This window comes from Pseudorasbora parva, chromosome 1, assembly GCF_024679245.1.
Source record: "Pseudorasbora parva isolate DD20220531a chromosome 1, ASM2467924v1, whole genome shotgun sequence".
NCBI lineage: Eukaryota > Metazoa > Chordata > Actinopteri > Cypriniformes > Gobionidae > Pseudorasbora > Pseudorasbora parva.
Window position 1 is genome coordinate 527320 of NC_090172.1, and position 70983 is coordinate 598302.

The following is a 70983-nucleotide window of genomic DNA, read 5'->3' on the forward strand; positions in this document are numbered from 1 at the left end:
CCATCCGCAAACTGGGGCGATCATAGACATATATATATATATAGATTCCTCATTAGTGCCTGAGCAGATCAGCCGAATCAGGCATCTATATATATATATATATATCTATGATCGCGCCAGTCTGACCTCATCAGACGGCAGTAATAGCGGATGGGAACACTAGATGAGATTCGTCTGATATGAGGTAAAAATAACACAAATACTGTTGTGTTTCTCTCAGAAACCGATCGGTTCGTGTCTTCAGACATCAGTGTGTCGTCAGGAGCAGCAGGGTGTGTGTGTGTGTGTGTGTGTGTTTGTTTGTTTTGCTCTCCTAGAATTATTCCCCATTCACATCATTATGACCGACACACAGCAGCAGTTGAGTTAAATCTTCATCTGTGTTCTCCTGAAGAAACACACACACCTACATGTGGATGCCCTGGGGTCAGCAGATCAACATCAGGCTCATTATTGGCTCAACTATCGCTTTAACACTAGTGCTGCGTTCTAGTTTGTTTTTATTATGCCCTTCGCTCGCTGACTTCCCTTCGTCTCCTTCACTCGGATGTGCATCATTGCTTGCGTTGCATTAGTGCCTGCTACTGGAGGAACCTTTGCAATGGCATGAACTGGAACGCTCTAACCCCTTGATCACTTGGAATCCAAGATGGTGTTGATATATTATTATTTTTTCCTTCAGGAAATTGTTTAATATAGCATTCTATATGTATTTACACTCCCCTAAAGGATTATTAGGAGCACACACTAATACTGTGTTTGACCCTTTCGCCTTCAGAACTGCCTTAATTCTCCGTGGCGTTGATCAACAAGCTGCTGAAAGCATTCTTTAGAAATGTTGGCCCATATTGATAGGAGAGCATCTTGCAGTTGATGGAGATTTGTGGGATGCACATCCAGGGCACGAAGCTCCTGTTCCACCACATCCCAAAGATGCTCTATTGGGTTGAGATCTGGGGACTGTGGCGGCCATTTTAGTTCAGTCAACTCATTGGCATGTTCAAGAAACCAATCTGAAATGATTGGAGCTTTGTGACATGGTGCATTATTCTGCTGGAAGTAGCCCTCAGAGGATGGGGACATGGTGGTCATAAAGGGATGGACATGGTCAGAAACAATGCTCAGGTAGGCCGTGGCATTTAAACGATGCCCAATTGGCACTAAGGGGCCTAAAGTGTGCCAAGAAAACATCCCCCACACCATTACACCACCACCACCAGCCTGCACAGTGGGAACAAGGCATGATGGATCCATGTTCTCATTCTGTTTACGCCAAATTCTGACTCTACCATCTGAATGTCTCAGCAGAAATCGAGACTCATCAGACCAGGCTACATTTCTCCAGTCTTCAACTGTTCAATTTTGGTGAGCTTGTGCAAATTGTCGCCTCTTTTTCCTATGTGTAGTGGAGATGAGTGGTCCCCGGTGGGGTCTTCTGCTGGTGTAGCCCATCCGCCTCAAGGTTGTGTGTGTTGTGGCTTCACAAATGCTTTGCTGCATACCTCGGTTGTAACGAGTGGTTATTTCAGTCAAAGTTGCTCTTCTATCAGCTTGAATCAGTCGGCCCATTCTCCTCTGACCTCGAGCATCAACAAGGCATTTTCTCCCACAGGACTGCTGCAGACTGGATGCTCTTCCCTTTTCACACCATTCTTTGTAAACCCTAGAAATGGTTGTGTGTGTAAATCCCAGTAACTGAGCAGATTGTGAAATACTCAGACCGGCCCGTCTGGCACCAACAACCATGCCACGCTCAAAACGGCTTAAATCACCTTTCTTTCCCATTCGGACATTCAGTTTGGAGTTCAGGAGATTGTCTTGACCAGGACCACACCCCTAAATGCACTGAAGAACTGCCATGTGATTGGCTGATTAGATAATCGCATTAATGAGAAATTGAACAGGTGTTCCTAATAATCCTTTAGGGGAGTGTATGGAGTGTAAATAGGAAGTAGACTCGCTCCCTCGGTCTAATCGAGGAGCAAGGGTCTGTCCATATAAACTTCCCTTGCCCACTTCACGAAGTTGAACGCACTTCAAAATGGCGGCGGGGATTCAGCCCTAGTTCCAACCCTAATCAAGCTCTTCAGGATCACTAGAAGAATACAGGCAGGTGAGCTAAATCTGCAGGACAATGGGCCAAGGTTGAGAATCCCTGAAACAGAGTATATTCCTGCCGGAACACACGCCCTCAGAGCTGCTGATAGCTGGAGTTAATCTGGGAAAACACCAGTAAAACAAACACTTATCAGTCTAAACAAAAGGTTGGACTCGATACAGTGCTCTCAATAAAGCTGCCACTCATTCAATACACACTGTGTTATAATGACAGCATACAGCAGAGGGAGTGAGAATCCAAACGCAGTTTATTTACAATTATTATCCAAGGGCATAGTCCATACCAGTCAGAGTCAAGCACATATAATCAGTCCAGATACGCTTCAAGGACAGCAGACAGGAACAGGAATACAAGACTCAATCAAAGTCAGGAATCAAACATGAGAACAAAACAAGAACTGCTCGAAATGCCAACAGAGAGTGTAAACCAAAACCAACAAACAAGACTTCACCCAGAACACAGGGCAATGGCATTTAAACGGACAGGGTAATAAACCAAGAAAACAAGACACAGGTGAAATGGGTTAACAAACAATGAGCAAAGGATACTGGGAAATGAAGTCCAAGAATAACTTCAAACATTCCCCGGATGATGGTTTACTATTTCAGATCGACACACACTCTAACGGCTGATATTACCCACAACCCATTGCGGGTTAGAACTACAAACGCTGAAAAAAAGCGGAAAGAAACTACAAACATGGCGGGTGTGCGAGTCAGACAGTAGAGAGGTTTCGATAAAGGGGTTTGCGTGATCAATGATCAGTATTTAACCTGACTCATATATTTCTTCAGTGTTGTCCGCATTATATCTCACCTGCAGCAGCACTGAGCACTTCTGTAATGACACGTTAGGCCGTTAACTTTTAAATCCATAATTATATTTAAACTGCAAACACACGAGGAGAGTCTCTGCATTAAAGACACACACACAGCAGATTTGAACTGTGTGATGATTGACAGGTGAGTTTAAACGGTTATGGGATGCTCGTAACTAAGCAGCAGAGTCCGTTAAAGATGGCGAAGTAGTCCTGAAGCTCGCACACTCAAAAGTATGAACTTTATCTTCACTAAAAGAGCACATACTTTAGGACGTAGTATAAGTCGGCGAATTGGGATGCAGCAAGAGTCTATGAGATCTGCTGGTATATAAGGGGACCGCAGCGGACATCTTACACACACTTCCAGTTTATTAATTAGTTAATAGTCATGTGTCTCAACAAGTAAAGTCATAACATAATAAACCTTTATAAATCATCAGCTAAGGATTCATTAGAGCAGACGCTGGAAGCTGAAATGCATGGCTTTGACCCGTTGTGGTAATTAACACATTCATTTACATTATTAGTTTATATCATGCTATTAACCAATTAATACATTATGACACATTTAACTAATAACACTTTAATGATTACTTAATCTATTAATCATGTCGAATCTTCAATAGTTGCTGATAATAATTAATAAATGGGTTAGTTCATCATTAGTAATACATTAACTCATGATTATCTGTGCATTAGTTTAGCATTAATTAATGATGTTAGTGCACCTGTTTGTAAAGTGTTACTGATTGGTTTATGCAAATGATAAACTGCAACATTGTAACCATTTAGTCTCAAGCGATGCATAGATAATGAAGACTGGTGTGTGTGTGTGTTCTTTCTCTGTCACAGTTTTCTTCCCACTAAACTCGGCGTTCTTCTGGGAGAATATTTGGGAGCGTTCAACTTCATGGCAAAGTTCAAAGGTCACGGGAAAAAGAGCACTTAATCTTGACGACAGCACTTGAAGCATTACAGTTCATGTTTAATAAACGTAACCTCGTTAGCATTTGCACTTAATTTGCAGCGGTTTGATGAAGACTGACCCTTTAGATGGAGATCCTCTGATTTATATCTCTGAAGTGTTTAATCATTTACTCAATGACTGATTGTAGAACGGAAGGAGTTTAATCGATGTATTATTATGGTTCTTACTAATAAATCTGTTTATTATAATATTGTTTGATTTTTTTAATCACTAAAACAGTCACAGGGTTTATGAAAAAGGGATGTGTGTTAGTTCATGTAAACAAACTTTATTACGTCATAAATGTCAATATGAACTCATAAACCAGTGTTATATTCACCTGATCTCAGACCAGTTCATGCATATACGTGTGTATAATTAAAGCAAGAGTTGTGGTTAAGTCTGCAAAAGTCTTTTCTTACTCAGTATTTCTGTCTTGTTTCTAGTCCGAACATCTAAACATTCTTAAAACAAGAAGTATTTACTAGACAAGTAAAAGTAATTGTCTTGTTTTGGGGAAAAATAACTCAAAATGAAGAGAGTTTTTGCTTAAAATAAGATAAATAATCTGCCAATGGGGTGAGAAAAATAATCTTGTTTTCTGTTTGAATTAAGATTATTTCTCTCACCCCATTGGCAGATTATTTTGCCTGTTTTAAGCAAAAAATCACTTCATTTAGATTTTATTTCCCTAGAAAACCATAAATATCTCATGTCGTTTTACTTATAAATGCATCTTGTTTTAAGAATTGTTAGATATTTGGACTGGAAACGAGACAAAAATACTGAGTAGGAAGAGCATTTTTTTTCAGTGTAGCCTATAGTCAAAAAAATAATAATAATAATAATTTAGCCGCTATAAAAAGATTCCCCGAACAGCTGTAAACATCAAACAAAAATATATTAATTTTAAGTGTTTTTAAATCACTTATAAGACTTTTTTACTTTCTGAGAGAAAGCAAAAGCATTTAACATTTTTTTCCAACTCATATTTTTTGCCCAAAAGTAAAATGGATGACCTGAATCTGATAGCAAACCATGGGATTTCCTTCTGATCCAGATGAAATGTTTTGAGCAGCTGGCCTTGAGACGCCGGTGCTGTAGTTGTGAGCGCCCCCATGTGGACACCACTGGGGATGACTGTCCAGCTGCTTCACATCAGATATGAGTCTCTGATTTTAGCAAACTGCATGTTTTGGCACATGAGCAAAAGAGTTTAATAATGACTAAATGCACAGGCGTGAGGAGTTGATTCTCAGCCTCATGCTAAATTATCCATTCAGTGATCAAAATATGTGGGATATGTTCAGTGTTGCCAGTTAATCTGATTGCTCCTTTAAAAAAATGACTTAGTTACTTAACAGATTACTTGATTTTATCAGTAACTAAGTAAGATTACACGTTTTTATTGGAGTCTTACACACATCCAGTAATGTGAGTGATGACGGATATTATGGGATGGCTGGATGCTGATAACTTGATCTTTTAAGACAATTTAATTAATGCTGTAACACAACAAATCTGCTTCGACTTGATTTAAAAATGTAATGAATTGCTAATTACAACACTGAAATAAAAATGTTAAGGGTGTACAAATGCTATAAAATGATGATCATAAATAACTGGGAATATCATTTATCCATTATAACCTTTATGTTGGTTTGGTCGTTCGGCCGTTTTATTATAAGTCGTGTTTTTTCGTCCTTTATCCTTTGTCCAGTTTTTTGTCGGGTGTCTTTTTTTAGTTTTATGATGTCATCACGTGATCGTGGTTTGGAGTATTGATCATCCGCCCTCTTCAGGAAATGCGCAGTAATCTCAGATAACTTAATCCAGATTATAATCCAGCAGATCTGGGATCAGTCTAATCATCTCAGGTGTGTTACGCGAGGTACGAAGAACAGACCCCCGGGTGTTATAAAGGAACAGGACTCGCAATCTTAGCAGGAAATATAAATACATACACACATTATATTTATATTGGACATAAATATATAAAATCTCAATTTTACACACACACACAGCCCCTAAACCTACCCATCTCTCACACACACACACACACACACACGTGTATGCAGAAGGAGTCTGACAACAGCTGATTGATCCACACGGAGATCTAATCCACAAATAAAATGTATTATTGTTATTTATTATTAATCTCTCCATCATCGAGTCCGTCTGGGATCACATGAAGAAACTGAGACTAAATTATTGAAGAAACCTGCAGTACTGAGAACAGTTTTAGACACTTTGGGTAAAACTGCTGTTAAGTGAGAATGCTTTCAGAAATAATCTCATTAATAGATTTAGTTCATCAATGAACTCCTAATAACGAAATCAAATCAGTGTTTGGCGTCTTAAACGGCTTCTGTCCTCTGGTGCACTTGCTCAGAGTTCTTTACACCGCAAACAATGCTCTTCTCAGTATTAGTGTCTCGTTTCTAGTCTAAACATCTAAAAATTCATAAAACAAGAAGTGTTTACTAGACAAGCAAAAGTAATTGTCTTGTTTTGGGGAAAAATAACTCAAAATGAAGAGAGTTTTTGCTTAAAGGTGCCATGTGTAAAAATTGAGGTAAAAATATCCCAAAAATGACCAACACGCATCAAAAGAATGAGAAGAAATAAAGGCGATGATGTCATTAAAAAAATGTCAAATTATAGTGCTGCAGATATCGACCTTAATTAGCAGTAGCATTACTAGCCCCGGCCCGACAGGTGTCGTAATACCAGTCTCGGCCATGGGAGGCGGTGTGCGGGCAACATAACCACCAGCCAACCTGGCGTACTCGAACCTGATGTCAGTCGTGTGGAAAGTCCAGCCCCATACTTCAGTTCAGCTCAGGGAAGAGAGCGGACGGATGGCCGAAGCCCTTGGCCCCTTAAATGAATCTGATATGATAAAAAGAGCTGCTTTTACCTGAGTGGAAAAAGCGGAAGTGCGGGCGCACGGTGACTGTGTCCCGCCCCGTCATTATAAAAGTCCCGGTACTCGCGAGCCGTTTAGAATAGGCGCCCAGTGGACGAAAAGTTGCATAGTGCCCCTTTAAAATAAGATAAATAATCTGCCAATGGGGTGAGAAAAATAATCTTAATTCAAACAGAAAACAAGATTATTTTTCTCACCCCATTGGCAGATTATTGATCTTATTTTAAGCAAAAACTCTCTTCATTTTGAGTTATTTTTTCAAAGATACTAAGTAAGAAGAGCATTTTTTGCAGTGCAGGAGCTTGTAGAGAAAGCAGTCATTAAAGCAGGGGAAAAACGTGACATTTGCATATTTAATATTATATGTACAGATAATATTTCCATGTGTGACTCAGAGCAGTTCATTGGCCGGTTTACTGACAGGTTTTGAAGCATGAATGAAATTGCAGATATGGCAAATCGTGTAAAAGCGAATTAAAATGCTTAATACGTTCACAACGAGCTCAGAAGGAAACGCTCACTCATTTAACAGCTTGAATGTATAACTTTAATTCACATAATATAAATATAACACATGAAAAGGCAAAAAATCTGGTGATTTTGTCTCAATCATCTTCATTATATACGGCGAGAGATGTAAGGGGCGTGGCTTTATTGCATCATAGTGATGTCACTTTGCTCGCAGCTGATTGGTCCGCTTTGGGTTTGCGATTACAGAGCGATATATAAATGACTGGATTCAAAAGTGCTGTCAATCAACAAGTCATGTCTACAGCTCTGTGTTTCAGATCCGCGTTACGTATAGCTGTCGTTTTCCAGAAGCAAGTGTGTGATCTTGGCATGTTTTGTTCGAGTCGGAGCTCTCCGAATATTCCCAAGCGGTGCTTCGAGCTCTACGAGGAACGCTTACGGTGATTAATTCGCTCTGAACGGATTAATGGACAATCAGGCATTGAGGTATTATAACGTTATCATGGATTTCTGTACACAACACATCTATGAAAAGGTTTAAATAAAATACACATATTCAAATTCAAAATTCATTCTGAACGTCTCTGAACATGTGTGTGTGTGTGTGTGTCAGTAGGGCTTCCCTCCGGCGGCCATGATGATTCGTTCCCGCTCCTCAGCGCTCGGCATATCCGGCTTCACACCGTCTCGTCTCCGCTCCAGCATTACCGCGTGCTAGGACACACACACAGTGTTTTTTTCTTTATTAGTTACATTCAGCAGTTGCCGCCTCAACACAGAAATGACGACAATGACACATTTTTGTCAAAACTCACTTTATTGGAAGTGGATTATTAACAGTAACGCCAACAATGCATCTCCGGACATTTTAAGGTGAAATTAAAAAATACTTTCTGAAAAAAATAGTCTCTCCGAGACGCAAGAAGAAAGCAAAAATATATGTTTTACTAAGGAAAATGACTGAAAGAGTAACTCACAGTGACTTTAATCTGATGACTGGTTTGGAAATTGCTAACGCGTTAGATTACCCGCTACTGGAAAAAAGTCGTCAGATCAGAGTAACGCGTTAGATTACTCGCTACTGGAGAAAAGTCGTCAGATTAGAGTAACGCGTTAGATTACTCGCTACTGGAGAAAAGTCGTCAGATCAGAGTAACGTGTTAGATTACTCACTACTGGAGAAAAGTCGTCAGATTAGAGTAACGCGTTAGATTACTCGCTACTGGAGAAAAGTCGTCAGATTAGAGTAACGCGTTAGATTACCCGCTACTGGAGAAAAGTCGTCAGATCAGAGTAACGCGTTAGATTACCCACTACTGGAGAAAAGTCGTCAGATCAGAGTAACGCGTTAGATTACTCGCTACTGGAAAAAAGTCGTCAGATCAGAGTAACGCGTTAGATTACCCGCTACTGGAGAAAAGTCGTCAGATCAGAGTAACGCGTTAGATTACTCGCTACTGGAGAAAAGTCGTCAGATCAGAGTAACGCGTTAGATTACCCGCTACTGGAAAAAAGTCATCAGATCAGAGTAACGCGTTAGATTACCCGCTACTGGAGAAAAGTCGTCAGATCAGAGTAACGCGTTAGATTACCCGCTACTGGAAAAAAGTCGTCAGATCAGAGTAACGCGTTAGATTACCCGCTACTGGAGAAAAGTCGTCAGATCAGAGTAACGTGTTCGATTACCCGCTACTGGAAAAAAGTCGTCAGATCAGAGTAACGCGTTAGATTACCCGCTACTGGAGAAAAGTCGTCAGATCAGAGTAACGCGTTAGATTACCCGCTACTGGAGAAAAGTCGTCAGATTAGAGTAACGCGTTAGATTACCCGCTACTGGAAAAAAGTCGTCAGATCAGAGTAACGCGTTAGATTACCCGCTACTGGAAAAAAGTCGTCAGATCAGAGTAATGCGTTAGATTACTCTCTACTGGAGAAAAGTCGTCAGATCAGAGTAATGCGTTAGATTACTCACTACTGGAGAAAAGTCGTCAGATCAGAGTAATGCGTTAGATTACTCGCTACTGGAGAAAAGTCGTCAGATCAGAGTAATGCGTTAGATTACTCACTACTGGAGAAAAGTCGTCAGATCAGAGTAATGCGTTAGATTACTCACTACTGGAGAAAAGTCGTCAGATTAGAGTAACGTGTTAGATTACTCACTACTGGAGAAAAGTCGTCAGATTAGAGTAACGTGTTAGATTACTCACTACTGGAGAAAAGTCGTCAGATCAGAGTAACGCGTTAGATTACTCGCTACTGGAGAAAAGTCGTCAGATCAGAGTAACGCGTTAGATTACTCACTACTGGAGAAAAGTCGTCAGATCAGAGTAATGCGTTAGATTACTCACTACTGGAGAAAAGTCGTCAGATCAGAGTAATGCGTTAGATTACTCACTACTGGAGAAAAGTCGTCAGATCAGAGTAATGCGTTAGATTACTCACTACTGGAGAAAAGTCGTCAGATCAGAGTAATGCGTTAGATTACTCGCTACTGGAGAAAAGTCGTCAGATCAGAGTAATGCGTTAGATTACTCACTACTGGAGAAAAGTCATCAGATTAGAGTAACGCGTTAGATTACTCGCTACTGGAGAAAAGTCGTCAGATTAGAGTAACGCGTTAGATTACTCACTACTGGAGAAAAGTCGTCAGATCAGAGTAACGTGTTAGATTACTCACTACTGGAGAAAAGTCGACAGATCAGAGTAACGCGTTAGATTACTCACTACTGGAGAAAAGTCGTCAGATTAGAGTAACGCCTTAGATTACTCGCTACTGGAGAAAAGTCGTCAGATTAGAGTAATGCGTTAGATCACTCACTACTGGAGAAAAGTCGTCAGATTAGAGTAATGCGTTAGATCACTCACTACTGGAGAAAAGTCGCCAGATTAGAGTAATCCGTTAGATTACTCACTACTGGAGAAAAGTCGTCAGATCAGAGTAATGCGTTAGATTACTCGCTACTGGAGAAAAGTCGTCAGATCAGAGTAATGCGTTAGATTACTCGCTACTGGAGAAAAGTCGTCAGATCAGAGTAATGCGTTAGATTACTCGCTACTGGAGAAAAGTCGTCAGATCAGAGTAACGCGTTAGATTACTCACTACTGGAGAAAAGTCGTCAGATCAGAGTAACGCGTTAGATTACTCGCTACTGGAGAAAAGTCATCAGATCAGAGTAATGCGTTAGATTACTCGCTACTGGAGAAAAGTCGTCAGATCAGAGTAATGCGTTAGATTACTCGCTACTGGAGAAAAGTCGTCAGATTAGAGTAATGCGTTAGATTACTCGCTACTGGAGAAAAGTCGTCAGATCAGAGTAACGCGTTAGATTACTCACTACTGGAGAAAAGTCATCAGATTAGAGTAATGCGTTACCTAGCAACTAAATTCCTGGCATCACCTGAGATACATTACGCCGGGTTCACACTACACATTATATTTGTCCGTTTTGATTGTCCGACTAAGTGATTTTGAAAACATTGCCAATCATCACTCGCAATCTTTAATAGAGATGCACCAATTGCAATTTTTTTTTCCGATTCCGATTTTTTTGTTAGTGAGATCGGCCGATGCCAATTTTTGCCAATTCCGATTTTCTTTCTAATAACTATTATTGACAGCATATACAAACAAAAATCCACTTTTTCTTCAAAGCTACATTTTATTTAAATTTTAAAATTAATTAGTAAACATTACAATAGTATCTTCTCTCACTTAAACAACTCTCAGAAAATACGTGTTCTGTGCCACGAAAGAATAATTGAAAATCAGTTGCTTTATGAAACAAAACATTATAAATAGACCTTTTTCTCTTTTTACTTATCTTACAAAAGTCAAAAGATTGTGCAATATTCCTCAAAATAATAGTTCAGTAATTGGGTAATAAATGTTGCCAGCGAAGGGACGTCACGGTACCAAAACTCCAGTAGTCGGTACCAATACCATAGCTGTGTGTTTTGCGGACTCACCCAGTATTTCCTGCAGTTCTTATACCTCATGAAGTACGCAGAACACTTGCTCTTCTCATAGTTGTAAGCATCCATGCATTTCTGGGATCCATCGCTCTCCTACGAGGACACATTAAAGGGTTAATTCAGCCAATAATGAAATGTCTGTCATTAACTCCTCTCCCTAATGTCGCTCCACACCCATAAGACCTCCGTTCATCTTCACACACAGTTTAAGATATTTTATATTTAGTCCGAGAGCGTATGCAAGTGTATGCACACTATACTGTCCATGTCCAGAAAGGGAATAAAAACATCATCGCAGTAGTCCATATGAGACATCAGTGGGTTAATTAGAGTCTCTTGAAGCATCCAAAATACATTTGGGTCCAAAAATAACAAAAACTACGACTTTATTCAGCATTGGCTTCTCTTCCGCGTTTGTGTTCAATCCTCAAATAAAGATTCAAACGGTTATGATTCAGTGAATCGATTCATGATTCAGATCACGAATTCGCTGATACATAACCGTTCGAATCTTTATACGGGTGTGGAGCGACATTAGGGAGAGGAGTTAATGACAGACATTTCATTTTTGGGTGAATGAACCCTTTAAGACTCATTTTAAAGCACAATTGAACAGGTTAAGCACTTTTCCTGCATGCTGAATCCCACTGACCTCAATGCATGGGTTGATGTCCTCGTTCCGAACTTTCCTTGCGCTGGATTTGCCAGCCATCCTCTCACCGCATCAGCCACAGCTGGAATATCACAACCACAACGAATTAGGGACTAACACTGCGAGAGTATTTAACAATGCATCAATGTTTTGGGAAAATAAACAGGAATATGATCAAATAAACAAGTTATATGGCAACAGTATCGCCGCTTTAATATCTGATGTGTTTTATTAGACACTGTTTGGATCATTGATGGACAGAAACTAATGATTGTTCTCCTGCTCAACACAGTTAGTCTTATTGTTTAATCTGCTGTTGTTGATTTACCGCTCAGAGTGCCGTGTTTTACCGCCTAATATGATCTCGCTCACCGCAGTGTGTCTCATAGTAGCATTATAACATCACTTTAACACACTCACATGTGTGTGAGAAATGATTAAACAGCACTGTTACACACACACACACACACACACACACACACACACACACACACACACACACACACACACACACACACAAACACACGAGAGGGAAAGCGCTCTAGGCAGAATAAAAGCTCCGCCCACTCACGAGTCAAGACACGCCCCTGTGCTGCGCGAGGGGAGAAATTACATACTGTGCCTTTAAGTAAAACTATAATAGCATCTCAATTATACTAAAAAAACACTGAGCTGTAGTCTAGACCGGGGTTCCAAACTTACAGGTAAAATACTTACTTGAAGAGTTGAAATAATTTGACAACTAAAATAAATTTGGTTGATTTTTATTTTTATTTTTTTTGAGTTTTGTTTTGAATGCATGTGTTAAGTGTTACATGTAAAGCACCATGAGAGCCTAAACTAATTGCCCAAAGGGGATAAATAAAATAAAATAAAAAAAAGTTTAATGACAAATTCGCATCTCCACAGATGTCAGTTAATAATCACATGGTGTGCAGATAAAACATTTAATATCTTACTATATAGCATTTATTTTGTCATGTGTGCGTTCTATTGGAAATGCAAAATGACAATCTATTAAATGTGCAGTTTTATTTATTTTCTTTAATTTTACATTCACATTGTCCCGCAGTTCCCTCACAAACCCCTATAAGACCCCTAGAAGGTCATAATCAAGCTATCAAAGAAGAATTCAGATTAATTATATTTGCCAACAATGCGAATATTGTGGGGGGTGAATACATAAAAAAAATTATAATAATAAAAATTATATATATATATATATATATATATATATATATATATATATATATATATATATATATATATATATATATATACATATATATATCATTGATTTAGGTAATTAATTTACATATTTTTGAGATAATAAAACTCATTACAAATTTAAAAAACAAAAAACACGAGGCAAAAAAATATTTTAAAAATCCGGGAAATAGTGATATTAGATGACGTAAGCTAAGGTAACGTATATCACGGCGATTTAAACGACTAGTCAACTCATATCTAACGTAACACGGCCTTTATCTCACACACACTAAACGGAGTTAAAAACCATAATAAGCACTTGCGCACACTTTAAATCACCTCAAAATTAAAAACCATATCGCTTCAAACCCACCGGTAATCTCAGTCATTCAAACTAGCGGACTGAACACCGGTGGCTTTACCTCAGCTGAAAGTCACGTAACGTTTAACTACTAAATTACAATACAAAGGAACGCGCTCGATAACAAAACAGAATAAGAGGTTTAACGTTGCAAATATTTACATTTTGTCGCACAGGAACACTCAACCTTCCCTCATGTCATGTCCGAACAGAACTTATGTCACAACAACACAGCGCAACCTAACCTTTAGTAGATGATTGACAGGCCTCGGTGGCCAATCAGACTGCAAGTTAGAACGCGTCACCGGTAACGGTCGTATGAATTGTCACCTCGTGCATCCAATGGGGTGAGGGAGATAACTCCTTTGCCTGCCCAGTGATTAAACAAATATTTAACGAAGTCATTGCGATTGACAGAAACACCGACGAGTCCTAAATTTGAGATTTTCTGAGAGGGAAAGTCAGTGGCGGGGAAATCTGAAAATGACAGTTTACTTTGCAAATCACGAGCGCGCGGGAGGAGGGCGTCGCGGTGGGCGTGGCAAAGGGCTGTGGTTGGTTGCATCGCAGCGCATACACAATGGCTGCTGGAAAGAGGCGAAAGCAAACAATTTTTAGGCCCGCCGCGTCTAGCAAAAAATATGAGAAAAAAATTATTAAAAATCCGGGAAATAGTTGAAAGTCAAGAAAAAGACCATAGAAAGGATGTTAACGCTCCTACGGTGAGTTTTACGCATATTAAGGAAATTGTTACGGTGTTCTTTAATTAAAATATCGGGGTTATTCAAATTATGAGAGAGGGGTGAGCTAGAGGAGAAAAAAAGTTTTGTGTTAATCAGCGCAGAGTCTGGAACTGAGGAGAAAAGCAACGAAAGGCTGAATTATACGGAAAACCGAGCGTAATTCTGCCGTTTGTTTCTGTCAAGTCACGTTGCGCGCGGACGAATGTCAATAAACACAGCAGTAGTTGTAAAAAGTTGGGAAAAGTTTTTAAAAATGTGTTTATAATGTTTATAATAACGTGGCGAACTCACGCGCGTGTTTAAACGCTAAAAAACGCGCGCCGCGAGAATACACGGAGCGAAAGTTTTCGGTAGTTTAATTGCGAGTGAAACACCTTTCCATGTAATAAACACGCCGTGTGGATTTGTGATTTTAGACACGGTTTACAAAGAGAGTGTATTAAGGGGGTCACTAGCTGCTTGTCAATATCGCAAACAACCAAAATGGTGGGAGAAGTGAAGGGGGACCGAATTATGAGATGCTGAGCCGAGCTCATCTGTCCCACCGGGATTGACTGGGGCTGGGATGATCATAAGGATATAAGAGTTTAATTTGGGACACTTTGAGTACTGATATAATATCAGAAATGTTGTTTGACGCGGGGTGTGGTGCGTTTCTTACTCTATAGCTCGCAATCATATAGTTCCATATTGTGCGCAAAACATGATCGAACTGGTAAAAGTCTATTTTTAACGTGTAGTCGATTTAATGTTTATTCGAGGTGTGTGTGTGTGTGTGTGTGTGTGTGTGTGTGTGTGTGTGTGTGTGGACCTCCATCCTTTTCTCCCTCCTCCTGGATGTCCTGTTTTGAGGCTGAGCTGAAGGGGGTCACCGGGTTTGCCGCGCGCGCGGTTGTTATGGATGTTCAGTTAGAAACTAACGGACAGAAAAAAACGTCATAGCTTTTCCCGCGCAAGAGCGCGACGAACTCTTATATCCACACATTTAGACCTCATATAATGTCTAGTATTTCCAGTCAAAAAGGTTAAATTATTGTTGGACTGCGTATTGAAAAAAAAAAAAAATCGGTAAAGTAGAACACAATGTATAACTTATGAAACCTGGTTCACCTGTACTTTGAATTAAAGAAAATTTCCTTGTATTTCTGTTCCGTTTTTATTTTATTTTTTCAGCGTAGATACAATTTGCGATATTATTTTTAAGCCCAAAGTACAACGTTTTATGTTTTTTATTATTGTTTGTGTAGTTTTCGCTGAGAACTAAATTGGTATAAAACAGTTTAATCACAATTTAATCAGGTAATGAAGTTCTAACGGCTTATTTCTTACCGAAATATCTAAATTATTAAATTCTACTGACATGGAGATTTAATTTTAATATAGGCTACTACATATATTTTATTATTATTATTATTATTATTATTATTATTATGTGTTTAACAATGTAATATTATTTTAGGCAAATCATTTTAATTTTAACTTAAATATAAATACTAACATTTTAGTGCCTTAATTTGACATATTTTCACAAATCATCTAAATGAAAGAGCTGATTATGTTAGAAGAAATACTAGACTAAATTAATTGGTTAAACATTTTTATTTGATTTGTTTTTAAAGAATGAATATATAACATTTTTAAATATTTAGCAATATTATCGTCTAATCCAGCAAGGAACAGTGACAAAGAAATAATTTATTCAGACTGGTGTTTAATTAAACATTGTAGCTTTAAAATGGTAGATAATCTGCTGGGATATTATAGTCAAGACCAGAGGCGGACAGAAGTATTTTTACTCGGCTTAAGCACATTTATCAAGTATTTCAGTGTTTGAAAACTTTTACTTCACTACAATCCAAAGCATAATACTGTACTTTTTACTGCACTGTGCTTCATATATCAAAATGTAGTACTTTCTTATACGCTTACGTAATTCAAAGTTTTACTCATGAGTACAAGTAAGAAAGTACTACATTTTTAATGTAATTAAGTATTAAAGGTTAAAAATATATATTTATGAAACATAGTGCAATAAAAAGTACGACATTATGCTTTGAATGTAGTGAAGTTAAAGTTTTATAAAGAAAAAAGTACAGACACTTTGTAGAAATACTTCATACAGAAACATGCTAGCAACATCTTAAAACATTCCAGACGTTAAATAATAATTGACGCTTGATAATGGTTGCTAGGGCGTGGCTAGGAAGTGCTGAAGGTAATTTGTGATTGGCTGTTAATGCCCTGAGTCAAACAAACCCACCCTCATGTTTCTATGACACATCTGTCCCAAGATATCCCTTTGATCTCTCAATGGAAGTCTATGGGATCAGTTGCTTGGAGCTCTAAATGGTTGCTAGGGGCGTGGCTTAATAGCTTTACACTGATCCCTTTATTTCAATGTGTTAAATCATGCTAGCAACAAGTTAAAACAGGCTTCTAGCAAAAAGCTAATTCATGTTACAAGCATGTTAGCAAACATGTTAAAACATGCTAGCAAAATGTTAAAACAGGCTAATACCAATGTGCGATTTCATGTTAGAAACATGCTAGCAAATGCATTAAATAATGCTAACAACATGTTAAAACAGGCTACTAGCAATGTGCTAATTCATGTTACAAACATGTTAGCAAATGTGTTAAATAATGCTAACATCATGTTAAAACAGGCTACTAGCAATGTGCTAATTCATGCTAGAAACATGCTAACAATGTAATAATCCCGTCAGAACATATTAGCAACATTTTTATTGACTGAATAAAATCGTCAAGCTTTTCAAAGTTATGTCATCAAACTTCACTCATCTAGGTTTAGTTAATATACATTAAAGCGGTGGTTCTGTGTGTTATTCTAGGCTTGGTTGTGTTTATGGGGCGCAGTTTAACATGTCCTAATACTTCGTTTTTTTAACGCTGTATTTTTCTTCTATCCTCCCTTTATTCCACACCGCTGTCTGTGCTTTGAGCGGCTCGTCTGCTTCCTGCTTCTATGAAGCCCCTCCCTCTGAAAAATGCAATGGTCTTAGATTGGTTAGATGGCCAAATGTAGTAGTAACGGGGGTTCGTTGATGGAAGGGAGGAGGCAGGAAGCGGCGAACTTGTAACAAACTTTTTAATTTCAAAACAAACATTTTAAACAAAACGAAAGTAAACCGCGGGCAGCCCCTCACGGACGACTGCCCAGACACACATAACAAAACATAACATAAATCCAGGCCTGGTCCTCTCGTCTTCCGCGTCCTTCGCTCCTTCTTTTATGCTCCCGTCACTTGGCCGCGAGACGAGACCGGTGTGTCGCGCAGCTGGTACTCATTACCACTCGTCACCGGCCGCTCTCGCGGTCCCTCGCCCCGCTGCCTGCCACATACCCCTCCCGAGACTGCGCTCTACCCAGTGAAAGAAAGAATAAAATATCTGGTCCGGTTCCCAGACACTGCTGGGACTGGCACTGCACGGCTCTGGCTCACGGCAAGCGCGGTGACTCCTCCGCTCCCTCTCGAACGGCAGCCACCCCACCTCGACCCAGGGGCACGGCAGCGAGGTCTCTGTCCCACCTTCCTCGCTCCAGCACCATCGCCTCGGGCAGCCCTCGCGGTCCTCATTCATCCGTGCTGCCCGACCTCCTCAGTTTGATTAAAACGCCAATAACAAAAAATAACTAACTAATCACCAAAATGCAAGAATGATTCTGCATTAATTTAGTGTAAGTGGTGATTGATAGTGGATAATATATAATGTAATGAACTGCGGGTAACAACACGCTGTCGACGCTCGCACATCTCGAGGAGAAATCAAAACACATGAGCGCCGCTCACACTGAGAAACTGAGCTAAACATTCAACATGTGAAATTTTTATATTTATAACATATGATACAATTAAACAACATCACATGACCAAATGTGCTGTTTTCCTGAACACCACCACGTTTAAAAATGACTCCGATTTCATATGACAGCTCCATAAACAATTAATTAACATTTAGTCACTTACATTTTAGATGCAATATTGACTGATTTTTTTTCTATTTCAGCAGCGAAAATAGTTCCAAACAGCAGAACCATATCGCGTCTAACAGCAACAGTGTGTGTGTGTGTTTGTGTGTGTGGGGGGGTTACTGAATGATTCAGTGTTTGAATGAATCATTTGAATCAAAGATTCAATGACCTCTTCGTAAACGGCTGCCTCATTCTTGAATGAATCGTTTGAATTAATGACTCAATGACTCACTCACCTGCTGGTTTAGTTTCATATACTTTTCAACATTTCTTTTGTTTATTCAAAAATACAAATCTCATAACATTGTTTAATGCAGTTGTAATTTTTCAGTGTAAATAATTAAATTTGAATGGTAACAACCCTATAGTGTCTCATTTTAATTTCATGTATAGATCAAATTCAAGATAACACAGCTTATATTTAAAGAGGAGCTTTTTAAATATAAGCTGATTGAACACTGGTGAGAATATTGCTTCAGAATAAGTTATATTTACATCACACAAACACACAAATCTAATTTTTTTCTGGATAAGCACATTTTTTACTCGGACAAGTGAATGACCGATTTACTTGTCCGAACGACAAGCACATGAACATGCCTAATGTCGAGCCCTGTTTATTTTAATAGCAAGGGTTTATGATGTCACCAACCCAGGAAGAAGCTTGTTGTAGTCCAAACCGGCCATTTTTGTAGGCAATAATCTGCCGTAAATTTACAAGACAATATCTCCGTTTGCAGTGAACTTTCAGCACTGTATCTTTGCAGATATTGTTTATGCTCAAGCAGCAACATTACACACTAACTAAAGTTTAAAAAAAGTGAAATTGCATGCAACCAACAGTGAGTGATTCCTATTGTAGGTGTGAAGCTTCTTGTGTAATGTTGGTGATGTTTCTCTCAGGGCCTTGCGTCTCTACTGTGTTGACGATTTGGGCTTTTCCGCGCTCTCCGTGCCGGGACGTATCACTCGTGTCCACCACATGGCCTGCTGTCGCTAGGTTGCCATGGCAACATCATCTCCCAACGACTGCCCCGGCGGGGGGGAGCACTGCCGCGTGAGGAAGAGGAGGGTCGAGGGGAAAGTGAGGAAGAACTTCTCCTGCCAGCTGTGCGAGAAGGCCTTCAACAGCCTGGAGAAGCTGAAGGTTCATTCCTACTCCCACACTGGGGAAAGGCCGTATCGCTGCACACACACCGACTGCACCAAGGCCTTCGTCTCCAAGTATAAACTTCTACGGTAGGTGTGGACAAACTCTCTGAACATAGGCAAGTAGTGTATGCTCTAGCAACTACAATATACAGAAACAAATACAGTATTTGTGCTGCTGTCTTTTTTGTTTCATCCCATTTCCCCCCCCCTCTGTCACCATGGATGATCCTGCGGTTCATCTGGATTTTATGGAGTTGCACACTATCCTGAAGGCTTGCTCTTCGTGTACAGGGCACTCCTCCCAGTGTATAGGACACTCCTCCCAGTGTACAGGGCACTCCTCCCAGTGTATATGGCACTCCTCCCAGTTTATAGGGCACTCCTCCCAGTTTATAGAGCACTCCTCCCAGTGTATAGGGCACTCCTCCCAGTGTATGGGGCACTCCTCCCAGTGTATAGGGCACTCCTCCCAGCTTCCTCTTTCCTCTGTCTCCACCTTGCTCTCTCATCCCTCTGTCTTCACCTTGCTCCTTCATCCCTCTTTCTCCACCTTGCTCTCTTGTTCCTCTGTCTTCACCTTGCTCCCTCATCCCTCTGTCTTCACCTTGCTCCTTCATCCCTCTTTCTCCACCTTGCTCTCTTGTTCCTCTGTCTTCACCTTGCTCCCTCATCCCTCTGTCTTCACCTTGCTCCTTCATCCCTCTTTCTCCACCTTGCTCTCTTGTTCCTCTGTCTTCACCTTGGTCCCTCATCCCTCTGTCTTCACCTTGCTCCCTCATCCCTCTGTCTCCACCTTGCTCTCTCATCCCTCTGTCTCCACCTTGCTCCTTCATCCCTCTTTCTCCACCTTGCTCTCTTGTTCCTCTGTCTTCACCTTGCTCCCTCATCCCTCTGTCTCCACCTTGCTCGTTCATGCCTCTGTCTCCACCTTGCTCCCTTATCCCTTGTCTTCACCTTGCTCCCTCGTCCCTCTGTCTCCACCTTGCTCCCTCGTCCCTCTGTTTTCACCTTGCTCCCTCATCCCTCTGTCTCCACCCTGCTCCCTCCTCCCTCTGTCTTCACCTTGCTCTCTCGTCCCTCTGTCTCCACCTTGCTCCCTTGTACCTCTGTTTTCACCTTGCTCCCTCATCCCTATGTCTCCACCCTGCTCCCTCGTCCCTGTTTTCACCTTGCTCCCTCGTCCCTCTGTCTCCACCTTGCTCCCTCATCCCTCTGTCTCCACCTTGCTCCCTCATCCCTCTTTCTTCACCTTGCTCTCTTGTCCCTCTGTCTCCACCTTGCTCCCTCATCCCTCTGTCTCCACCTTGCTCCCTCATCCCTCTGTCTCCACCTTGCTCCCTCATCCCTCTTTCTTCACCTTGCTCTCTTGTCCCTCTGTCTCCACCTTGCTCCCTCATCCCTCTGTCTCCACCTTGCTCCCTCATCCCTCTGTCTCCACCTTGCTCTCTTGTCCCTCTGTCTCCACCTTGCTCCCTCATCCCTCTGTCTCCACCTTGCTCCCTCATCCCTCTGTATCCACCTTGCTCCCTCGTCCCTCTGTCTTCACCTTGCTCCCTCGTCCCTCTGTCTCCACCTTGCTCTCTCATCCCTCTGTCTTCACCTTCCTCCCTCATCCCTCTGTCTCCACCTTGCTCCTTCATCCCTTTGTCTTCACCTTGCTCTCTCGTCCCTCTGTCTCCACCTTGCTCCCTCATCCCTCTGTCTTCACCTTGCTCTCTCGTCCCTCTTTCTCCAACTTGCTCCCTCATCCCTGTGTCTCCACCTTGCTCCCTCATCCCTGTGTCTCCACCTTGCTCCCTCATCCCTCTGTCTACACATTGCTCCCTCATCCCCCTGTCTCGTCCCTCTGTCTCCACCTTGCTCTCTCGTCCCTGTGTCTTCACCTTGCTCCCTCGTCCCCCTTTTAATTATCTCTTTTATTTCTCTGTGTATTTAAAGGGGGGGGGGGGGTGAAACACTCAGTTTCAGTCAATCTCATGTCAATCTTGAGTACCTATAGAGTAGTATTGCATCCTTCATATCTCCGAAAAGTCTTTAGTTTAATTATATTTATAAAAGAAATATGGGCTGTACTGAGTCTTTCCGGAAAAAACCGAGCGCCTGGAGGCGTATCGTGTGGGCGGAGCTAAAGAATGACGAGCGCGCAAAGCGGTGACGTCCTCAAGCGCGGAGAGACCCATGGCTATCGATCTCAGCTAATAGATATATGATCCAGAATCATTCGGAGGCTGAAATAAATTGAGCAGGAGAAACAACAGCAGCAGGACGTCCGTCTCTGTGGTATGGACTGTATTTAGTGGCTTGTCAACATTTGTGTGTCTTTACTCGCAGTTTATGAGGACATGATTCGGTTTATGGACTATTGTATGCGACTAAACCTTAGCAGTAGCAAGCAAAACGGTTTTGCACGTCAGACTAGTGTAACGTTATACAGAGAACAGCAATGGAGTAACCGTTTGCGCATTTGAATGACGAAGCATGCGATCGTGTCGTTTACTGATGTTTACTCACGCGACATTTGAAGCAGTTTTACTCACCGGCTGCTTCCAAAGCAGGACCAAACCTTTATCGTTGGGACCGCTCCGTCAGAAACACACTTCTTTGGTATGATTTGGTGAAGTCCTGACAGCAGTGGCCGTGGAGATCCACTTTGAGACGCGACTGAAGCGATGTTGTGAATCTTCCCATCATTTCTGAGTTCAAATCGGTTCAAATGCAGCGCTGCCTTCCCAGAATGCTGTGCTGAAGCGTTGAAGTCGCTCGACGTCACCCATAGGAATAAAGTGGAGCGCGGCGCCTGGATCGACTGGATCTGCAGCTGAGAGTGTGTATGGGCGTGCGTTTCCTCTCTCGCTCTAGTCACGCGCGCACCCTACCGGGAGAAGAGCCCGTACGGCCCATACAAGGACCTTCCGCTCTATTAACGTCAAGCCGACCCATACTCGAAAAAAACTCTCCGAAACTTGTGAGAAACCGGAAGGAGTATTTTTGACACAGAAATACTCCATCAAACGTCCAACATTCGTTTTTGAAACTTTGTCTATGTTTAGGATGGGAATCCAAGTCTTTAACAGTGTAAAGCTCAGTATGCATGACCCCCCCCCCCCCCCCTTTTTATTTTGGGAAACTTTTCACTTCACTACATTCCAAAGCATATTATCATACTTTTCACTCCAAACATGTCATTGAAGGAATCACCACGCGCCCCGAAACGCGTCCGATATTCGGTATGACCTGATTCTCTAATGAACCTGGAAAATCACAGTGGGCTGTGTTTCCCAATCATGAGCTTAGTTGATCATAGAGAATGTTGGTGGCAATGGCCTCAATGATCAGCTCGGACTCACTATGCTTTTGGCAAGCGCAGCCTTGAGCGATTCATTGCTCTTAAAATCAACAATTCATTGATTCAAAAGATTCATTCAGAGAGAGTCTTCAGTTGACGATTCACTAAATGATAGAACGGGAGAATCTCGGAGCTCGAGTGTGCATTAGGCCGCGTGCCTCCCAAAGCGGTTTCTCCTTTCGTATTTTCGTATTTTTTATTCAATTTTCCAATTGTTGAAATTTTGGAGTGCTGAGTTTTTAGAACGCCATGAGCGTAACAAGACGCTGAGCGTCTATCTCACTCTCAAGCGCTGTGCTCTTTTTTTCGGGTCGCCGAAAGTTAAAGAATGTTCAACTTTGGGTAAAACACAACGCTTATCACTAGCTGTGTTTCCATTACCCTTCAAATTGCACAAATTGAAATTTAAAATACGCTCAATGGTAACAAGTCAATTTTGCAATAGGCTTGGGCGGTATCCATATTTTGATACCGTTAAACCTCCTCCCTATTTTACCTCGGTATATGGTATTACCGTAAATAATTAAAAAATTATGACGTAAGGCTCAGTCAGCCACCAAACTGTTGGCTTGTGCCTAAACCGTTCAGAAACTAAATACCAAACACTAATACTGAAACAATAACAAAATAACACACACTTTGCTCAACAATATTAACAACTTTTATTAGCAACAAATAGCAGTTTATAAAAAAGTGAAAATACAACAGTCAAACAAAATTAAATTAACATAAACATCCAGAACGGTTTTTGCACACGCGCACACAAATCAATTAAATAAATTACACCGCCCTAACAACTTTAAATAACAAAGAGCAGCTAATAAAAATGTGCAAATAAACCCACAACAGTCAACCAGATTTGAATTAACATAAACATTCATATTATAAAAATAATTACAAAGCAATAGGCCTAAATAAAAACTTCTTCCTAGTTACTTTTTAATGAAAACAAAATAAAAATACCTGAATCAATTTTTAAATAAAAATAAACTGCTAATAGAAACGAATGGCAAGTGGCATCAAATCTAGTCAAGATTTTTCGCTAGAAAAACCAGCATATTTACTTTGTCTGGCTTTAACAGGGCACGTTGTGGACCGACAACTTTACCTGCGGTGCTGAAAACCCGCTCCGATAGTGTGCTTGTGGCACAGACGCACAGGTACTTTCGTGCCACTCGCGACATTTGGGGAAAGCGCCCGGCAGCATTTTTCCACCAGAGAAGTGGGTCCTCGTCTCCTTGAGTAACTGGCTCCAAACAGTAGGCTGTTATTTCAGCTCCGACTCGGTCCTCTACGGTGCCGATGCCGACGGGACCTGCCATTGCATCGGCTTTTTTTTGCAGCATACTTCCCAGAGTCATCTTTTTTCATGAGGGTTCGGGTTGCGCCTCTCCCTCTTCCACTCTGATGGCCACTGGACTTGCTGTCTCGAAGCTCACGATCTCAGCCTGTAATTCAGCCTTGGTCTCAGCCAATGCGTTGTCATCCGTCTCATATCCTCCACGGTAACGAGGGTCGAGGAAAGTGCATTTTCGCATTAGTTTGCGTGATGAATCGGATTCGTACTTGGCCTCCAGCTTTGTTAAAATTCCAGTTTTTATTGACTTTGTTAGCTGGAGGTCATTTTCTGACGCAGCCAACACATTGTCCCTGCAGAGCTGTAGTATGGGGAGGATACAGGAACTGGTCACATAATTTTCTCCTGACAAAATATCAGTAAAGTCACCGACTGGTTTCAGTGCTTCGTGAACAGCTTTCAAGACGTCCATGTCCTGCCAGGTCAGGGACAAGCTGCTCCTTCTGTCATCAGACAGGACGTGTCTGATCGCTTGGGCCTGCTCGAGGATGCGCTCCACCATTGCCAGTTTGGAGCCCCAGCGAGTTGCGCAGTCCTGCCGATGGATGGATAAATTAATTAATTAATGAATGATGAATAAACGATTCAATGAATAAATAGGCCTAAATAAACCAATTAATTAATAAAGAGGCATACATAAACGAATGAATGAATAGGCCTAAATAAACGAAATTCGTTTATTTAGGCCTATTTATTCATTAGTTCGTTTAACGAATGAATGAATGTATTGGCCTAAAATGAATGAATGAATAGGCCTAAATAAACGAATGAATGAATAAATAGACCTAAATAAACGAATGAATGAATAAATAAGTAAGCCCATTAATGTATATTATTCCATTTGGTCAAATTTTTTAAACTTTTGAATTTTAAACAAGTACCTTATGCGCATCAATCCTGCATTTATTTGATAAAAAATAAAAATGGTTTTCTATTTTAATATAGGCTACTTTTAAATATAATTTATTTAGGCTATGTGATGCAAATGTATATATATATATACATTTTATGCTTACCGTTATGAGACTGTGGTTTGGGAGTCCCAAGTCCACTTGCTTCTTGTGGAGTTCATGCTTACGTTGCCAGCTGTGTGAAAAGGCCCCGACAATATTACGGCATAGTCCGAGAGCGCGCTCGGTTTTTTGCCTCTGGTCATGCAATGCATTTGTGACAGCCAAGTTTAGATTGTGACCGAAGCAGTTAAGCCACGGCCAATGCAGGGACCTGATTGCGGCATGAATGTTGGCAGCGTTGTCAGTGGTTATAGCTGAAAGTTTTTTTTTGTCTAGTTGCCATTCCTGAAGTGCAGCTCTGAGCGCAGCAGCAAGATTGTCCGCCGTATGACTCTCGGGAAAATACGTAGTTTGGAGGCATTTGGATTCAAGTTTCCAGTCAGGTGTAATAGTGTGGACTGTCAGGGACATATATGGTGTCATGTTAACTGACGACCACATGTCAGTTGTTAAGGAATAACTGTCTGCCGCTGTTAGCAGCACTTGAATATTGTCTCTAACCTTACTATATAAATGTGGGACGGCTGTTTGTGAGAAATGTTTCCGTCCAGGCAGGTCGTACTGGGCATCTAGGACCTTTACCATATCCTTAAAGGACTTTTTTTCCACTGTGTGGAAAGAGACCATTTCCTTCGCCAAGTATTTTGTCACTGCATCAGTACAGGTTTTCCAACGGACGCTGTCCCTTTTGTACTTTGTTGTTTTCCCGAAGGCCCCCATTATCGTCGGCTGCGTACTGGCAGTCGACCTAGATGTTGTTGGTCCTGCATCGTGAGCCGGTAAAACTGTTGCACTGAGTGAACTCGGGTCCATTCTCGCAGCAGTGAGTGGATGGTGGATTCTTATATGCGACCTTAGGTTCGAGGTATTTCCATCTCTCGCGGTCACCTTTTTGTGGCACAATTTGCAAATTGCCTCGTCCGTATTTACCACCTCTCCTTTCTCGTTAGGTCGAAACCCGAAATACTGCCAAACTGCTGAAGTTGTATTCTTTTTCGCGACCAGATCACTCGGTGCGCTACTCGCCATCTTTCCCGCGCTCTCTGTCATTTTCGCGCCTCCACGCTGTCACGTGATGACAAGCACGCATTTTTATGACGGTATAACGGTATTGAAACTGATACCGTTGCTATTTTTAGATCCCGCGGTATACCATATTACCGTATTACCGCCCAAGCCTATTTTGCAAAAACCAATAACTTTTGCTTGTCTAGTAAATACTTCTTGTTGTAAGAATTTTTAGATGTTTGGACTAAAAACAAGACAAAAATGCTAAGTAAGAAAAGCATTTTTCGCTTTGGATAAAAGCATCAGCTAAATGCATAAATGTAAATACATGTATTTGTGTCCTTAGGCACATGGCCACACACTCGCCTGAGAAGACCCACAAGTGCAGCTACTGCGAAAAGATGTTCCACCGTAAAGATCACCTGAAGAACCACCTGCACACTCACGATCCTAATAAAGAGGCTTTCAGCTGCGGCGAATGTGGCAAAAGCTACAACACCAAACTAGGCTTCCGAAGGCATCAAGCCCTTCATGCGGCTCACCGCGGAGACCTCACCTGCCAGGTGTGTCTGCAGCCGTACCCAAGCACACCTGTGCTTCTGGAGCACCTGCGCGGACACGCCGGGAAAAGCGCAACTGCGACTAAAGAGAAGCGGCATCAATGCGATCAATGCGAGCGCCGCTTTTACACCCGTAAGGATGTGCGGCGCCATCTGGTGGTGCATACGGGACGCAAAGACTTCCTGTGCCAGTATTGCGCTCAGCGTTTCGGACGCAAGGACCATCTGACCCGGCATGTGAAGAAAAGCCACGCTCACGAACTCCTGCGTGTTAAAGCGGAGCCGGTCGATTTAATGGAGTCCCAATCTTCATCCGGCCCACTTTCCCTAAGGTTTCCACTTGGGCACGCTTCATACTCTCCTCCTTTAAGAGCGGAGCTGGAAAGCTATCTCCTCGAGCTACAGGCTGAAGATACGCCCAAGCTGAACGCATCCGCCTCGGGGACTGCAGAGGCCACGCAATCACTCGACTTTCTCTCGCCGCTGTTTAATTTCGTGCCTTATAACCAGGGGGCGGTAGTGGGTGGGGCTTACAACCCGGAGGAGGGGCTTCTGGCCACGCCTCTTCACGATACACAAGAGCCTCTTGCAATCTCACAAAGCAACCCGAGTTACACACATCCTCCATCTCTCAATACAACCACCACCCTGCCTCGCTTTCACCAAGCCTTCCAGTAGCCCAAACTTAAAGGAACTGTATGTAAGAAATGTATTTCAATTAATCCTAAAATGGCCCTGATATGTCACTAGACATTACGAAATCATGTTAATTTCAGTAGTCAACAGTAGTCCGGCCAGGATATTGTCATTATAAAGTTGTTGTTGCAGCTCAACTGATGTTGATGTTGAGATGTTGTGTTTTGGCCTGAAGCTCCGCCCTCCACCTATCGACCAATCACGGAGTCAGTAGTGTTTGGGGTTGCCAGATCTGCTCTAGTTACCACAGCTGCAGATCTACAAACGTTCCTGCTGATCCTGCAGCCAATCTGGCAACCTCGAGTCAGGGGGAGGCGGAGGGGGATAGACCGCTCTACAGTCATCTGAAAGGGATTGCAGTACCAGTTTTGGCCACAATCTTACATACACTTCCTTTAAAGCACTTATTATTGGCAACTTAGCTCTTAAAGGGGTTAGTTCACCCAAAAAAGTAAATTGTGTGATTAATTCCTCCTGTGGTTGGCCAGCCGTCAGACCCCCGTTCATCTTCACACACAGATGAAGATATTAGTGTTGAAATCCGATGGCTCAGAAAGGCCTTCATTGACACCAATGTCATTTCCTCTCTCAAGACCCATAAAGGCACTAAAGACGTCGTTACAAAGCCCATCTCACTACAGCGGCTCTACAATCATTGATGAAGAGGCCAGAATAGAGTTAGTGCGCAAAAAACACTAAATAACGACTTATATAGTGATGGCCGATTTCAGAACAAAGCTTCGAACCGTTATGACTCAGTGAATCGATTCGTGATTCAGATCGCCAAAGTCTCGTTATTTAGTGTTTTTGCGCACTAACTCTATTCTGGCCTCTTCATCAATGATTGTAGAGCCGCTGTAGTGAGATGGGCTTTGTAACGACGTCTTTAGTGCCTTTATGGGTCTTGAGAGAGGAAATGACATTGGTGTCAATGAAGGCCTTTCTGAGCCATCGGATTTCAACACTAATATCTTCATCTGTGTGTGAAGATGAGCGGAGGTCTGACGGCTGGCCAACCACAGGAGGAATTAATCACACAATTTACATTTCTGGCTGAACTAACCCTTTAGTCAAATACGAAGTCTGCAACAAATCACCGCATTTGGAAGGAACGTTCAAGAGATTCGCGACGCATTAGTCGTTCCAGAAGTGTTTACTGTCACTGAACATTCAGAAGCTCAGTTTTTGCGGTGACGTTTAGCTCACACTTTATCTAATGTTGTTTCCATCTCTTAGTTTGTTGTATGGCTCATGAACTGCGTTTTTAGTGACCATGTCACAACTATTTACAGCCAAAGGCAACCAAAACCTTCATAGCTATAGAGAGGAAGGCTCATCTCGTTTTGTTTTTTGATGGCTGTTTGCCTTCATGCTGCTGCTCGTTGTAAGGGCCTCAAAGGACACCAGCGCAGGAATGCTTCACAATTCACACCAACAAAGGGAAAGAAGGACGAAGAATCACACACACACACACACACACACACACACACACACACACTCGAATCCTTTCTCTCACTTACTTTACTCAACCTCATCCACCAGAATGCTGGCTGTTGCACTGATCAAGGCTAACGATGAATGCTTATAAAACTCCATGATACAATCATATTGACTTCTCTCTGAACATAAGCTGAAGATCTCTGAGTCAAATGAAGGTTTTTCTCATTGACGGCGATTTGCAACGCACCCGGTTGTCATTCGTTTCCCAATGAGATTTGGCAATTTGAGAGACTCGACGTTACGCAAACGGCCAGTGATGTGTCGGCTACTAATGGGAGTCCAGAATCAGTCCCAGAATGCAACAGTTGAGTAGGAATGTCTGTACACACTGCAAAAAAATGCTCTTCTTACTCAGTATTTTTGTCTTGTTTCTAGTCAAAACATCTAAACATTCTTACAACAAGAAATATTTACTAGACAAGCAAAAGTAATTGTCTTGTTTTGGGAAAAATAACTCAAAATGAAGAGAGTTTTTGCTTAAAATAAGATAAATAATCTGCCAATGGGGTGAGAAAAATAATCTTAATTCAAACAGAAAACAAGATTATTTTTCTCACCCCATTGGCAGATTATTTATCTTATTTTAAGCAAAAACTCTCTTCATTTTGAGTTATTTTCCCCAAAACAAGACAATTACTTTTGCTTGTCTAGTAAATATTTCTTGTTGTAAGAATGTTTAGATGTTTGAACTAGAAACAAGATGTAAGAAAAGCATTTTTTCCAGTGTTGGGGATAACGCTTTACAAGTAACTTGACTTATGTAATCGGATTACGTTTTTAAAGTAACAAGTAACGCATTACTTTTAAATTTACAACTCTCTAAGTTACAAATATCAAGTTACTTTTCCGCCGCATTTATTGACCTTTACTGTACAGGCATGAATTTGCATTTCCTTCAACCTGAGGCTTATTTAATTCACTTTTTAATGTGAAAAGGCCTTTACATTTGCCAAAAATATAACTTTTTTTGTTATAACAAACAAGCCCAGCCCAGGTGAGAAAAAGTAACGTAAAAAGTAACTAAGTAACACAATTAGTTACTTTTTTTTAGGAAGTAACGCATTACTTTTAAAAGTAACTTGACGTATGTAATCGGATTACTTTTTTAAAGTAACAAGTAACCCGTTACAAATATCAAGTTACTCTTCCCCCACTTTTATTGACCTCTACTGTACAGAAGTAAATTTGTTTTTTGTTATAACAAACAAGCCCAGCCCAGGTGAGAAAAAGTAACAGAAAAGTAACATAACCTTCTATAAAAAGTTACTTTTTTAGAGAAAAACGCATTACTGTAACTTTTAAAAGTAACTTTCCCCAACACTGATAGAGGTGTGTGTGTGTGTGTGTGTGTGTGTGTGTGTGTGTGTGTGTGTGTGTTTAGTACGTCGGAAGCTAAAGGTTGTTAAAAGCTTAAACATTCAGAGAACCTCCATTTGAGGCGTATGTTTCATGATAGCACTTTCAGAAAAAATAATATGCCCTTTATTTTGTGAAAGTAACTGTTATAAATAGTTTAGCTGTCATAATTAGCATTTAGAAGATTTTAAGCATACATACACAATGCTATATGTGTGATATTTTTACAGGTACACTTCATACAGTGTTTATTTGTTGTTGTTATTATTATGTTGTTTTGCTTTATTGCACAAAATATCAAACTGTCAGTGTCTCTCAAACGAGGCTTCAGCCAAAAAAGAAAAAGGTCAATTCCAGCAAAATTACTTTAGCAAGTGCTGACTACATTTACAATGTTTTACAATCGCTAGGACACATTTCCCAATACTTAGATCATGTTTTTCATCTTTGCACTGCTGTGAATTTCACATTTAAAACATGACTATATCTCGCAATTCTGACTTTATATCTCTCAATTCAGACTTTATATCTCGCAATTCTGACTTTATTAATTCTGACTTTATATCACAATTCTCACTTTATATCTCAATTATGACTTTATATCTCATAATTCTGACTTTATTAATTCTGACTTTATATCTCATAATTCTGACTTTATTAATTCTGACTTTATATCTCGCAATTCTGACTTTATATCTCTCAATTCCGACTTTATATCTCAATTATGACTTTATATCTCATAATTCTGACTTTATTAATTTTGACTTTATATCTCGCAATTCTGACTTTATATCACTCAATTCTGACTTTGTTAATTCTGACTTTATATCTCTCAATTCTGACTTTATATCTCAATTATGACTTTATATCTCATAATTCTGACTTTATTAATTCTGACTTTATATCTCATAATTCTGACTTTATTAATTCTGACTTTATATCTCTCAATTCTGACTTTATATCACTCAATTCTGACTTTATATCTCTCAATTCTGACTTTATATCTCTCAATTCTGACTTTATATCTCTCAATTCTGACTTTGTTAATTCTGACTTTATATCACTAAATCCTGACGTTATATCACTCAATTCTGACTTTGTTAATTCTGACTTTATATATCTCAATTCTGACTTTATATCTCTCAATTCTGACTTTATATCTCTCAGTCCTGACTTTGTTAATTCTGACTTTATATCTTACAGTTCTGACTTTATATCACAATTCTGACTTTATATCTCACAATTCTGACTTTATATCTTGCAATTCTGACTTTGTATATCTCAATTATGACTTTATTAATTCTGACTTTATATCTTGCAATTCTGACTTTGTATATCTCAATTATGACTTTATTAATTCTGAATTTATATCTTACAGTTCTAACTTTGTATCTCAATTATGACTTTATATCTCTCAATTCTGACTTTATATCTCTCGAATCAGACTATATCACTCAATTATGACTTTATTAATTCTGACTTTATATCTCTCAATCCTGACTTTATATCTCTCAATTCTGACTTTATATCTCTCAATTCTGACTTTATATCTCTCAATTCAGACTATATCACTCAATTCTTACTTCATTAATTCTGACTTTATATCTCACAATTCTGACTTTATATCTCAATCCTGACTTTATATCACTCAATTCAGACTATATCACTCAATTCTTACTTCATTAATTCTGACTTTATATCTCACAATTCTGACTTTATATCTCAATCCTGACTTTATATCACTCAATTCAGACTATATCACTCAATTCTTACTTCATTAATTCTGACTTTATATCTCACAATTCTGACTTTATATCTCAATCCTGACTTTATATCTCTCAATTCAGACTTTATATCTCTCAATTCAGACTTTATATCTCTCAATTCTGACTTTATATCTCACAATCCTGACTTTATATCTCACAATCCTGACTTTATATCACTCAATCCTGACTTTATATCTCAATATTCTTACTTTATATCTCTCAATTCTGACTTTATATCTCAATTCTATCTTTATATCTCAATTCTGACTTTATTAATTCTGACTTTATATCTCACAATTCTGACTTTATATCTCTCAATTCTGACTTTATATCTCTCAATTCTGACTTCATTAATTCTGACTTTATATCTCTCAATTCTGACTTCATTAATTCTGACTTTATATCTCTCAATTCTGACTTTATATCTCTCAATTCTGACTTCATTAATTCTGACTTTATATCTCACAATTCTGACTTTATATCTCTCAATTCTGACTTTATATCTCAATCCTGACTTTATATCTCAATTCTGACTTCATTAATTCTGACTTTATATCTCTCAATTCAGACTTTATATCTCTCAATTCTGACTTTATATCTCAATTCTATCTTTATATCTCAATTCTGACTTTATTAATTCCGACTTTGTTAATTCTGACTTTATATCTCTCAATTCTGACTTTATATTTCACAATTCTGACTTTATATTTCACAATTCTGACTTTATATCTCAATCCTGACTTTATATCTCTCAATCCTGACTTTATATCTCTCAATTCAGACTTTATATCTCTCAATTCTGACTTTATATCTCTCAATTCTGACTTTATATCTCAATCCTGACTTTATATCTCAATTCTGACTTTATATCTCAATCCTGACTTTATATCACTCAATTCTGACTTCATTAATTCTGACTTTATATCTCTCAATTCTGACTTTATATCTCTCAATTCTGACTTTATATCTCTCAATTCTGACTTTATATCTCAATTCTGACTTTATTAATTCCGACTTTGTTAATTCTGACTTTATATGTCACAATAAAAATTATAAAAAAGTCAGTGTTGTGAGATAGAAAATCTTTTTATATTTTTTAATTCTGTGGCGGAACCAAGCCAAACACACTTTATCACTCATAAAACGCTAACAAACAGGCAGCATTTCACAATGATTTCTTTTGTATAGTTGAGTATAGTGTTTTGAAACAGCAGCGTATTGAGAGAAGTGTCCTCGCGGTTGTAAATGATAATTACTGTAATGATAGCTTCAGTTGTTGATGTCGGAGATCCCTGAGGTCTCCCTCTGAGATATCGTTCAGTTATTGCTGCTGAATCGTGGATTACTTTATCATTGGGAGCCACGATTGTTCATTGGTACAATCACAACACAGAGTGTTTATGAGTGACACTCCTGCAATAAATCTGATGGATGATGCTGCTAAAGGACGGTGTAAAGCCCCTCTCCTCCACTTCCCTAACATTTCAGTGTGTGTGTGTGTGTGTGTGTGTGTGTGCTGGGGGTTACGTGAGCCATATTGTTAATGTATTTGTAATATGGTGCATATATCGTTTTAGAGGGTGGATGATATGGATAGATGAAATAGCATTCCAGCCATAATTATGTGTTATTGTTTTGTTTCTGTAATGCCATTCTGTGGCAATGGCCTGCTATTGCTAATCATGCATATTTTACTTTAATGTATTTTACGAACTACTGTTGTACATGTATAGCCTAAGACAGAATCCCATATATATAGTTATATATATATCAATGAATGTGTGTGAATGTTATTGCTGCCACAGCTGACGAATCTCATACTGATAACATCATCCAAAGAGAGTTATTTATCCGCCGTGTCAGGTGTGTGTAAAGGAAGGCCGGCTGTTGGCAGTGGTGTGTGTGTGTGTGTGTGTGTGTGTGTGTGTGTGTTCAGACGACCTTTGCTGCTATGTGAGGAGAGGAGAGATTTGGTCCAGTGTTAATACTGTCCACTGTACTGAGTGATCAATAAACACAAGAAGGACTCACTTTACCAAGAGTTTCTGAAAAAAGGTGTTCTATTAATTACAATGTATTTTATAATTAACTTATGTTCATGTTATATTGGCCATCATCCTCAGTCATCGCTCTAAGTGAATAATAATAATAATTCCGCTTTTTTTTTTGTTTAATATTTGAACAACAGTTACAGAACAATAACATCAGAACAATATATATATTTTTTTATGTATATATGCATATGTTTTTTGTTTATACACACACACACACACACACACACACACACACACACACACACACACACACACACACACACACACACACACACACACACACACACACACACACACACACACATATATATATATATAAGAAAACTAAAACAATGCCAGGATTAAGGATACATAAATATAAAATACAAAAAAAGTGAATAGCTCCATAAGACCAAACAAACAATAAAAGGCTTTGGCATTTCACAAAATCTTAAACGTATGCAGTAAATTAATGGGTTTAACAGCCTTTTTGTTTGTACTGTCCTTAAGAGAAGCCGTATAATTTTCTAATTCTTTCAATACCACAGAAAACAGAGGTTTCTGATTACTAAATTTACATCGATGATTATGAAACTTTGTAACTTTTTAAAGATTAATAATATAAGCTTAATTTTCAAAATTCTTCTCATATTTGGAAAAAAAAACCTAATATTACATGTTCGCATAACAATAAAATTGTGATCCATTTAATAAATAAATATTAATTCCGCAAACTGCTCTTTGATTGGGCGGAGGTGCTGACGCAGCGCTGCCGTCACTCAGTACCCGTATGCCGCGTATTAAACCCCGAGCGCGCCACTCTTCCGCCCTTTCGTGAAGGATCGCAGCGAGGTCGCGACGCCTTCCTGACTCACCGCTGTTCGCTTCAACCGTTGCTACGAATAAGTCGGTCAGGAACTAATAATCATGGTAATCTCAAGTTATTCTAATATCATCCGCGTTTCTGTCTCATTTTTGTGTTTGTTTGTGTATCAGAGTGAAAGCGCGGCTCTGTTGATCGTTCTGAGGGGAGAGTTCGCGGGCAAATGCTGCTTTATACGCCATTTTGTGCCAAGCGAATGCTTATGGGCTAAATGTTACCCTTTTATTTGTATTATTGTTTTAAAGCATAGTTTTTATAACTAAGAACGCCAAGTGTTTTGTACATACATGCTGCCTTCACGTGCTATCGGAAACGTCCCACTTCCGAGTCGTAATTGCTTGCTCGACGAGAGCTTTGTTGAACGGGAATCATGGATGGGTCATTTTTTATTTATTGGCAAAATCTTTTTAAAATTAAACCGATATTTAGGGTCCTGTCCGTTGACATCCATGTAAATATTCCCCTCTATCAGTGTTTGTAATGTGCACTGAAATAAACTCGTGTTGTGTTAACATCAACCTAGGAAAAAATAAGAACTCAACAGGCGCAAAATATTGATATTTATTATATAGATTATATTTATTTATCGTATATATTGATATTTAGTAATCACATTTTTTGTGTATACATTTGTGTTTAAATCCAATTTCAATGCACATATTCTGAATAATGAAAGTTACTTTATTTTTCCTAGTAATGCATACAAGCTCCATGTTTAAGTTGGATTTCCCACTGGGAGACTCGTATTAGTAATATAACATTGCAATAAGCAATCTTTCTGCAGAAGTGGGAGTACTGACAATTAAAAATAAGAGGCAGACTTTTATAATGTTTTTTTTACTTGGTATTGATGTTTTGGTTGCATTTTAAACTGGTGTTTACATTTGCGTAACTTAGGAGGAAAAACTAAACGTGATCAATAGGTATAAAGTAATACGAATGTAAGTATTGTTTGCAATTCTAGTTAAGTGCATGTGTTTATGGGAAGTGTTTAATAAGTGTGTGTTTCGCAGGCATTTAAAGACACCGGTAAGGCTCCGGTCGAGGCCGAGGTGGCCATCCATCGCATCCGCATCACTCTGACCAGCCGCAACGTCAAGTCTCTGGAGAAAGGTGTGTGTGTGTGTGTGTGTGTGCTCCACCTGTACTACACTGGGCAGTGAGGATGACAATACATGAACGACATGAGCATGAGTTATACTATACGCTATTCTGAGCCCACGGAGTGCTCCTGTGTGTGTGTGTGTGTGTGTGTGTCGGACACATCCTCATTAATCATGTTCTCCTCAGTGTGTGCTGATCTGATCCGTGGTGCGAAGGAGAAGAGTCTAAAGGTCAAAGGTCCCGTGCGGATGCCCACTAAGGTGAGCTTTCATATTTCAACCATCCTCATGGTCCTCTACATGTCATTCGTAGAGCATGTAAGTGGAGCGGTGGGGCTAGGCCTGTCACGATAACTCAATTTGTTGGACGATAAATTGGCCAAGATATTGCAATAAACTATATTGTCGTTCTGAGACCATTTTCATCTGAAGTGACGATAATGGCTAGCCTGCCCTGGTCATACGGAGCTCTAGTCAGAATATGAGTGATGCTCATTGGGCTGTGATTATGGGGTGTGTGTTAACCCAACCAGGAAAGACCTCGATTGGACAGGCCGACAACCAATCAGAGCTGTGGAGCGACGCATTATGTTAGTTGTCAAATGTCAACAGAACTCTACTTACTGTGTCCCCGCCCCCATCAGATATAACTCGTCTTGTGGACATCTAATGGGTGATCTGTTCTAATGAATCTACTGCGTACCAAATCATTTTGACTGAGGGGAAAGTGAAGTTTCCTAACTTTATATTTTTTAAGGATATAAAAATATACATGCAGTGAAGATCCAGGTAACGTTAGTGCGTTGGCTGAACCACATTTGTGTGGCTGTTAATGCTTAATATTTTTTTTTTTAATTAAGAGGTAGTGGTGTTTTATGAACTTTCTCATGGAGCTCCTTAAACACGCACGTCTATTTCGCTTCAAATGCTCAATTGCTGCGCGCGTCCAGTTTGCTACGGATGCGCGAATGGATTCAAACTGTTCGCGTGGCAAACTAGACGCGATTTTGCCGCTCTATTCACGTTCGTTGTGAACGTAGTAGGGCTGTACTAGAATATTCGAATATTCGTTCGGTGAGATGGCATTCGATTTTCAGTTTTGAGATTCGAATATTCGTTTTTTTTTTTTCAACACGTGACTTCCGTCGCGGACTCATTCTCACTCATGCTTAAAATAATAATAATAAATAAAAAATAACACCGCAACATGTTTTCAATAAAAGCATTGCGCATTTTAAAGATTTCAATTAACAAAAAGTCAGAATAAGACAAAATAAATCCCTTATATAGAATAAAACTAATTGTAATAGATTTTACATTTTGTGTCATTTTAAAAACAATTTATTTATTCTTATTCAACTGTTTATAAGCATGCTACCGTGTTCTTTATTTATTACAGTTTGTTGAAATCACTGTGTGTTACTAATTTAATTTCTGTTTTGGGATGCATTTGTTTTAAAGAAAGGTTCGTTATTAATACCTTATTAAAGTTCTTGCTCTCAACAGACTTTGTGTTTTGTATCACTTGTGCACTGTCCTTTTTCGGAGCATAAAGCTGCCCGTGTAATGCGTTCAGGAAACTGTTCTATTTAAAAGATTATTAAATGTTTATTAATATTTAAAGAATGTGTGCCACCTGATCATATTGCACCAAATGCAACACTGCACTCCACTGGGTCTGCCGCAACACGTTTACGATGCCGAAGAGTGAAACGTGAAGTCGTGAAAGATGATACAAAGGCAAACCGACACTATTATTATATATTTAGCCCCACCCACCGAAGCTTCGAATATTCGATATTGATTGCCACCTAAGCTTCGAAGCTCAAAAAATGGCATTCGAAACAGCCCTAGAACGTAGCATAGTTCACAAAACCCACGGCTCGGTTCGTATCATGGTTTTCGGTTCTGTACGGTTGTTTCTTTTAATTGTTAACACTCCAGAAATGTACTTCACCATATGATATATATAGCTTAATTATCCACAATTTAGGATACAATATAAAACAAATTACATGTAATCATGCACAAACTGAACTTGGCCATCTCTGTGGAACGCTAGGTGAGATTGATATAGAGTTAATAGTTGTTGTTTTTTGTGATTTATTGACTCGCGGCAGGCCTATGCGTGTCCCCCGGCTCTATATTCCACTGCGAGCGCCACTCATGATCCACTCACTGCATCGGGAAAATGACGTTTGCTCCATTCCCGCTCCCACATGACGTTTCTCTGTACTGTACCAGTAGCCATTAAAATGCATTTTAGTTGCATGTTTATATATAATGTTTATTTCCTCTGATTATGAAAAATGTGAACCGCACGCATGCATCAGACTGAGTGGGTCAGGCATGATTTTTACAGTTTCATTAGGGCATCCAGGCGCGATCACTTGCACGTGAACTGGAGCGCGTCTCGTAAATGAACCGAAACGCGTTGTCTACTTGCTTCACCGTCATAAGAAATATAAATAGAAAGTTTGAAATGTCTACTTTTAAATGGAACCAATAAAAACGAAGTTAGGGATGGGCATTTTTCCCAAAATATTGTATTCGAATATTTGGGCTCATAAAAATCGAATATTCGTTTATTTAAATTAGGTATTTTGAGAAAATGAGAGATGTTTCTTTCTTTTTTTCTCTAAACATGTCGTCACCATTTCTGAACAAGCTTATGATTAGGCAATGTACACAACACGCTTACGTTATATCTTAAGGTGTTTAAAACATTAAACAGTGTGTAAAAAAATGCCTAAAGAACAAAAGCATTATAAGCTCAAGGAGCGCGAGCGCGTCAGTTAGCGTGACGTACACACACACACACACGTCAATAGGCTATAGCCTACCGACCTGTGTGTGTGTGTGTGTTTGATATGGCTGATGTGTTTACTTTGTATTGTTTCACATTTTCATGTCGAGATAAACTATAATATTATTGGATTATGATTATTCTCGGGTGAGAATGCGCCACTGACAGGCGTTGCGGAGACAAAGATAACGGTTAAGTGAAGTCTGAGTGAAGAACTTTGTGTTTCCTGTTCATAAACCCTCAAAGAACTTTAAAGGAAGCATTTGTCTCGAGATCATTTTGCTATCATCAGTTATCTCACTCTCACTCGGGGTACAGATGATCTTACCTGCACTCCTGAGCAGTGATCGCTCATTCCACTGCTGTTTGGATGTGATTCTCGTTTGTGGTGGTGATATCATTATAACTCAGTTTCAGTAATTGATTTCATCAAAAGTAACTCCATTTTGTAACAGCGTTTTCAATTTTCATCGAAGTAACGTTAATTCCAAACATTGCGAGGCAGACGACGACATTGTGATCAAATGCACTTAACTTATTAACCTGCTCCACAGCGCCACCCAGTGGACTGAGATATAACTGCGAGATTTAGAGGGATTTCTCATGGATTCACTGTGTAGCCAGTTGCTTGTGACTTTTTATGTCATCCTACTTTTATTATTTTATTTTACCTTACCTTATTTGTGTTGAAAGAAATATTTTTGTAAATGTTTTAACTTCATCACAACTTAATGTTACCCTTTCATTGTTATTTATGTTTAATTTTCAATGGTTCCAGTCGGGAGTTCCTACCAATTGTTGTAGGTGGGGCCTTAATTAGTGGCGCACCTTAGGATGGGTTATCGCTTCCCCTTTAAGCGCTCGCGCTCAGTCTGACTGTGAATGCAGACGGGGAAGTGCGGTGTGAGACAGTAGGCCTTCCAGTGTGTGTGTTTTCTAATTTTGCTCCAATCTAGTTTTTCTTTAAAGTAAGTAAATGTACATCCTTCATCTCATCCATGTTTGGCTGTCCTTCTGTCCTGAGTGTACCACTTGATATCTGCTACAACTGCATTTACTGCCAGCCAATTAACAAAATAAAATTCGAATAGTATTTTTAGTTTTCGAATTTTAATTACAGATCGAATATTCGTGCACATCCCTAGTCAGCATCATAAACTTCATCAGCCAGTACTGATGCAGAAAACACTAGATTATTAATAAATAATGTCTCCTAATGTAATCCATTACTCCGGTGTTCGTCAGTCATCTTTATTTCTATCTCTCTTCTCCAGCGCCGATTGTGTCAGAGCAGCTTCAGTGTTAAACAGGACAATACTGCAGCAGAATTAGATTTGGCTGTACAGTCGTTCTGGAGAAAACAGTGATGTTATCAGCTTATTTTAATTTATCATAGCGAGACAATGATGGCAGATCAGTATTATAGTTTATAGAATCAAATAAGACCTCATTAATTTTATTTGAATGTTTAGTTGAATAACTGATCATAATGTTGCTGGCTCGACGCTCCTGTGGTGTGGCTGTAATCATCGGGATGCCTGAGTGTGTTCCCGATTCTAAGGTTTTTCCGGTTTCTCCTTCCCATGTTAGACTCTGCGCATCACGACACGTAAGACTCCGTGCGGAGAAGGCTCCAAAACCTGGGATCGCTTCCAGATGCGGATCCACAAGCGGCTGATCGACCTGCACAGCCCGTCGGAGATCGTCAAGCAGATCACCAGCATCAGCATCGAGCCGGGCGTGGAGGTGGAGGTCACCATCGCGGACGCTTGAGCTAAAGCCCATCAATAAAGCTCTGAGCTCTACCGCCCCGTCTGCGCTGCTTTATTTACCCGTGTGTTTACTTGTGTTTATACGGGAGAGTCCTGAGGCCGGTGGTAAACAGCTAGCTGAACAAACTCTTGAGTCTCAGAGCAGGTTTAAAGCTGACATCCAGATTAATCCAACCGGGTTTAGATCAAGCTCAACCGTTTCTCAAAGCTCGGTCTAAACTTTCTGTCAACTTGGGTTAAATCCAGAGTCAGCGATCAACTCTCAAGCGCACCTGAAAGTGTGACACGTGCGGCAAACAGCCAATCACAGCGTCCGATTGCTTCACTTCTCCTGAAGATTGAGAACGCAGCTGAAATATCTGACTATATCAATGCATGATGTGAAAGAAATATGCCTTATTATAGGTTCACACAGAGCTCAAATACACGTTTAAAATTATGAAAGGGCGTAGTATATTTATATTACTATTTGGCTACTTGTCAATAATATTTGACTTCAAAGTATAATATAAATATAAACAATTAGCACCAAAAGATGCACAATTTTATTTCTAAATAATATGAACCGCTTTAATTTGGAATGATACACGGGGTGTGGCTTTATTGCAGCTTGCAGCTGATTGGTCCGGCATCGCTAACCCAGAATAAAACCGGCTCAGAGCAGGTTAGCCGTAAGTTACCATGGTGATGAACACAGATAAAAACCAGTTTCTTGAGCCCAAAACAGAGTTTGCTCAAACTAATCTTGAACTTAACCCGGGTAACTGAAACCAGCTCTGGAACTGGCCACTGGGGTTCCAGTGCTGATCCACACAAACACTCAAAACATGACCTCAACTCTGGCTTTCTGGGTGAACTGGAATTCTGCGGTCATAATTTCAGGATATAAAATCAGAATTGTGATAATTAGTAGTTTTGACTTGTCTCAGATATAACCTGAGTTGCTGAGGGGTAAAGGTCACAATTGCTTTAAATGGTCCATTATCTCACAATTATGATTTTTCTCCAAACGATCTCTCGTACTAACCCCTGGTCTCACACACTGAAATATGATATATGTTGATGTATAATATGAGCCAAGGGTAATTAGTGTAATATAGACCCTTTCAAACAACTGAAGAAGTCTTTCCTCTTGAGTTTAGCGTGAGTGAACTACATTAACATGAACCATATATTGATCACTTCAATATTTAAGCTCAATTTTAACAGAGTTTGTACAAACAACTTTGACTTTGAAGTCCTGGAAAACAGCCATAATTATGAAAAAGTGCTTGAAGTATTGAAAGATACATGTGAAATTATTAATTAGTTTGATAAAACGATCTTTCTGTGCGATTTTAACCTGCATGACTGTGTGTGTGATATTGCTCATATCCCAAGTGTATGACAACTTTCATGTCAATCATATATTCATGAGGGAAAAATCAGGTTTTTCCCGATATATTTGTCAGTAGTATCTTTTCAGTGGTTGCTGCACTTTGTGTACCAATGTGTTTTGTTAGTTCATATTTGCCTTTTAGATTTTGAAAGGTATTTAATAAGTGAGATCTCTGATTGTAGTCCTTTAAAACCAAAAAAGAACAATCCCTGTAAATATGAACATTTAATTAGCATTATTGTTAAAGCTTTGTCTCCGCGCTCTAGCGGTGAATAAGCAGAACTGCATGTGTTGCGGAAGAACAATGCAGCCGGATCTACTTTCCTCTGTTAAGTCTGTGCTCCTCCGCAGCGGCTCCTACCAGTCTGGCCTGAAATAGTCCCAATATAAACACTTATTATAAGTGTGTCATAATTATTCAAGGTAAGACAAAAACACGGTTTGGAAAATGGAATCATGTTGTGCATTCTTGAACACACAAAAAGTTACGGACAGGCATGTTCATGTACACTTAACATGACGTTTATGAATATGAGGAATTAATGTGCCTCTCACAAAACCTAACATAGCAATTATATTTTACAATATGTCATTTAAAAGTGAAAATAATCTTTTAGTCACAAAAAACCCCACCTGTGATTTTTTGAGTGAATCTACAGGTGTGCTGAATGTCTTCAGGGGCTGATTGTTGAGCAGGTGTGCCTAATGCATTCTGGGTGAGATCTCATCTGTGTGTTCATGGTTCTTCTTTACACCTAACACACACACACACTCTCTTGCTGTGCTCATGGACATGAACGAGGAGACGGTGATGGAGTCGACGGCCTGCGAGCCTCATCATGCGGCTATACCGGAGATCTCTGGGGTTTCCTCCATAACATCACAGGTTATAAACAGACATTGTGTGTGTGTGGGAGATTTAGGGGTTGGGTAAGGGGATAGAAAATACCATTAACCTGATATAAAATCAAAGGAAGTCTATGTAGCCTAATGTCCTCACTAATATAGTGTAGCAAAGGTGTGCGTCTGCCTTGTTTGTCAATACTTGTGAAGGCACAAATGTCCTCACTTGTATAGGAGCCTATGATATGAAAACTCCCTAGTTAAAAATGCTTATAAATCGGCCCAAACAAATTCTAATTTATTTCTATTGCTTTGCACATGTTTCTGGGATGGGGAGGTTTAGGGTGTGTGTGTGTGTGATGGGTAGGTTTAGGGGAGAGAAAATATCATTAACCTTTATATAAATTCAATGGAAGTCTATGTAATGTCCTCATTAATATAGTGAAACGTGTGTGTGTGTGTGTGTGTGTGTGTGTGTGTGTGTGTGTGTGTGTGTGCAGAGCGAGGGCGCTGACCCCGAGCCGCAGCAGCTTCGGGTGTTCCTGAAAGTTCGCCCTTTCAGCGAAGAAGAGCTCAAAGACAACGAAGACCAGGTACGGCAGAGCCTTTGGCTGTGTTAGGCTTGATCAAGAAGAGTGTGTGTCTAAAGCCATGTCCTGCACTCTGCCCATTCACACTGTTCTGGAGTTGGCTCATGAGAAACATGGACTAAGTTTCCAAACAGAAGTTGGACAAATGACTGAGAATTTATGTGACAAAACTCCTTCAAGATGCTCCAGTTTCAGAAATGTTTGTTGTTGTTTTGAGCATGGACTTGACATAGTGCGAAATTCCTTATTTGGCCACTTCTCCCGGATGAGTACACACACACACACACACACACACACACACACACAGCAAGAGCGTCCATCATTGAGCTTCGTTCTGGTAACGGGAGCCGTCGGCGATGCTGTCATTTAGTTTAGACATGAGATCAACAATGCCACTAAATAAGTGTGTGTGAGGGAAAGCTCAGCTTGTTCAGCTTCCCAAATCCAGCGATAACTGTCTGTGTGTGTGTTGTTCCCGGTCATGAGTGGAAATCGAAACTGCAGCAAATGTGTTTTGTTGACAATCTGCATAATGTGAACAACATCAACATCTAGTAAGATGGGTAGTGTGTGTGTGTGTGTGTTATAGCGACTTATAGTGTGTGGCTGTTGGCAATTGGCGTGTAAGTGCATAAAGTTATTCAGCTAAATTCTCTGCCAGCATTGTCTCTCTCTGATAAATTAAAATAAGCTGATAACATCACTGTTTACTCCAGAACGACTGTACAGCCAAATCTAATTCTGCTGCAGTATTGTCCTGTTTAACACTGAAGCTGCTCTGACACAATCGGCGCTGGAGAAGAGCGATAGAAAGATTATTGATTGATTGATCAATGTGAACACCAACTTATGGTGTCTTTAGCTCCGCCCACTGCACGCCTCCAGACTCGGCTGTTTTCAGAAAGAGTCGCTTTAGTGTATCTGTCTTTTATAATTATGATAAACTAAAGCCTGTTGGAGGATCAACTCGACTCTAATGATACTCCAGATGACCGTGAGTGTTCCTCTCAGGGCTGTGTGGTGTTGGAGGATGCGGAGACCATCGCCCTTCACGCTCCTAAAGGATCTGCCAGCATGAAGAGCAGTGAGAAAGGCATTGGGCAGCAGGTCTATAAGTTCAGCTTCACTCAGGTGAGTTGCTATTGGCCGAATCCTTGAAGCTTCTATGGGTGTTACCCAGATAACACTTTTTGGTTCTCAGAACGTTCCCAGAACAGACGTCCTAACGTTCTCTAATGGTTAGCCAGGAAAGTTATTTACGTAAATGGAACGTTCTCTGTTGGCTTGGAGAACGTTCCCCTAACCTTCCCAGAACGTTCCCCTAACCTTCCCAGAACGTTCCCCTAACCTCTTTCCCCGAACCTTCCCCTAACCTCTTTCCTCCATTCGCTTACCCTGCTGTACGTCAGTAATAGCCCAGCATTCGTGTCCCGTTAAGCGGCATGGAAGGCGGATCAATGGATGTAATCGGCCTAGTAGGCTACTACAAACCATGTCATGTTTTGAATTTGTTTCATCAATATAAATATTTCAAGCACATAAACCTTCATATGGAGGATTAAATAAGATTGAATGTAATGCATTAATGAACGTTTTGTAACCTGTAGGCCTGTCACTGACACTGCACAACCAGGTTTTACGTTAAGTGCCAAATAATGACTTCAACACAATAAAATATGGGTTTAAAATATTAATTTTATTCAAAGATATTTAAAAAAATGAATAAATATGACTTTAACTGATAACATTTCATTAATTTCTTACCACTGAATACGTTTTGGGAAGGCTCTCTTTAAGTTACAAAATCACAACCAATAGAGAACGTTCTTATTTGGTTCCCCACACAAATAACCAAACAGGAACCATATGGGAACGTTAGGGGAACGTTCTGTTTATTGGGTAATGGCGTTTTTCTTTTTGGTAACGAAATGCAGATCTTTGGACCGAAGTGCACCCAGACGGAGTTCTTCGACGGCACCATCAGCTCACAAGTGCAGGAGTTCCTCCATGGCAAGAACGCACTGGTGTTCAGTTACGGAGTGACCAATGCTGGGAAGACTTACACTATACAAGGTGAACTTAAAGCGTTAGCTCAGCCAGAAATGTAAATTGTGTGATTAATTCCTCCTGTGGTTGTCCAGCCGTCAGACCTCCGCTCATCTTCACACACAGATGAAGATATTAGTGTTAAAATCCGATGGCTCAGAAAGGCCTTCATTGACACCAATGTCATTTCCTCTCTCAAGACCCATAAAGGCACTAAAGACGTCGTTACAAAGCCCATCTCACTACAGCGGCTCTACAATCATTGATGAAGAGGCCAGAATAGAGTTAGTGCGCAAAAAACACTAAATAACGACTTATATAGTGATGGCCGATTTCAGAACAAAGCTTCGAACCGTTATGAGTCAGTGAATCGATTCATGATTCGATCGCTAGAGTCAAACTGCTGAAATCACGTGACTGGCGATCTGAGTCACGAATCGATTCACTGACTCATAACGGTTCGAAGCTTTGTTCTGAAATCAGCCCATTGCTATACAAGGCCCGGTCCAAAAATGGCACGCTTCATGTGCACTTTCGGTCTTGTGGACTTGCAATGGCCATTGCGTGCGCGTGTCCATTGAGTCCACGAGACCGTAGGGTGTCCCATTCGTCACTTAAGCGTAAAGGGGACTCGTTCTTTGCAGCTGCCTTGCGATGCGCACTTTGGCTGAGCCTGCACGTTTGCGAGCTACGCAGAGGACTTCTACCCGGCAGTCAAAGCGGCATTACGTCGTGAAAGTGCGGACTCCGAGGAAGACCTGTGTTTAGGGTGCCATTTGGGGCCGGCCTACGACGTGTGGAGCCGCTGTAGTGAGATGGGCTTTGTAGCGACGTCTTTAGTGCCTTTATGGGTCTTGAGAGAGGAAATGACATTGGTGTCAATGAAGGCCTTTCTGAGCCATCGGATTTCAACACTAATATCTTCATCTGCGTGTGAAGATGAGCGGAGGTCTGACGGCTGGACAACCACAGGAGGAATTAATGACAGAGTTTACATTTCTGGCTGAACTAACCCTTTAGTCACTCCTGGTCTGCTGTGAGATCTCCGTCTTCACCTGTGGTGTCTGTTTGCAGGTTCTCCGAGAGACCCAGGGATCCTTCCTCGTGCTTTAGACTCGGTGTTCAAGCACATCTCCGGGCGGCAGTACGAGCACATGGACCTGAAGCCGTACCTGAGCTCAGATGTGCAGAAGCTGGACTCGGAGCTGGTCAAACTGGAGAAGAACGCTAAGGCGGCGCTCTTCAGTCTGCTCAAAGAGGTGCGGGCTCCAGAACCGGCTCACTGACCAGCTTCTGCTTCACACATGCACTTTAACGGTCGTTTTTTTGGTTAGCCAGGAAATTATGAAGTCTTGTCCACCAGATTTGTAGACTCTCACAATTTGGACTTTATTCAATATTGTGAGATTGAGATATAAAGGCAATTAATATAAGGTGTTTATACAAGATATAAAGTCAGGTTTTTTCTCCTCAGAATAGAACTTTATCTCCTGATGAATTATTCTGTGGCTGAAACGAGCTTCCCTAGGAAAGAAAACGGGACTTTTTTAAATGTATTTTTATAGTTGTGCAGAACACTCCCCATGCCTTCTTGTAACATTCCCAGAACGGTCTTAAAGGGAAAGTACGTCCAAAAATGATATTTTCTCTCCCTCAAGCCATCCTAGATGACTGACTTCAGACGAACACATTTTTTGGTTCCCAGAACGTTGTAATGCATGTGTAACGTTTGTCTTTGGTTAGCCAGGGAAGTATGGAAGCTTGTTAATGCCACGGAATAAAAAGGGGTATATTGTGACTTCTCTCACAATTACACTTTCTTAGAACTGCGTGAGGAACGTTGCAAAGTATATTCAGAATTGTGAGCTGCTGGGTCCAAAACCAACCCACTTTTTTATTTATTTTTAAACCCAGCATTTTTAGTGTAGATGCCATATCAACACTATAGAGAAACTAAAGATCTTTGGTGCAGAAGAGATCACTGAACACTCGATTAACCATCAGTGCACCAAATGTACGGTTTAAATGTCTCTCAGATGGCGGTTTAGTGCTCGTATAGCTAGCGGAAGACACACGTGCCCTGCTATTGTAACTCTACGGCGTTTCTCCAGCACTGTTTGATCTGGATCTTAAAGTCTTGGTGTTAAAGCTGGCCTTCTGTCTGTTTCTCTCAGGAGCCCGAACCCTCCAAATCCAGCCGGAGTCGAAGCTCCACGTCCTCCGTCAGTAGTTTGTCGTTTTCCAGTGTGTCATATGATCAGACAGGTATGAGTTTCTGTGTGTGTGTGTGTTCCTTGTTTGGCAATACTTGTGAGGACACAAATGTCCTCACTTATATAGTAAAACATGAAAATGATCCACTTGTGAGGACATTGGACTGGTCCTCACTGGTTAAAAAGGCTTATAAATAAGCCAAAACATGTTTTTATATAAATCTGTAGTCCTGCACATGTTTCTGTGATGGGTAGGTTTAGGGATTGTGTGTGTGTGTGTGTTTGTGTGTGTGTGTGTGTGATGGGTAGGTTTAGGTGTTGGTGTAGGGGATAGAAAATATCATTAACCTGATATAAAATCAATGGAAGTCTATGTAATGTCCTCACTAATATAGTGAAACCGACGTGTGTGTGTTAATCTCCCCGCCTCTCTCCTCCAGTGGACAGTACAGATGAAGGCCATTGCCTTTTCTCCGTCTGGGTGGCCTTCTATGAGATCTACAATGAGCACGTTTATGACCTGCTTCAGCCGACCCTCTCCAGCAGAACCAAGAGGCGCTCAGCACTGCGGGTCTGTGAGGACAGCACCGGGAGCTCCTACATCCGCGGTACAGCACTCACTACGCCGCAATGTCGCTGTTTGAGCACAATCAACATCTGTAAAGTTACAACACTCTTGCTAGTATTTACAAATACCAGTTAAACTACGGTCATGAGCACCCATTACAGTGCAGCCCACACAAACACAATCAGGCCTTCGAGAGTGTGTTTTACCACCACTTTAAAAGCTCTCTTCAAAAAGAACATGTCCTGATGCTTGCCTCATCCAAATGTTCATGTCTTCAGTGGAAAAGCAATGAAGTTTTGAGGAAAACATTCCAGGATTATCTCCTCATAATGGCCTTCAATGAGGAAGAGCTTCAGAGACTGATGATCCAGAGGAATCGAGTCTGGTCCAGACTAACCATCACACATTTACTACACTAATACACATTTATATAGTTTAACCTCAAACGCTTGACTTCGGTGTCGTTCTTCTTCACGGCGTGTGTGACAATGTCAGAAAGGTCACATGACGTATGTGGAAGTGCCGCTTTGGTGTTAAAACAGACGTGCAAAGACTAACTCAAACGCCTTTACACAAATAAAGGAGAAGCGACGATGACGGACGATTTTAAAGTGTGAGGAGAACATGAGATGGAGTTTTCCGACACTTCCTCCTGCGTCATGTGACCTTTCCGACGTGATGTCATGCACCGTGAAGAAGTGACACAAGCTTTTGAGGTTTTAAAAGTATATAAATGTTTTTTAGTGTTGCACTGCAAAAAATGCTTTTCTTACTTAGTATTTTTGAAGTATCTGAAGATTCTTACATTAAGAAACCTTTACTAGACAAGTAAAAATTGTCTTGTTTTGGGGAAAATAACTCACAATTAAGAGTTTTTGCTTAAAATAAGATAAATAATCTGCCAATGGACTAAGAAATTCAAACAATTTAAGAAAAGATTAAGATTTTCTCACCCCATTGGCAGATTATTTATCTTATTTTAAGCAAAAACTCTCTTCATTTGGAGTTATTTTCCCCAAAACAAGACAAACACTTTTGCTTGTCTAGTAAATACTTCTTGATTTAAGAATTTTTAGATGTTTGGACGAAACAAGACAAGAATACTGAGGAAGAAGAGCATTTTTCGCGGTGTAGTAAATGTGATGGTTAGTCTGGACCAGACTCTATTCCTCTGGGATCATCAGAGTCTCTGAAGCTCTTCGTTGATTGGTTCCCATTGAAGCCCATTATGAGGAGACAAATCCTGGAATGTTTTCCTCAAACATCATCTATTTTCCACTAAAGAAAGAAAGACATGAAGATCTGGGATGAGATGGGGGCGTGTAAATCATCAGACGTTAATATTGGTGTGTGTGTGTGTGTGTGTGTGTTGTAGATCTGCGGTGGGTTAATGTGCAGAATGCAGACGAGGCCAGTAAAGTTCTGCGAGTGGGAAACAAGAACCGCAGCGCAGCCGCCACCAAGATGAACCAGTCGTCCAGCAGAAGGTCTTCCTCCCTAATCTACGACCTGATGGAGGCCTTTGGTGTGGAGTTCAAACGTCTCACCTTTGGTCTGTTTTTCAGCCACAGCATCTTCACCATCAAACTGATCCGCATGGAAGGATGTGACGTCCAGGGCCTGTCGGAGTGAGTGATCGGCTTGGGACGTTTTACAGCCAGCACGTCTTTAAAGGTGTAACGTGTCCTTTTTCTCGCTCAGTCTTTCGCTTTGTGACTTGGCCGGCTCTGAAAGATGCAATAAAACCCAAACGTTTGGTGAGCGACTGAAGGAAGCCGGCAACATTAACAACTCTCTGCTGATTCTGGGCAAGTGTATCGCAGCGCTGCGCAACAACCAGAGCTACAGGTACGCTAACGCCACTCAGGAGATTATGGCAACTCGGCACTGCGTCCAAACGGGACTTTTTTGTTTTTGTTTCTTAAAGCTACACTGTGTAACTTTAGTTTATTCTTAGCTAAAAACACTTAGTTCTTTCAAAAATTTGCTCATTAATGTATATTTACTTCTTTCAAGTCATAAAGTATTCTGGTAAGTTTATAATATGCCGTTGGAAACGCAAACGGGTGAGGGGTTTGAATGCCGGTCGCCATGTTGCTCCTCCATCTTGAAAGTACAGTAGCCACAGAGGGACATACCCGTAAATTCAAGCTTTGCCTTTCGCGTTTAACACTCGATGGCACCGTGTCGAATGTGAAGAGGGGGATTGCTTGAGACGGCTATACGCTGACTAATTAAATAACTGTACATTATAGTTTTCTAAAGTAAGCTCATCGCTGAAGGAGCACTCCTGGGCGAGGTCAAACCGGAAGCCGTGTTAATCTTGGACTAAATCAGCCACCGTAGGAGTTAAAACGAAATCAGAATTGAGAGGAACAGAAACTAATATTCACTGGATGGTCATAAACCTTTACACCGCTAGATGGGGAAAATCACACAGTGGAGCTTTAAACAAAAAAAGATTTTGGTGGTAAATAAATGCATTGCTGGAATGAAATGAACCGAACCCAAAATTAAAGGCAGAAATCGTGGACCTTACACTGAGAATGACGTGTGTTAAGAACGAGGCAAACGTGTTCGAAAGTAACTGAGAATCAAAAGAATTGCAAATCAAGTTATACAGTTAGGGGAAAGGTTTTACCGTTTGATGAACATCAAATACAACTTTCATTTAAGACCACATTAGACTTTTTAAATTGGGTTAAATCAACCCAGCATCCTTACCCCCAAAAACATTTTTTTTTAGTCTAACTGTGTTTTTGTGCCATATGAGGACCCAAATGTGTATAATGCCATGGGTATGACACAGGTATTACAGGAGAGGGTGAAATATGAGGACATTACCCATGGCCCCACTTTACAGAAGGCTTATAAATCACACAGGAGGAGTTTTTATGAGAAAGTAAAAATGCAGAATTTGTGTGTGTTTGTGTGAGAGAGAGAGTGATGGGTAGGTTTAGGGGCTGTGTGTGTGTGTGTGTGTGTGTGTGTGTGTGTGTGTGTGTGTGTGTGTGTGTGTGTGTGTGTGTGTGTGTGTGTGTGTGTGTGTGTGTGTGTGTGATGGGTAGGTTTAGGGGCTGTGTGTGTGTGTGTGATGGGTAGGTTTAGGGGCTGTGTGTGTGTGTGTGTGTGATGGGTAGGTTTAGGGGCAGTGTGTGTGTGTGTGTGTGTGATGGGTAGGTTTAGGGGCAGTGTGTGTGTGTGTGATGGGTAGGTTTAGGGGCTGTGTGTGTGTGTGTGTGATGGGTAGGTTTAGGGGCTGTGTGTGTGTGTGTGTGTGATGGGTAGCTTTAGGGGCAGTGTAGGGGATAGAGAATACGGTTTGTACGGTATAAAAACCATTACACCTATGGAATGTCCCCACATGTCACAAAAACAAGTGTGTGTGTGAATAACTGTGTGTGTAACCGTGTGTTCTCCTGGTAGGATGAAGATGAGCTACGTCCCCTTCAGAGAGAGTAAGCTGACGCGGCTCTTCCAGGGCATGTTCTGTGGCCGAGGCAAGGCCTGTATGATCGTGAACATTAACCAGTGCGCCTCCACGTATGACGAGACCCTCCACGTCATGAAGTTCTCCGCCGTCGCCAAACAGGTTTGGGTTTACTGGTGACGTGACCCTTATGGGCACTCTGGGGCGGTGTAACGCCACCTAGACCTTACATTGCGAGATTCACGAACAGAACTGGAGCCCAAGACTGACCCACATCGCCTTAAAGGCACCATCAACCAACACATTTAAAGATGAAAATAGAAAAGGGTTTCATTCTGTTAACGTGCAAATCATTTGTGACGCAAATGTGGTGTTGTTTAACGCCATTGCGTGACTCGTTCTGTGTTTAAGGTCCTCTTTTTTGCCATAATTGCAGTGAGGGAAAAACACACAATCACACTAAAAATGCTCTTCTTACTCAGTATTTTTGTCTTGTTTCTAGTTAAAATATCTAAAAAAATTAAAACAAGATGTATTTACTAGACAAGCAAAAGTAATTGTCTTGTTTTGGGGAAAATAACTCAAAATGAAGAGAGTTTTTGCTTAAAATAAGATAAATAATCTGCCAATGGGGTGAGAAATAGAGCTGTTTTAAAATTCTCACCCCATTGGCAGATTATTTATCATTTTGAGTTATTTTCCCCAAGACAATTACTTTTGCTTGTCTAGTAAATACATCTTGTTTTAAATTTTTTAGATATTTTGACTAGAAACAAGACAAAAATACTGCGTAAGAAGAGCATGTTTGTCAGTGTGAAGATGTCTCGATGCAATATTTTTGGGTTAAAGTGTTAAAACGGAGTAACTGAGGATAATTTACAGACTGTCACCTAGATTAGGTTTTCACGCCCATTTAGCAGAAAAATCAACTTGAATATAGTCAATATAATCAGTCAAAACACCGACTATTAATATAGTCAAACAGCGCTTCATTGAACATGCTCTGGGAAGGCTTTCCTCAAGGTTTAGGAGTGTGTTCCATGTCTTTATGGACCGACGCTTTGTGCACTGGAGCGCAGTCATGCTGGGACAGGAAGGGGCCGTCCACAAACTGATCCCACAAAGTCGGGAGCGTGAAATTGTCCAAAATGTCTTGGTGAAGCATTAAGAGTTCCTTTCACTGGAACTAAGGGGCCAACCCCTGAAAAACAACCCCACCCCATAATCCCCCCTCCACCAAACTTTACACCTGGCACACTGCAGTCAGGCGAGTCCCGTTCTCCTGGCGACGGCCAAACCCAGACTCGTCCATGGGATTGTCAGACTGAAGCGTGATTGGTCGCTCAGAGAACACGTCTCACTGCTCTAGAGTCCAGTGGCGGTCAAACAGATTTATTGGACATGGCTATTATATTAAAATTAGTGCTTGAGCATGGATTAGGAGGGAAAACTGATGTAAACTCCCAACAGATTGCACATTATGCCATAGTGACATTTAGCTTCTTTACATTGGAAACAGTTGGCAACTTAAGTTTCATAATGCCAATGTTTCGGCACTAGGCGGTGATCTGTGAACCCATGAGCCAGTGGTTATGATTTAGACCTGATCTTGGATCAGTCTTAAAGATTTTCTAGGCATTCAATGACACATTTGAATAAAAATATTGAAGGAAATGTTTCAAAATTAATAACTCCTACCACTGAAGATTGAGTCTCTCGATAATGAATAGCTTTAGATGATGACCGCTTCTGTGAAACATCACGGTTGGTTTGTAAAATGTTTTATGCATGTTTTGGCTGCATTAACACTGTTCTGACCAGCAGGGGGCGCCAGTGCGCCGTTTACAGCGCAGAGAAACTCAATCATTTGATTTTGAAGTGTTTTAAAGCCTAATTTCTCCCATCATTAGTGTCGTGTGTGTGTGTGTGTTAGGTGTTACAGGTCATTCCTCAGAGGTCTATCGAGTCTCTGGCACCTCGTCTGGTCGGTCTGGATGGGAAGCCATTGCTGAAAAATGGAGTTATTGATGACCAGGCGGTGGATGATTACCTGTCAGAGGAAGAGCTTCTGGACGGAGAGGAGGCCGACGTGTCCATATTACCACAAGAGGTGACGCACTGCAAAAAGGCTCTTCTTTAGTGATGATTTTCTTGTTTCCAGTCCAAATATCAAAAAATTATTAAATCAAGATGCATTTACTAGACAAGAACAATGACAGAATATTTTTTTGTTGAAAATAAAATCCAAATGAAGAGTTTTTGCTTAAAACAGGCAAAATGATCTGCCAATGGGGTGAGAGAAATAATCTTATTTCTGTTTGGGACGGAAACAAGAAAGAAGATTTCAGTCAGAAATAAGATTATTTCTCACCCCATTGGCAGATCATTGTGCCTGTTTTAAGCAAAATAAACATTAATGGAGTTATTTTTCTCCAGAAAACAAGGAAAAATATCTTGTCATTTTACTTGAATAGTAAATGCATCTTTTAAGAATTGTTCGATATTTAGACTGGAGACGATTATGAAGTAAGAAGAGCACTTTTGCGCTGCTCTGCTTGAACACTTGATGCTGGGATGGATTGAGAAATCATTATTCCTGTAATTCTCGCAGGAGTTGTTGAACTTGGTGGAGAGTTTGCGTGTGAAGCTGATGGCCGAGCGCAGAAAAAACCTGCTCCAGGAGATCCAGATCCGAAAGGAGATGGGAGACGCGATGCTGCAGCAGATCATGGAGGCGGAGGAGCTGCACAGGTGTGTGTGTGTGTGTGTGTGTGCGCGTCAGTTTAAAGAGATAGTTCCCCCAGTAATGAGCCTGATGTTGATCAGCTGACCCCAGGGCCTCAACATGTAGGTGTGTGTGTTTCTTCAGGAGAACACAGATGAAGATGTTTAACTCAACCGTTGCTGTGTGTCGGTCATAATGATGTGAATGGGGAACAATTCTAGGAGAGCAAAACAAACAAACATGCTTGGACAACGCACACACACACACCCTGCTGCTCGTGACGACACACTGATGTCTGAAGACACGAACCGATCGGTTTCTGAGAGAAGCACAACAGTATTTGTGTTATTTTTACCTCATATGGTAAATGGACTGCATTTATATAGCGCCTTTATCCAAAGCGCTTTACATTTTTGCCTCACATTCACCCATTCATACACCGACGGCGATGTCAGCCATGCAAGGCGCCATCCAGCTCATCGGGAGCATGCTGGGGTTAGGTGTCTTGCTCATGGACACTTCGACACTTGGTCAAGTGGAACCGGGGATCGAACCACCAACCTTTCAGTTTGTAGACAATCTACATGAACCACTGAGCCACTGCCGCCCTCATATCAGACGAATCTCATCTAGTGTTCCCGTCCGCTATTACTGCCGTCTGCTGAGGTCAGACTGGGGTAATTGGATGGATATATAGATCGGCTGAATCAGGCATCTATATAATATACATCTATGATCGCACCATTTTAACCTTATCAGACGGCAGTAATGGCGGATGGGAACACTAGATGAGTTTCGCCTGATATGAGGTAAAAATAACACAAATACTGTTGTGGTTCATGTCTTAAAGGGTTCCTTCAGCGATTAGCATAAGGCTTTGTATCAGTAGAAACCCTGGAGTATATTCAAATGATTGTGCCCCCCCCCCCCCCCATATCTCCTTGAGACGAGAGATTTATGCATTTTATTTCTGGAAAAAATCCTCCTATGATGCAAATTGACGATATTTGCATCATAGGAGGAATGTTTGAGGCTAAAGACTCCAGCCAGCAGAGGGAGCCGTTTCCACATGTTCTGAACCCGCGCATGAGGGATGGAGATCACACTTACAGCTCCGCTCAGGCACTCGTTTAAACGCAGCTATGGTGAGCAATGGAAGTGTTTTAACTTCTCATATTAATGTCTATGAAAGTTAAGCTTGCAAAGGCATGAACTGAAGCGCGCCAGACTGAACTCGCGTGGTGAATGTATGCCGCGAGTGTAGTCGCAATTACCTCAGCGCTCATCACGAGAGCTCATCAGCTCATTTATCTCTCTCCTGCAGTCAGTGCTCAGTGCTCAGTGCTGTGATACTCGCGCGGCGACTCAGTCATTATATTGAACACACACGTTCAGTTTTTAATTGTAGTGTCTTCTCTAACTCAGTCACAGTAATCCAGTAGCGGTGGCTGTGGGCGTGGCCTCACAGGGCAGCGAAGCATTCTGGGAATTGTAGTCTTTCATCCCCATGAGACAAATACATTTTCTGTCTATTCTCAGTCTAGAAAGCACCAAATTCAAAAATAATTTCACATTTCTACTGCATTGATGACCCAGTTTAAATACAGATTCATCTTCCCAGCGCTGAAGTACCGCTTTAAGACATCAAGGAGGAGCACGATCATTTGATTATACTCCAGGGTTTCGACTGATACAAAGCCATATGCTAATCGCTGAAGATACCCTTTAAAATCTTCATTTGTTCTACTGAAGACACAAACACACCTACATGTAGATGCCCTGGGGCTCCTTTATGGCTGGACTATCCCTTTAATGGTGTCTGTTTGCAGTCGTCAGCTGGCGGACCTGAAGGAGAGCTATGAAGAGAAGATGGACAGCACGTTTGAGATGTATAAAGAGGCGTTGAAGGATCATGCGTACCAATGCGCTCTGGAGAGACTGGAGGAGGATTATATCCCTATAGACGAGTTCAACGAGGAGCAGGAGCGAGTCAAGGCACACACACTTCATATCTAACCCCTGGGTTTGCTGCGTTTGCACAGAGATGCTTTTGTTTGCGTTTTATTAATGACAAGTCAGTGTAGCTGGGGGCACACTGCTAAAAATGCTCTTCTTACTCAGTATTTTTGTCTTGTTTCTAAATATCTAAAAAGTCTTACATTAAGAAACATTTACTAGTCAAGCAAAAGTAATTGTCTTGTTTTGGGGAAAAATAACTCAAAATGAAGAGAGTTTTTGCTTAAAATAAGATCAATAATCTGCCAATGGGGTCAAATAAATAATCTTGTTTTCTGTTTGAATTAAGATTATTTTTCTCACCCCATTGGCAGATTATTTTTCTTATTTTAAGCAAAAACTCTCTTCATTTTGAGTTATTTTTCCCCAAAACAAGACAATTACTTTTGCTTGACTAGTAAATGTTTCTTAATGTAAGACTTTTTAGATATTTAGACTAGAAACAAGACAAAAATACTGAGTGAGAAGAGCATTTTTGCGGTGTAGTGGTGTTCCACTCTGGAAGCATACGCCAGCCCATAGACAGACTTCTGGGAAAGTTATAAATTTGGCACGCAGGAAGTCTCTAACTCAATCACTCTAGCGCTGCCACCTGTCCGAAGGTTCACTCGTGTTTATGCTAATACCTTTTGAACCCTAAGGGATTAAAACTATTCCTTGGCTCAAGCCGAATCGATTGGACCCTATGATGTCATTTCCTTATGTAAATTGTCCCGCCATTTTGACATTTCTGAAAACAACTACTTTTTCAAACTCCCCCCTAGCCCATTGCTCAAATTTTCCCGAAAATCGTAAAACGATCATCTTCAGATCATGCTGACAAATACAGAGCTCATCTGAAGGCCACAGAAGTCTGGAGGTCTGGAGCTGTTGACTCTGCAGAAAGTTGGAGACTTCTGCGCACTGTGACCCTCAGCATGCGCTGACCCCGCTCTGGGATTTAACACTTCGTGGCTGAGTTGCTGTTGTTCCCAATGGCTTCCACTTTGTTCTAATCCCACTAACAGTTGAGCGTGGAATATTTAGTAGTGAGGAAATGTCAGGAATGGACTTATTGCACAGGTGTCAGCCTATCACGGCCCCACGCTTGAGTTCACTGAGCTCCTGAGAGCGACCCATTCTTTCACTAATGTGTGTAGAAGCGTCTGCAGGCCGAGAGCTGGAGTTATACACCTGTGGCCATGAAGGGATGTGATCAATACTTCTGGCAATATAGTGTGTATTTATTACGGTCATTTTATTTATAGGTGCTAGAGAAGCGTGTATTTGAGTTGGAACACAAAGACCAGAACACCGGCACACAACCCCTGAAAAAGGACAACTCCATGCAGACGAGCCCACTGCCTACCTCAGACACAGGTGTGTGTGTGTGTGTGTGTGTGTGTGTGTGTGTGTGTGTTTATTGGCAGTGTAGGGGGATAGAAAATACGGTTTGTACAGTATAAAAAAACCCATTAGCCATGGAAACACTACGTGTGATGTCTCCATAAGGTTATTGATACCTGAAATCTGGGACTCTTTCTTATTTTTTTAACCCTTGTGCATTAATTGAAGTTACACAGGTCCATAGAGGACCAATATCCGTGTTGAAAAACTAATTAAACAATAATTTTGGGAGCACAAATGTAAATTTGGTCTCTTGGCAGATTATTGTTGAAGTCAAAAAAGTTATAGGTTTATAAATATTTTATGAAAAATATATATTTTTTAAAACATTTAAAACTGCTAGACTAAGTCCTTCATCTAAAAAGCGGTTTCAAATTTGAGGATATCTCAAATGAGCGCTCAGTAAGATTGTTTGGGCTTCCCCCATTAGAGGTCAGCGAAACTCATACACACATTTGGTGGATTTGTGATTTGCCGTTGAGTTTTTCTTTCAAAAATTACAAGCACACACACCGCACTCTGACATCTATACACACACACACACACACACACACACAGTGACCGCTACATTATTGATCAAATTGCCTTTATAATATGCAGTGTTTTTTTTTGGTCCCCATGAGGAAAACCCCTTTTATAAATCATACTAATTTTTTTTTTGGAAATGTAAGAATCTGTGAGGGTTGTGTATGTATATGTAAAATCAATTTATCTCTCAAATCAATCGACTTCAGAACGGTTTAGGATGCTCTACAAGGAGAAGTGTGCGGTGGAGAAGATGTGTGTTGAGAAGCAGGAGGTAACCACACACACACACACACACACACACACACACACACACACACACACACACACACACACACACACACACACACACACCTGTTTCTGCAGCCGTTTGATTGGTTCTGCAGCTCAGAGTTTGCTCTATTTCAGCTGATCGTGTCTCTGGAGCGACGGATCGGAGAGTTAAACGAGACGCTTCAGGAAGCCGGAGAGAGCTATATGGAAAAACTGGCAGAGGTCCAAAACCTGCAGAACCGGCTCTCAAATCAGGTTAGAACATGCGGAGGACACCGGCACTGCAATAAACGCTCTTTACTCCGTGTCTTGTTTCCAGTCCAAATATCTAAATATTCTTAAATCAAGATGCATTTACTAGATCAGTAAAATGTCACACTATATTTTTTCTTGTTTTGTTGAAAATCAAATCTAAATGAAGAGAGTTTTTGCTTAAAACAGGCAAAATGATCTGCCAATGGGGTGAGAGAAATAATCTTATTTCTGATTGAAATCTTGTTTCTTGTTTCCGTCCCAAACAGAAGTAAGATTATTCTCCTCACCCCATTGGCAGATCATTTTGCCTGCGTTAAGCAAAAACTCCATTTTGATACCCCCCCACCCCCCCAGAAAACAAGCAGAAATACTGTCATTTTACTTGTCTAGTAAATGCTTCTTGATTTAAGGATATTTAGACAATTACTAAGTAAGAAGCATTTTTTGCAGTGTGCTGTATGTATGCCTTTTATAATGATAGCTGCTCGTTATGATGGATGGATGGACTTTTGTAAGGTTAAACGTGTGCTGGTTCTGCGTGTTCGGTGTTGACAGGAGCAGAGATCCGAGGGTCTGCAGAGCGACGTGTTATCTAAAGAGCAGGAGCTCGTGCGGCTGCGTGAGGAGAAGGCTAAGATGGCCGCCGGATCGCGTCCGCGCTGTAATCTGCTGCTCAACATCAGGGAGTCCATGACCCCGCCGTCCTCAGGCCTGTGCCGCTCCATCAGGAACTCCGTCAGGGCCTCGGCTCTGAGGAAGAAGCCCAGCTCATGATCTGTGCCAGTCAGGCACCGTACAGCTGCTCAATGTTTTACACGGTTTTTATTTGTGTAATAAAGTCTGTTTTTAGAAAAGTCTGCAGTCTTTTCCTGACTTGTTGATTCTGTGATTGTTCAAAAGTGATTTGATGGGATTTTGGCTTTGCGTTTGGAGCATATGTTGGCAATGGGTTCATTAAAACCGCAAAGGACTGAATTCAGATTAGAGCACAAACCAAGATTGGGTTCAACTTTAGTAAGCTTCGGATAACTTTGATTTAAACTTATCCTGATCCCAGCAGAAGGGTGGATTTCAGATTAATCGTATTTAACATTTTCTATAGTCTAAATACACACGATTTTGGTGCCGTTCAATGAAATCCCCCAAACAGCAGTTTAAACTAACATCGGGACTTTAGTTCAGTTTTTATTTTGATCTTAGTCTGTTTGTAGTTTCCTTTGATTAGAGTGATTGTTTCAGGTGTTTGTTTGCCCTTCATCTCGGTCTGTCCTTAAAGGGTTAGTTCAGCCACAAACGTAATGTCTGTCATTAACTCCTCACCCTAATGTTGTTCCACACCCATAAGACCTCCGTTGATAAAATCATACCCTGATAAAATATCTTAAACTGTGTGTGAAGATGAACGGAGGTCTTACGGGTGTGGAGCGACATTAAGGGGAGGAGTTAATGACAGACATTACGTTTGTGGCTGAACCCTTTAAGTGTCCAGTAAATGTTCATACTCTAATTACTCTTCACCGTCAACAAAGTCATTTCAAAATACTCATGCAGACTAATCTCAAATATAGAGTATGAATATTCCATGTACTCACTTCATTTATCAAAATAAGAATATTTACCATCGAAATAATTATGAACATTTAATTTGTTATTGTGTGCAGTATAGATTAAATAGATGTGAACAAATCAAACGGATTCAAGACACAATAGTTCAATCTTTAAAGTTCAGATTTTAATGGAAACTGCTGAGGATTTACAGTCGACGGCAGAGAAAGATCTCGGGAACAACAGGACATAAACTAATGTTTAACTGAACACATTACATTTAGTTTTAAAAAACATCAGCTGCCATTGTTTGAGGAATAATCCTTTGACAAAACAGTGCAAATTTTTGTGTTATACCGTACACAACAGTCTTACTGTATTGAGCTTTTTCACACACATTTCATAAATAAAGGTTCTTAATTGGCATCTATTTTCACTATAGGTTATTTATAGTATAAAAAAGTGGTTACACTTCATTTTAATGCCCCACTTCACACATGGCATGGGTTGAAAACATCGTAAAATTTCTAAACTGGTCCATTGAAATAAGTTATTTTAGGTAATTTAATATTTATTATTATTCTCATTTAATTTTTTAAGCGAAAGGTTCTGGACTGGTTCTTCTATGGCATTGCTTTGAAAAAACCCTATAATGACTGAAATATAAACACAAGTCTGCATGAATCTACTGTTGCAATTAATATAATGCACAAACCCGATTCCCAAAAAGTCAGGACAGGCAGCAATAAGGGGCTGGAAAAGTTAAATGTTCACATAAGGAACAGCTGGAAGACCAATGTGCAACTTATTAGGTCAACTGGCAACATGATTGGGTATAAAAAGAGCCTCTCAGAGTGGCAGTGTCTCTCAGAAGGCAAGATGGGCAGAGGATCACCAATTCCCCCAATGCTGCGGAGAACAATAGTGGAGCAATATCAGAAAGGAGTTTCTCTTAGAAAAACTGCAGAGAGTTTGAAGTTATCATCATCTACAGAGCATAATATCATCCAAAGATTCAGAGAATCTGGAGCAATCTCTGAGTGTAAGGGTCAAGGGTCAAAACCAAACTGGATGGCCGTGATCTTCAGCCCTTAGACGGCACTGCAGCACACACAGGAATGCTACTGTAATGGACATCACAACATGGGCTCAGGAATACTTCCAGAAAACATTGGTGAACACAATCCACCGCGCCATTCGCCGTCGCCGGCTAAAAGTCTACAGGTCAAAGAAGAAGCCGTATCTAAACATGATCCAGAAGCGCAGGCGTCTCCTCTGGGCCAAGGCTCATTTAAAATGGACTGTGGCAAAGTGGAAAACTGTTCTGGGGTCAGACGAATCAACATGTGAAGTTCTTTCTGGAAAACTGGGTCTCCATGTCATCCGGACTAAAGAGGACAAGGACAACCCAAGCTGTTCTCAGCGCTCAGTCCAGAAGCTGATCTCTGATGGTCTGGGGTTCATGAGTGTGTGTGGCATGGACAGCTTACACATCTGGAAAGGCCATCAGTGCTGAAAGGTCTATCCAAGTTCTAGAGCAACATCTGCTCCATCCAGACGGCGTCTCTTTCAGGGAAGACCTCGCATTCTCCAACATGACAATGCCAGAGCACACACTGCATCAATTACAGCATCATGGCTGAGTAGAAGAAGGATCCGGCACTGAGATGGCCAGCCTGCAGTCCAGATCTTTCACCATTAGAAAACATTTGGCGCATCATAAAGAGGAAGATGCGATAAAGAAGACCTAAGACAGTTGAGCAGCTAGAAGCCTGTATTAGACAAGAATGGGCCAACATTCCTATTCCTAAACTTGAGCAGCTCGTCTCCTCAGTGCCCAGACGTTTGCAGACTGATATAAACAGAAGAGAGGATGACACACAGCGGGAAACATGGCCACGGCACAACTTTAAGATGTGTTGATGCCATGAAATTTAAATGCAACTTATTTTTCCCTTAAAATGACAATTTTTTTGTCGGTTTACAAATGTAATATGTCATCTATGTTTTCTGATAAAATATTGAAATTTGAAACTTCCACATCATTGCATTCTGTTTTTCCCCCCACAATTTGTACAGTGCCCCAACTTTTTTGGAATCAGGTTTGTACAAACACATATTAACATAAATGTGATATCTCAAACTTTCCCTTAGTGGTCAGAGGCAGCGTGGTCATACAACATACAAACATACACTGCTAGATGAATAGAAATCTCATGGATGTGTTCTATGCTTTGGGCAAAAGACAGGTATGACCTTTATTTGGACATTCACTCCAAGTCCGTCTGTCTGAGGACAGAGAGGTGAGAAATGAGTTCATAGCCTTATAGACCTGCCTTTCTTTCTGAACAGCAGGTGGAGTGTGGGGGCGTGGCTACTGTAGCAGGCGGAGAGTGGGGGCGTGGCTACTGTAGCAGGCAGAAAGTGGGGGCGTGGCTACTGTAGCAGGCGGAGAGTGGGGGCGTGGCTACTGTAGCAGGCGGGGAGTGGGGGCATGGCTACTGTAGCAGGTGGAGAGTGGGGGCGTGGCTACTGTAGCAGGCGGAGAGTGGGGGCATGGCTACTGTAGCAGGTGGAGAGTGGGGGCATGGCTACTGTAGCAGGCGGGGAGTGGGGGCATGGCTACTGTAGCAGGTGGAGAGTGGGGGCGTGGCTACTGTAGCAGGCGGAGAGTGGGGGCATGGCTACTGTAGCAGGCGTAGAGTGGGGGCATGGCTACTGTAGCAGGCGGAGAGTGGGGGCGTGGCTACTGTAGCAGGTGGAGAGTGGGGGCGTGGCTACTGTAGCAGGTGGAGAGTGGGGGCATGGCTACTGTAGCAGGCAGAAAGTGGGGGCATGGCTACTGTAGCAGGTGGAGAGTGGGGGCGTGGCTACTGTAGCAGGTGGAGAGTGGGGGCGTGGCTACTGTAGCAGGTGGAGAGTGGGGGCGTGGCTACTGTAGCAGGCGGGGAGTGGGGGCGTGGCTACTGTAGCAGGTGGGGAGTGGGGGCGTGGCTACTGTAGCAGGCTGAGCCAGAGGGTATTTAGCCGCTGTAGGAACATGATTGACGCGTTAAATGGGAAAAGAAATTCAGTTTTGGTTAAAGGAGTGCAAACTGCAGTTCGCTACACTTAGAGCTTCAAAGATAAAAAGGTCATGAACACGTCAAAGCAAACAAGGCATTGCGATGCAACGCTACAATGAACACTTCAATACAACACCATTATGCACCCATTCAGTAAGACTGATATACCAGTTAATACTTTGTGTCTGGTGTAGACAGACTCAAACAGTTGGAATGGGATACGTTGGATGGCCTTATTTTGAGTGAGTGTTTGCTCTAGACAGTGTTAGCTATTCAATTGTTTACTCATGACACTTAGCAACACAGCTGAAAGTATTCCTAATATGTACTTTTAATGAAAGTAGCCTACTTTAACATGTCGAGACTTGCCTTCACAAGTGCCCGTAAGAGCTGTACGATCTCATGCCCACCAAACTTTGTTTGACAAATTCTTTAAGGAACATGAAAGTTTGCCCAAAGCCAGTCTAGCTTTTATTCTTTTCAGTTTGGGTTCATGTTGGTGGCCATTGCCAATGTCGAGGTGAGAACTATAAGGTGGATTTGGTGTAAATGAGTTATTTAGCAAGTTTAGAGAATGGGGCAGTGTTGTCCACAAAACATGTAGAGAATCTCCAGTGCATCAGGTTCTGCAGAGCGTCTTGTGACCTCAGCGCTTTGTCCTTTGGTTGGCTGGGTAACTACTGGAGGTGTAGTTTCTGTCATTGGATGCACCTTATTGGAAGGCGATGTGAAGACGGTTACAATGCTGTGTTTTTCAGCCAAAGATTTAGGAGGCTCTGTATGAGGACTAACCGTGTTCTCTGTTCTCTCCTCTGGAGTGTCCGGTTTTTGCTCATCTGGCTGTACCTCAGAATCATTGGCATTTGGAAGGTGAAAGTAGGTGAATGTCCTCCCTGTTTTATCCCCTTGCTCTGTCAAAGTCGGATCCTTGTCGGGCATTATAGGAAAATGGCCAAATAGGGAATATGGAATATTCTCTTTCCCAGAATCCTGCTCTGACTCAGACAACCCAATTTTTTCCTTTACATGCTTGGGTGTGTCTTCATTTTCTGGACGAGGTTTCGGACTTGTTTGGTTTTCCCTACATAACCAGCGACCCTTATCAATTAGGACTGCATCATTTTGGCCAACCCTGGCATTCAGAGTGATGCAATGCGTTGGCTCGTTGAAGCCGCCTCCTGTGCTTGTGGCATTAAAGTATGACAAATCTGGGATGACTTTCGTGTGAGACTCGTTGATGGAGGGCAGCCTTGGGGCATTTGCACCTTTAGGGCCTTCTCTTTTCTTTTTCTCTTTTCGGTTCTCATCAGAACCAGGTCCTTTAGAGCCTTGCCCATAAAGCCGCTCAATAGTTCTTTTTACATAACCCTTGGCAATGGACAACTTGCATGGATCTCTCTCTTCTCTCAATTCTTCTGTGGGTGTTGAGGATTGGTGGTCTTCATATTGGTATCCTGCAGAATCAGAACTTGGGCTGCTCGGCTGTACATCTGTCGTGTTCTTAGCCAGAAACATGTCTCTGATGGATTTCACTCTGTTAGTCTGAATGTGTACCTCTGAATCTTTCACCAAAGCAATGTTTTTGGAATCATAGCTGAATGCCAATGAAGATGAGATGGAATCCATTGATGCCCTATCTGTGGCTTTGTTGATCTTTGATGCCTCTAGATTTGGTTCATTGATGTGGTTCAAGAGCTGTTCGCCAAATGTCTGAGCTGTATTATACGGTCTCATACTCACAGACTTGTCCTGCTCTTGTAGACTGCTGATAAGCTCTGCAATAGTGCTTGCTCTTTCTTCCTTAAAGCTAATCTCATCTCCTTCAGATGTCTCCTCAAAGTCCTCCTGGTAGACGGTGTAGCATTCTGGCGCTTCTAGAATCACATGTTCCTCTTCTGAATAAGTCCCACTTTCCATACACAAGTCTTGATTTTCTATTTCATCCACTTCTTCTATATTTGATTCAACAATTCCTGTGTAGGTAACAAGTGACTCCTCTGATAATTTAGTTCCTTCCTCGTCAGCAGTGTCTTTTACTCTCTCGTTTACCACTTCTTCTTTTTTCAATGTCTTCTCTACTTCAGAACTATTTTCTTCCCATGTGCCTCTTCCCTCATCAATTTCCCATTGTTTTTCTTCATTTTCCTCATGTTTCTTTACAGTGTCTTCTTGTTGCTTTTGTCTTCCTTGCTCCATTCCTTGCAATTCTGTTCCCTTTAACTCCATCTCTTGGCACATTTCTGCCCCAAAGCTAGATTCACTAGATGACATATCCTCGGAGATATCTGAAACAGATATTGCATCACCCTGAAAAGTTCCCTCAATGTTGTAAAAGTTCTTATTTTCCTTTTGGTATCTTTCAGTGATCCCAAGATTGTCCATATCAGGTCTTGCCCGTGAGCCTGCTGTGAAAACCTGTGAATGGTCACTATTCTTAAGGTGTGCATTTATAGCTTTGTCAATAACTGAATTAACATACATGCTCACGTAATCTTCCAGCACAAACTCTGAGAGACTAGCCATCTGCTCTATAGAGTCATTCATTTTCATCTCTGGGAGGGAATTGCTAGCTTTGTCAGAGCCTTCAATCGGATTGCAGATCATGTACTCTTCATCGACATGGTTGAGGGCTGCCAGCTCCTCTCGAACCCTTTCGGGAACGCCTAGATGTTCCATCAGAACTTGGATAGAACGTTCTTCCTCCTCTGAACTTTGATTGGACTCACTCCCATTGGTATCTGGTGTGGTACTTTTAGCTTTATTGCTCAATACTTGGAAGCCCTTCCAGTTCTGAAGCAGCTGAAGAGATGCTGAGTTGTAAAGGTCAGATAGACTTGACCGTAGATGCTCTGCATCCTCTATTACTGCCAATTCCTTTAGAGACTGTAGCATTAGCATTGCCTCAGAACTGCTTAGATTGGTCTCAGTCTGACAACATGTATTTAAATGGCTTAAACCATCCTTTAAAGTCATGACAGACAGAAAAGCAAAGAGTACCCTGGAGGAAGAGCTAAACGTAGATGCCAAGTACCAAAAAAAATCTGGCAGAGATTTGGACGTTTTCAAACATAGCGACCGCTTGTGTTGTGTGATCTCACGAAGTGACTGAATGGAACAGCAAAGCTGATCAAGTACTGGCTTCATATCGGGCCTTACAGCCATTTTAACGGTGTAGAATTTCTGTGCCTGCATATCTATCAGTTCTGTTAGAGGCTTTGTTTGGGTTTCAAGGGTCCTCCTCACAGTGCCATACGAGTGGCTCTTACTTATTAGCTCAGAAATCTTTTGATTTCCAATTGCTTTTGTTACGTGATCACTTTGTTTGTCTAAAAGTGCTTTCTTGTTGGTGTTTGGAGAATATACATGGATCCCCTTCTCATCAAATGTGTCCTTTGTTGATGGTTGTATTGTCTTAGATTGGTAATTGAACAGTGATGCTTTTGCCATTGTGTTATTTTTGGGTATAGCTTCTAAACAGGAGTGCACTGGAGTTGCTTGAGATTGTAGCCAGAGTTCGACATATTCTGATGTTTGCTGTGTCATTGTGCCTTTATTATGCATGTTTTCCATTGGCAGACTGTAATTATCAGTTTGCACTTGAATGTTGTTTTGTTCTTTTTCAATCATCTGTGGGCTCGGGTTATCTGTCGTCTTTTGAACACACTCTGTTTGAGGCTTTAGTCCACTGTCACTATTATTTCTCCTTTTCAGTAGTTTTTGAGCAGCTTTTGCTCTGAGGTGCCTCATAGCTCCTTTCTGACTCAATATATCAGCTCTTATTTTCTTTATTTCTTTCAAGATGTCATCTTTTTTATCTCTCTGCTTTCTTTGTGGATTAGCAGACTTAAACAAGTGATTCTTTTTCACTATTACTCTCACAGACTTCCTCTTTGTGGTTGTATTAACAGTAAGAACTGCTCTAGATACCGAGGCTTCTAGGGATGCCGTAGCTGGCGTTTCCAACACCATTGCCCTTTGTGTTGAGGAGGTGCTTGTTTTGTAGGTGGAAGACATTGGGGAGAGTATATCTTGTTTCCCAATTGACTGACATCTGATGGCTGCCAAAGTCTCAGATTTCATGTCTTCATTAGAGGACTGGAACGTTTTACCTAAAGATACTGCAGAAGATGCTATATAGCCATGTTGGGCATTGCCTGAGAAGTTCTCTTGGCAAGTTTGCTCTTCATAGACGTGTAATATTGTCTTATTCTGGTTGTCCTGGAACTGGAGGACCTCTAAAGATCTGTAGTCATTGGACTGTAGCTGTGTGTTGGTGTTCGTATCAGAGGGAAGAGAGCACCGAGGTTTGGGAACGGGGTGGTTTTGCTTCACTTCTCCATTGACCAGATCTTCCATGTAAGAGTATGAAGAGTTCTTATGAATTTCTGTATCACCGATGCTCTTGATGGAGCCTTGTTTGTGCAAGTGGGGGCAAGGAAGCTGCTCTAACTCCATGTTTGCAGCACACCCATTGAGCTTGCTTTCATTGGGGTTACTTTCGCTGTCCTCTATGGGAACAGGATCATTTTGAGGGGGAAAGTTGTCAGGTAAATTAGCATCCAGGTCAGGACAGGGAATGGTGGGTGCTATAAATTGATTGCACACATTGGAACGACTGACTGTGGTGGTCCAATGTATCGTCTCCTCCTCTTTAATAGTGAGGCGTACCTTCATTTCTACCGTCATACTTCCATCTTGGTTGACTCGAAAGGATTTCTCGATGTCATCATCAGGGGGCATTTGCGTGTCGTCCTCTCTCTCGCCATCCAGACTAGGGATTATTTCTGTTTCAGAAACTGACTCAAGATGGTGTCTAGGAGCCGCTTCCACAGAGCCATTTGGGTTGCCTGGAAAATCACACATACTTCCGGGCAAACTGCTTTGTATTTGATTCACAATGTAGCGTTCTGAGGATAGGGAGAAGGGAAAAGATTTGCCGTTGTGGGATTTCTTTTTTCCTTTGTAATGTTGTAGACAGATGAAGAGTTGTTTGAAGTCAGGACAGCAGTAAAGCAATGCAAGGGAGAAAAATAGGAACACAGATTAGAGAGAGCATACTATAATCCATATTGAAGAATGTAGGTCGGTCTAGGTATTACAGTAGATATGAATGGCTCAGCACTTGCTCCAAGACAGTCTCAGTAATAGATTATCTTGGCATGCAGTGTAACATATAAGACAAATGTTTTAAACAGCCTGGTCTCATTGGCAAAATGTACCTATGGCAACGTTTTTGTAAACCACAAAATACGTACCAATATGTATATATCACTGCAGTTTCCAGCAGAAAAGAACACTAGAGGCAGTATAACAGCATTTTTTTATCGTTTATTTTTTATTTTTTACCATAGTCCATGATTTGTAAACGAATACATTTTGGAGTTTGCGTCCCTTAACCAGCTCCATATGTTCAGCTTTTCTGACATGCCAACCTCACTCAATAGCTCATCTGGTGCAGATGCGTACAAATGCGTACGATGCTGAAAGCTTGGGAACAATTCCTGTGAGAAACAAGTGATGATAAAAGTCGAGTTCACAACACAAGCTAAAATGCTAAGAAGCTAAAATGATATAGATACCAACCTTATTATTTGCTTTTGTTAACACTATCGGGTAGATTTAGGGTTTAGTGTGGGTGTACATTAAAAAACCAACGTAGCAAAACATGCCAGATTCACGCACATCTGTTCCGGGAAAAAACTAAGCTTTTAGCGCCACCCTGTGGACATTTCACTTGGAAAATGTCAGGATATGACATATTGGTACGTATTTTGTGGTTTTCAAAAACATTGACACAGGTAAGTTTTTCCAATGAGACCAGGCTGGTTTTAAAGTATTGAATATATGCAAAGTTTCTGCAGCAGTTCTGTTCTGTACTGAGCTCATAAAAGTAAAATAAATCAACTTACTGGTTGTTGGCCACCGCCGTCCCAATCTTTTAGCTGGTTGCCACGTTGGTGGAGAAGACTTCTGGACATCATAATTGCTTTTTTTGAAGGGTTCTCGGCCAGTGGCCACCAAAACCCCAGAGCATAAGATCAATGCAGGAAGCCCGTCCACCTATGACAATGTGTCAACAACGCAGAGATCAAACATTAGTAATTAAATATAGATATGTTGGAGCACCCCTGCCCTAATCATTGGAAGGACTCATTACATACATACATACATACATGCATGCATACATTACATACATCAGAAAACATGCAACAAACCAATAAAAAAACAGTCACTGGTATTTGCAAACAGTGCAAAAACTGACCAACTCCTGTTCTTCTGAAGCCATTCTATCATTATATGAAGAACAGAGTGGACTGTTTTCATCACTGAATATGACACTGCTCCATGAACCCATGCAGTCATATCTCATTCGGAAGATACTCTCACCTAAAGGATTATTAGGAACACACACTAATACTGTGTTTGACCCTTTCTCCTTCAGAACTGCCTTAATTCTCCGTGGCATTGATCAACAAGCTGCTGAAAGCATTCTTTAGAAATGTCGGCCCATATTGATAGGAGAGCATCTTGCAGTTGATGGAGATTTGTGGGATGCACATCCAGGGCACGAAGCTCCCGTTCCTCCACATCCCAAAGATGCTATTGGGTAGAGATCTGGGGACTATGGCGGCCATTTTAGTTCTGTCAACTCAGTGTCATGTTCAAGAAACCAATTTAAATTGATTGGAGCTTTGTGACATGGTGCATTATCCTGCTGGAAGTAGCCCTCAGAGGATGGGCACATGGTGGTCATAAAGGGATGGACATGGTCAGAAACAATGCTCAGGTAGGCCGTGGCATTTAAACGATGCCCAATTGGCACTAAGGGGCCTAAAGTGTGCCAAGAAAACATCCCCCACACCATTACACCACCACCACCAGCCTGCACAGTGGGAACAAGGCATGATGGATCCATGTTCTCATTCTGTTTACGCCAAATTCTGACTCTACCATCTGAATGTCTCAACAGAGATCGAGACTCATCAGACCAGGCAGCATTTCTCCAGTCTTCAACTGTCCAATTTTGGTGAGCTTGTGCAAATTGTCGCCTCTTTTTCCTATTTGTAGTGGAGATGAGTGGTCCCCGGTGGGGTCTTCTGCTGGTGTAGCCCATCCGCCTCAAGGTTGTGTGTGTTGTGGCTTCACAAATGCTTTGCTGCATACCTCGGTTGTAACGAGTGGTTATTTCAGTCAAAGTTGCTCTTCTATCAGCTTGAATCAGTCGGCCCATTCTCCTCTGACCTCGAGCATCAACAAGGCATTTTCTCCCACAGGACTGCTGCAGACTGGATGCTCTTCCCTTTTCACACCATTCTTTGTAAACCCTAGCAATGGTTGTGTGTGTAAATCCCAGTAACTGAGCAGATTGTGAAATACTCAGACCGGCCCGTCTGGCACCAACAACCATGCCACGCTCAAAACGGCTTAAATCACCTTTCTTTCCCATTCTGACATTCAGTTTGGAGTTCAGGAGATCGTCTTGACCAGGACCACACCCCTAAATGCACTGAAGCAGCTGCCATGTGATAATATGTAA

General features: G+C 41.1%; 7 protein-coding genes and 1 non-coding gene across 8 annotated transcripts in view; 5 read left to right on the top strand and 3 right to left on the bottom strand.

The window, feature by feature from the left end:
* sdr16c5b (short chain dehydrogenase/reductase family 16C, member 5b) overlaps positions 1-4115 on the top strand; it is a 7628-nt gene extending 3513 nt beyond the window's left edge. The window contains exon 6 of the mRNA XM_067447562.1: positions 3792-4115. Within this exon, the coding sequence (XP_067303663.1) occupies positions 3792-3888 (97 nt within the window). The 3' untranslated portion in view covers positions 3889-4115. The remainder of the gene's footprint in view (positions 1-3791) is intronic.
* A 3244-nt stretch (positions 4116-7359) lies between these two features.
* Positions 7360-13772, bottom strand: chchd7 (coiled-coil-helix-coiled-coil-helix domain containing 7). Its single transcript, XM_067449621.1, has 4 exons — positions 13663-13772; positions 11931-12012; positions 11273-11371; positions 7360-8020 (listed from the first exon to the last, which is right to left on the bottom strand). Exons 2-4 carry the CDS (start codon positions 11988-11990, stop codon positions 7916-7918), a joined length of 264 nt encoding a protein of 87 aa, XP_067305722.1. The 5' UTR covers positions 11991-12012; positions 13663-13772; the 3' UTR covers positions 7360-7915.
* A 107-nt stretch (positions 13773-13879) lies between these two features.
* plag1 (pleiomorphic adenoma gene 1) lies at positions 13880-29274 on the top strand. The gene is made up of 3 exons (XM_067449441.1): positions 13880-14222; positions 19141-19476; positions 26460-29274. Exons 2-3 carry the CDS (start codon positions 19244-19246, stop codon positions 27349-27351), a joined length of 1125 nt encoding a protein of 374 aa, XP_067305542.1. The 5' UTR covers positions 13880-14222; positions 19141-19243; the 3' UTR covers positions 27352-29274.
* On the bottom strand, positions 24103-26355 carry LOC137078575 (E3 SUMO-protein ligase ZBED1). The gene is made up of 2 exons (XM_067446042.1): positions 25109-26355; positions 24103-24627 (listed from the first exon to the last, which is right to left on the bottom strand). Exons 1-2 carry the CDS (start codon positions 26153-26155, stop codon positions 24103-24105), a joined length of 1572 nt encoding a protein of 523 aa, XP_067302143.1. The 5' UTR covers positions 26156-26355.
* A 5543-nt stretch (positions 29275-34817) lies between the features above and the next one.
* rps20 (ribosomal protein S20) lies at positions 34818-40621 on the top strand. The gene is made up of 4 exons (XM_067448001.1): positions 34818-34954; positions 35921-36020; positions 36198-36271; positions 40407-40621. The coding sequence occupies exons 1-4, from the start codon at positions 34952-34954 to the stop codon at positions 40587-40589; spliced, it is 360 nt and encodes a 119-aa protein (XP_067304102.1). The 5' UTR covers positions 34818-34951; the 3' UTR covers positions 40590-40621.
* LOC137089039 (small nucleolar RNA U54) lies at positions 36062-36130 on the top strand. Its single transcript, XR_010907633.1, has one exon. It is a non-coding gene; the product is annotated as a small nucleolar RNA U54 (small nucleolar RNA).
* A 2081-nt stretch (positions 40622-42702) lies between the features above and the next one.
* On the top strand, positions 42703-59697 carry zgc:56231 (uncharacterized protein LOC406257 homolog). The gene is made up of 18 exons (XM_067448014.1): positions 42703-42852; positions 43310-43402; positions 44411-44530; positions 45334-45472; positions 46520-46704; positions 47620-47710; positions 48099-48266; positions 49602-49713; positions 49792-49854; positions 49928-50074; positions 51653-51818; positions 53590-53766; positions 54268-54407; positions 56211-56376; positions 57645-57756; positions 58518-58582; positions 58717-58836; positions 59392-59697. Exons 1-18 carry the CDS (start codon positions 42754-42756, stop codon positions 59608-59610), a joined length of 2382 nt encoding a protein of 793 aa, XP_067304115.1. The 5' UTR covers positions 42703-42753; the 3' UTR covers positions 59611-59697.
* A 3617-nt stretch (positions 59698-63314) lies between these two features.
* The window catches only part of LOC137082335 (oxygen-regulated protein 1), a 13517-nt gene continuing 5848 nt past the window's right edge, over positions 63315-70983 (bottom strand). Inside the window, exons 3-4 of the mRNA XM_067447710.1 lie at positions 69356-69506; positions 63315-68404 (exon numbers count right to left, since the gene is read on the bottom strand). Coding sequence (XP_067303811.1) covers positions 64014-68404; positions 69356-69506 — 4542 coding nt within the window. The 3' untranslated portion in view covers positions 63315-64013. The remainder of the gene's footprint in view (positions 68405-69355; positions 69507-70983) is intronic.

Coding starts and splice junctions, on each gene's coding strand:
- chchd7 (XM_067449621.1), bottom strand. CDS start 11,990: ATGGCTGGCAAATCCAGCGCAAGGAAAGTTCGGAACGAGGACATCAAC. Junction 11,372..11,930: donor ACATCAACCCATGCATTGAG/GTCAGTGGGATT, acceptor GTGTCCTCGTAG/GAGAGCGATGGATCCCAGAA. Junction 8,021..11,272: donor AGAACTGCAGGAAATACTGG/GTGAGTCCGCAA, acceptor TGTGTGTCCTAG/CACGCGGTAATGCTGGAGCG.
- plag1 (XM_067449441.1), top strand. CDS start 19,244: ATGGCAACATCATCTCCCAACGACTGCCCCGGCGGGGGGGAGCACTGC. Junction 19,477..26,459: donor TCCAAGTATAAACTTCTACG/GTAGGTGTGGAC, acceptor TTGTGTCCTTAG/GCACATGGCCACACACTCGC.
- LOC137078575 (XM_067446042.1), bottom strand. CDS start 26,155: ATGACAGAGAGCGCGGGAAAGATGGCGAGTAGCGCACCGAGTGATCTG. Junction 24,628..25,108: donor CAAACCACAGTCTCATAACG/GTAAGCATAAAA, acceptor ATCCATCGGCAG/GACTGCGCAACTCGCTGGGG.
- rps20 (XM_067448001.1), top strand. Junction 36,021..36,197: donor CGTCAAGTCTCTGGAGAAAG/GTGTGTGTGTGT, acceptor TGTTCTCCTCAG/TGTGTGCTGATCTGATCCGT. Junction 36,272..40,406: donor CCGTGCGGATGCCCACTAAG/GTGAGCTTTCAT, acceptor TTCCCATGTTAG/ACTCTGCGCATCACGACACG.
- zgc:56231 (XM_067448014.1), top strand. CDS start 42,754: ATGGACATGAACGAGGAGACGGTGATGGAGTCGACGGCCTGCGAGCCT. Junction 47,711..48,098: donor TGTGTCATATGATCAGACAG/GTATGAGTTTCT, acceptor TCTCTCCTCCAG/TGGACAGTACAGATGAAGGC. Junction 49,714..49,791: donor AACCAGTCGTCCAGCAGAAG/GTCTTCCTCCCT, acceptor TCTGTTTTTCAG/CCACAGCATCTTCACCATCA.